At 34.4% G+C, this 60,948-nt stretch overlaps 5 protein-coding genes across 6 annotated transcripts; all 5 read right to left on the reverse strand.

Moving 5' to 3' along the window:
• Window positions 1-11,071: 11,071 nt before the first annotated feature.
• idh3b (isocitrate dehydrogenase (NAD(+)) 3 non-catalytic subunit beta) lies at window positions 11,072-27,694 on the reverse strand. Of its 2 annotated transcripts, none has more exons than XM_056447159.1 (11): window positions 27,590-27,694; window positions 25,400-25,573; window positions 23,719-23,839; window positions 21,360-21,420; window positions 21,135-21,267; window positions 19,188-19,321; window positions 19,003-19,105; window positions 18,771-18,917; window positions 18,491-18,585; window positions 17,383-17,443; window positions 11,072-11,470 (listed from the first exon to the last, which is right to left on the reverse strand). In XM_056447159.1, the coding sequence occupies exons 1-11, from the start codon at window positions 27,632-27,634 to the stop codon at window positions 11,393-11,395; spliced, it is 1,152 nt and encodes a 383-aa protein (XP_056303134.1). In that variant the 5' UTR covers window positions 27,635-27,694; the 3' UTR covers window positions 11,072-11,392. The 2 variants fall into 2 exon arrangements, with proteins under 2 accessions (XP_056303134.1, XP_056303133.1); XM_056447158.1 differs by lacking the exon at window positions 11,072-11,470 and adding an exon at window positions 15,277-15,497.
• A 1,824-nt stretch (window positions 27,695-29,518) lies between these two features.
• p2rx4a (purinergic receptor P2X, ligand-gated ion channel, 4a) lies at window positions 29,519-39,392 on the reverse strand. The gene is made up of 12 exons (XM_056447013.1): window positions 39,089-39,392; window positions 38,867-39,014; window positions 35,384-35,455; window positions 35,060-35,132; window positions 34,877-34,973; window positions 32,753-32,833; window positions 32,523-32,664; window positions 31,885-32,021; window positions 31,702-31,795; window positions 30,919-30,984; window positions 30,692-30,787; window positions 29,519-29,673 (listed from the first exon to the last, which is right to left on the reverse strand). Exons 1-12 carry the CDS (start codon window positions 39,229-39,231, stop codon window positions 29,653-29,655), a joined length of 1,170 nt encoding a protein of 389 aa, XP_056302988.1. The 5' UTR covers window positions 39,232-39,392; the 3' UTR covers window positions 29,519-29,652.
• Window positions 39,393-42,329: 2,937 nt separating this feature from the next.
• gstt1b (glutathione S-transferase theta 1b) lies at window positions 42,330-50,238 on the reverse strand. The gene is made up of 5 exons (XM_056446778.1): window positions 49,950-50,238; window positions 48,941-49,028; window positions 45,466-45,616; window positions 45,146-45,322; window positions 42,330-42,723 (listed from the first exon to the last, which is right to left on the reverse strand). Exons 1-5 carry the CDS (start codon window positions 50,059-50,061, stop codon window positions 42,523-42,525), a joined length of 729 nt encoding a protein of 242 aa, XP_056302753.1. The 5' UTR covers window positions 50,062-50,238; the 3' UTR covers window positions 42,330-42,522.
• A 1,324-nt stretch (window positions 50,239-51,562) lies between these two features.
• ddt (D-dopachrome tautomerase) lies at window positions 51,563-54,368 on the reverse strand. The gene is made up of 3 exons (XM_056446215.1): window positions 54,191-54,368; window positions 53,837-54,012; window positions 51,563-52,257 (listed from the first exon to the last, which is right to left on the reverse strand). The coding sequence occupies exons 1-3, from the start codon at window positions 54,296-54,298 to the stop codon at window positions 52,185-52,187; spliced, it is 357 nt and encodes a 118-aa protein (XP_056302190.1). The 5' UTR covers window positions 54,299-54,368; the 3' UTR covers window positions 51,563-52,184.
• A 467-nt stretch (window positions 54,369-54,835) lies between these two features.
• Window positions 54,836-59,668, reverse strand: chchd10 (coiled-coil-helix-coiled-coil-helix domain containing 10). The gene is made up of 4 exons (XM_056446303.1): window positions 59,468-59,668; window positions 58,269-58,497; window positions 55,100-55,241; window positions 54,836-55,024 (listed from the first exon to the last, which is right to left on the reverse strand). Exons 1-4 carry the CDS (start codon window positions 59,509-59,511, stop codon window positions 55,005-55,007), a joined length of 435 nt encoding a protein of 144 aa, XP_056302278.1. The 5' UTR covers window positions 59,512-59,668; the 3' UTR covers window positions 54,836-55,004.
• Between the last annotated feature and the right edge of the window lie 1,280 nt (window positions 59,669-60,948).

Raw genomic sequence — 60,948 nt, forward strand, 5'->3', positions numbered from 1 at the left:
ACATTCACACGGTGTAAAAAATGTAAAGACAAAGACAACAAATATTTTTATGTTGCTTTAACTTATTTGCATAAGTTAATCAGGTTTCAACTACATTTTTGAAGACATACAAAGTTTAACTTCTTATTTTAGTCAGTTTAATTGATGTGATGTGATGATTCATTTGATTCAAACATTTAAGACAGGCAGCACTATTTTTGTTCACAGTGCAGATTTCAGATGTGGTGAAAATAATTTACTATCTTAAAAGTCAAAAACACGTTACAGTCTTAACCAGGCACTTTTACAACAGAAATTCAAGAGGTTTCAAAATTGGAACAATTGTAATTTTCTGTTTATTACTAATGTAAAGTAGTAATGCAAAATGTCAACTTAACAGTTCTACATTCCAATTGGTTTCAGGTTAACTAATGTCAACTAAATGTTTTTAAGACAACAAGTTACTCACTTTTTTAAGTAACATCTTAAACTTGTCGGCAGAGATGAGAAGTAAATGAAGTATAAACACTGTTACTGTACTAAAGTATTATTCTCTATTTCCACCTGGGGATACTCTTCCCGAGGCCCTCAGACTATGCAAAGTCACTGATTCGATCCAAGACCAACGACGAGATGATCCCAAGGTTTTCATATCCTGGACCAGGCCGTATCCTGAGCAGCTACTGTGGTGGTCATGGAGGAGTGGAACATGAGACTGATTCCTGTGACGCTCCAGAGACAGACGAGTCTTCGCTGAGGCCAGCTTCCAGCCTCCTCCACTGAGACTGCAGCTCTGCGCAAGACGTTTGGCCAGCGGAGAAATTAAAATGGTCGTGCCCAACTGAGTCTGGTTTCTCTCAAGGTTTTTTTTCTTCACTTTCGCCAATTAGTGAAGTTTTTTTTCCCTCTCCGCTGTCGCCACTGGCTTGCATGGTTCGGGATCTGTAGAGCTGCGCATCGTTGGATTTGCTCTTCAGTGTTTGGACTCTCAGTATTGACTTTTAAACCACACTGAACTGAGCTAAACTGAACTGAACTTAAACATTACAAACTGAACTACACTGTTCCTATTTACTGTGACCTTTTATGTGAAGCTGCTTTGACACAATCTACATTGTAAAAGCGCTATACAAATAAAGGTGAATTGAATTGAATTAAAGTAGTTTTTTTCTGGTATCAGTACTTTACTTCACCATTTACTTTTCTGACAACATTTTACTTTTACTAATTACATGTTTACACCAATACCTGTACTTTCTACACCTTACATTTTTAAACCAAGCTCATTACTTTGGTTTTAATGTGTTTGGTGGCTCCATTTATTTTAACACCTTTTTTGATTCAACCAATGGCAGCTGTTGTTCTTGATCTAGTTATCTCAAAACTACAAGCTGAATGCTGTGAGTTTGAGAAAAGGTGATGATACACGAGCAACTTTGTAAGCAATGTTGTTGAGCAATATTGTACAGTGATCTTGCTTGTCTACATTCCTGCCAAGAATGGACAACAACGTTTTTAACAACAAAATGTAATGAGAGTTCTTTTGTACAAATGTATCAAAATGACGAGAGGTCTAGTTATCAACGTGAAACTAAAACAGGTAATGGATATTTCTTACTCAAGTTCATGTTTTAGGCCATCCTTCTTTAGTTTTACTTTAGCACAAAAATGTAGTCAGTACTTCAACTTTTACCACAGTTGTTTTAAACGTACAGCTGCACTTGAGTAAATTATGTGTGTGCTTTTGCCATCTCAGCTTGTTGGTTTTTACAGTGTAAGAATTGTAATTTAATGTGATTCCAGTAACGTCTCAATAATAATGTGCCGAGATATTTCCTTTAAAAGTTTATTATTTCACATGGAAGATCAAATACACTCTCCAGAATACAACAATTAAGTATCAGCATGATTGAAGGTACACAAGGGACGCCTAAATCAAATCATTCGTCATCACTAGGGATGGGCGGTATGGACTTTATAAATCCCTTTATATACGTTTCCATTTTTTTATTGCGATATTAACATTAATGATAATAATTCAAAACATTCCTGTATCTTTAGAGAAAAGTAATAATTTTCATGTCTTCAACCCTGCTCCTGGATGCTCACTATTCTGCAGAGCTCAACAATATTCAAACACACTGAAGCAGCTAACCAAGCTTTTAGGGATCATATAAAATGCACAAGCAGATGTGCTGAAGCAGGTTAGAAATAAACTTTGCCGGATGGTGAGCAGAGTTCAAGACCTCTGAATTAGTGTTGTGAGCATTCACTGAAATGTTATTTGTTTCATTCATACTAGACTCTAGAGTGTGCCCTCACACATAATCTCCACATACACAACACTGAAGAAAGGACGTCAGTTACCACTGCAGGACAGAAAACAAACTCTCCTGTGGCAATATATGTCCAACTGCTTGTTAACACAAAGTCATGCAAATTAACATTGATCCATCCTGCCTTCAGTGGATCAGGCTGGTGGTGGTGCAATGATATGTGGGGATATTTTCTTGCCACACTTTGGGCCCATTAGTACCAATTGTGCATTTTGTCAACACCACAGCCTACCTAAGTATTTCTGCTGACCATGTCCATCCCTTTATGAGCACAGTGTACCCATCTTCTGACGGCTACATCCAGCAGAATAACGCGCCATGTCATAAAGCGCGAATCATCTCAGACTGTTTTCTTGAACGTGACAATGAGTTCACTCTACTCAAATGGGCTCCCCAATCACCAGAGCTCAATCCAATAGAGCACCTTTGGAATGTGGTGGAAGATTCACATCATGGATGTACAGCTGACAAATCTTCAGCAACTGCGTGTTGCTATTATGTCAATATGGACCAAAATCTCTGAGGAATATTTCTAGTACCTTGTTAAATCTGTGCCACAAAGGATTAAGAGGCAAAAGTGGGTCCAACCCGATACTTGTAATGTGTAGCTAATAAAGTGGCGGGTAAGTGTAGCTTATTTGTGTTCTTCAAGCCATCCGAGGTATTTTTAAGCACAAGGTATATTTATAATGCAATGCTAACTGGCCTAGCCTTGATCATATATTGAATGCAATAAATTAGCACGACTACTTGCTATGTGAAGCATCTCTGGTCCCAAAAATCAGTGATTTCAATCACTCAACTGGTTTTATAAAGTGAATTTAGACCAAAATTAGTAGATCTCTTTTAGTAAACAGGCTCAAACACAAAACTATCACATTTATAATAATTTTATCAAACCAATTATAGGTTTTATCTTTATTATCATTCAATCATTTTCTTTTCGGCTTAGTCCCTTTATTAATGACAACGGAATGAACCACCAACTTATCCAGCATACGCCCTTCAAGCTGCAACACATCACTGGGAAACATCCATACACACTCATACGCACATACACTACGGACAATTTAGCTTACCTAATTCACCTATACCTCATGTTGTTTTTGGACTTGTGGGGGAAACCGGAGCACCCAGAGGAAACCCACGCGAACACGGAGAACATACAAACTGATTCAGTCGAGGTTTGAACCAGCGACCTTCTTGCTGTGAGGGATTGTGCTACCCACTGAGCCACCGTGCTGCCCCCATTATTATTATTATTATTATTATTATTATTATTATGAAAAGTGTTTTTTTTTTTTAATCATGGGGAGAATTTTTACCAATATATTGCAAACTACAAGCTATCATAGGTATGCTACCACTGCTAGTTGTGTGAAAACTAAACCTGAAGAAAAATCACATTTGTTAAAAAGAAAATGGGCAAATTAGCAAGCCGACATTCACCTAAGTGCAGACAATGGATAACGCACTTGACGGAATGTCTGGGCAACATAATTCCTGTGTTTGTGTGCTCAAATGCTCCACATCTACCAACTCCCTCGTGAACCCCCTCCTCTCTCTCCACACACACACACACATAGCAGACCTTTTAAAAACATGTAGCGACAAAGCGCTGATCAATATGTTCACTTTCAGCATGCCCACAGCGCGTGACGCGAACACACTGGACTCCCATTGTCTTCCCATCCATTATTGTTACAATGTTCAGAATGCATCCAGTCTGGTATGATTAATATTGCCACAATGTGTTCAGTCAGAGAGCATATAGTTAGGAACTTTTAGTTTATTATCCACTTTGTCCATTCAGATATCCTCCATAATGCTAAAATGTCACAAATTATTTACAACTCAATACAATATAGCCCGTCTGATTATTTTATTAAAAAGAAAACCTAATGAATTATTCATATTACAACAATGTATCCAGCTAAAGACAATTTAAGCTGTCATTTATAGCCAAAATTATACATAATGGTAGTCATTCATTGGCATGGGCTGGTATAAGTTTCTGACAGTATGATAACCTTGGATAAAAATATCACTGTTTCACGGTATTGTGATTACTGCTCTCAATTATGTTCTTTTTAAATGTCTGGGTAAAAAAACTAAAACTTTTTTTCTCCCTATTGAACACAGTATATTCTATTTTAAGAAACATTTAATATATTTTGGAGCAGTAAAGATGTCAGGCTGAATAATAAAATTGTATCATTGTCTTCATTTGTTTCAAAAACACAGATTTCTTTACATTTTAAAAGGCATCTTTGGAGATCTTTTCTGCTGGAGATACTGTTTTCCTACAAAACTAAAAAAATGTAAATAAAAACAATCTTTCACATACCTTAGGAACGGTATAGCTAAAATTTTTGGTTTTAAAACCTTGACTTTTCCAAACCGCGACATACCTTGAATACGGTTATCATCCCATGCCTAGTCATTCTACTTTGTTGCAGTTTCAGTAGTTCGTATGTATGTAATATTAATTATCTAAGATTATTTAAGATGTAGCAATTATCTTATCTGGATCTTATTGTTTTTCATCCTAGATTATTTACATTAATACAACATATCTAGGAAGAAAAACAACAAGATCCAGATAAGATAATTGCTACATCTTAAATAATCAATATTACATCCATACGATCTACTTACTGCAACAATGTATCAAGTCAGATAATATTTAAATAGCTACAACAAATTCGACCTGGACCAATTAATTCTTACAATGTCTCCAGTCTGAAGTCATTCTTATGGTTAAATCTTATTCAGTGAGAATTTCTTTGATAAATTTAAGTTTCTAAATTTTATCCAGTCAGAGATTACTATTATCACATGTGTGGTCTGAAATAATTCATTAAAATGAATAGGCTCCTGGTATAATGTCCTGTACAGAAGTAGTAATATTGTTAATGTAACCATTCTAGAACTACCAATGTTTTTACCATGTAAAAAGTCCAACATCTCTCATTTACAATGAATCATATTGCACAATATCCATATATCAATTCTAAAAGCATTTACCTATTCATCACAAATCTGACATCGCTTCATGTGCACCACACAGCGCCTGCAGTTAAAGTTTCCAACTCACAGCGGTTTATCATAAATCAAGTCATCGATCATTTTTCCCACAATTGACAGCAAGAACAAGAAGCGTTGTCTGGTTGACAAGCAGCACTCACATTTGTTCAAAACACTAAAACGCCAAATGGCACAAATTTATGCCACATTTTCTAAAGTAATACAATCTGTATTTAGCTTTTCACCTGTACAGTGGCTCTGAACTGTCATAACACCTGTCAAAACGTGCAGACGCGGACAATTCGGTATAGGTTGAGTAATAATCATAACCAGTTATTGTGTAGTGACGTCATTTATCTCATTTGCTCTTTGTCCGGGTAGCTTACTATGGAGAGAGTGGTGAGCGAGAGTATTTACAATGGTCCAACTACTTAAAAATGCAGAAACTGTGCTTAATTTCACTGTGTAGTCTTTCACTGACACTTACAGTAGAAGCCCCTTTTTCACTGCGATTGAGAGAATGAAAGTAAACTCCATTTCTCTCTCTCTCTCTCATTATGGCCCATTTGACTTTTCCTCTCCTCTCGGCTGTTACAGCAATACTTCTGGATACAGACACGAGTGCGCGAGTTTTCTCCACTGCGTCTATCATGGATCAGCTGTGATCGCCGCTGCAGTGTTGCCAGATGTAGCTGACTGATTCCAGCCCAAAAACTATCCAAAACCCGCCAAAATGCCTGTCTAAATTCGCCCAATCTGGCAACAATGCGCCGCTACAGTTTTTCATTGTCACTCATTGGTGAACAGCGCCTGTGAAGTAAAATAAAAATTGTGTATGGAAAGCATTGTCAATGCACCGTGATAACTCAAATTGAACTGAATCGATGGCATGATAATCGTAACCGAACCAAACCATGAGACCGGTGTAGGTTCACAGCTCTAATATGTACATTACTATAACACATTTTACTCAAGAACATTTGAATGGTTTCAATACTTCCCTTTCACTTTACTTAAAATATATTTAACATAACTGAAACATATTTTTTTATATTTAACCTATTATTTATGTGCAACATTCAAGTTACATGTTATCTTGCTATGCGAATAAATCTAAATCGTTTATTTTTGGCATGATAATTCATGTCAAATCGTGAATATAGCTTTATATAACCACCTTGCAATTTTGAAATTATTGTTTGTGGGGTTTTTTTTTGGCTTTGAGTAGACTTCAGTTCATAAGAACAGTTCAAACTTTTATGAAGTTTTTAAAATAAAATCAGTTGTTTACTCTATAAAAATATAAAATTTTTAAATATTTATCGATTAATATATCAGCTATCGGCCTCCAAAACATCAAGTCAGCAATCATACAGACTGTTACAACTTATCAAAACAAGAAGCATTAACAGTAACAATTTTACCACTTATCAGCTAATCAGTACAAGACTGTCAACAATGAAGAATATGTCACAATGTTCCACTGCATACAGACAGAAATTACAAATACGGTACTAGGCATGGGACGATAACCATTTTCAAGGTATACTGCGGTTTGGAAAAGTCAAGGTTTTAAAACCGGCATTTTTCTGTAATACCGTTCCTAAGGTATATGTAAGATTGTTTTATTTAGTTTTAGTTTTTTAGGAAAACAGTATCTCCAGCAGAAAAGATCTCCAAAAACGGCATTTTAAATTGTAAAGAAATCAGTGTTTTTAAAACAAATGAAGACAGCAGAAGTCAATGATTCAGTTGAATTATTTAACCTGACTTGTTTACTGCTCCAAAATATATTAAATGTTTCTCAAAATAAAATATACTGTTCAAAGGGGAAAAAGTTTTAGTTTTTTTTACCCAGACATTTAAAAAGAACATAATTTAGAGCAGTAATCACAATACCGTGAAAGTGTGATATTTTTATCCAAGGTTATCATCACTGTCAGAATCTTATACCGGCCCATGCCTATATGGTACAACACCTATAGATTTGCACTATGTATCCAGTCTAAAGCCATCTATTCCATAATCATTAAAGTTGCTACAATGAAACAAGTCAGTAATTATACAAACTGTTAAAATTGACCCAGTCTAGGACCGTTAATTGCAACAACCTGACCACTTATTACTAGGCCTGGACACAATCCATCAAGTGAGGAATCTTTCATGTTGCACACTGCATGGTGTTAGAATTAATACTTTCAGTACAACGTCCACATATGTGTAGCCTACTATATCCAGTTTAAAACCATGCATAATGATACAGCAGGCTATATCTTTTCCAGAACTTTAAAGTTACTAAATGTATCAATTCAAAAATCATAAAGACTTTTTAAACTTTACCTAGTCTCTTATATTTTCAAATGACTGCAGCAAGTGAAGAATATTTGACAATTGCCATAGATTTACACTGTATCGAGTCTGACGCTATTTAAATCTATTCCAGAACCATTCTGGTTGATACAATGCATCAAAAGTCAAAAACCATACAGAATGTTAAAATTCACCAAGTTTGATGTCTTTAAAAGTAACATCGCCACATATCAAAGCTAATATTTTCGCAACGTGTCCAGAATAGGACCACTAACACTGACACGACGCATCAAGTGAAGAACCCCTTCATAATGTTTCATTGTATCCAGTCAGAAATCACGCCTGCGTTCTGGCGCACAATCAGCCCGACTTCCACCAAAAGCTCTGCGTGTCTCTCTTCCTCTTCCCCCTCCCTGTTCTCGGCAGACCCCCCTCGCCCCCTCGCCCCCACCCCCTAATTTTTCCCTCCTTGCCTCCCAGCTACTTCGGCAAATGTTAAGCGTTGCTTCCAACATTATTGCGTGAACATCCCTGCGCGGCGCGTTCACGTTACATAAATCCGTGGTGGGATTTCGGATGTGCCACAAAACGCGTTGCTTTCTTAGACTAGTCGACTCACTAACGTGACAAAAAGCAGGGTGACACAAGGGACACATATAAGACTAAACAGAAGTTTGCGCTGTTAATATGTTGAGAGAAGCAGCGATGTTACTCACCCTGACAGCCCTGTCCCGCAGCACGGAGCCTGGTGTTCCAGATAAAGTGCGCTTGTTTTCCACTTCCCCGGCCCCTGTCTCCACACCCCAGGAACCGAGAGTGTGTTCAGGGTGGGGGGCCTGGGTGATAGGAATGATCTCGGACAGACAGCCAATTTGGAGTGAGGCACAGCAACGCGCGCTGTTATCCAAAACGCATGTCTCGGGGAGTCTCGAAGGAGCGCGTTAGCCGTCAGAAAAGCCTGTATTCCTGGCGTCTCCACGGAAAGGGGAAGCAATATCCCAGTATTTGTTCGTTGTATCCGGGCGCGTCGGTCGCCTCCTAATCCGCCATGTTGTGCCCCTGCGCCTGGAATGGGAAGCAGCGGATTCCCAGGCCCCTCCTCTCTACTCTTCCCACGCAGAGACGCCGCGACATCTGGCGGACGACGCGCTTCCAGAAGAGGGGAATGTAGAGGCGCTGAGGGGCAGAGCGCCGACCCGCGGTCAGTTGTGCTAATGAGGGGTCTTTTTTCAATTATTATTTTTGCTGAACATTTCCAGTCAAATGCATGATAAATATTACAATCAGACATACACATTTTAGCATAAAATATGAAAGTAAAACAACAAAAAGAAAAAAAAAAAACAAAGAACAAGAGGGGGTATATTATACATAACAATTACAATAGAGAAGAGGAGTTTGGTTTTTGGTGTATATTTACAGTTCTGGTTGCTTACGACTTGAAAGTCCTTTAAGAAATTCAAAATGAATGTTTAAATCAGCCTTGAAATGGGAGATATTAGGCTTCCTCTCTGACCATTTACACTTGTGTATATGAAACTTGCCAACACTCTCAGAAATAAAGGTATAAGAGCTGTCACTGGGTGGTACCTTTCCAAAAGATACACATTTGTACATAGGGTCCATATTGGTACCTAAAAATCTTAAAAGGTACACTTTTTTGTACTTTTTAGGTACTAATATGTACCCTTAAGGTATTAATAGGGACCCTTTAGGTACAAATGTGTTTCAAAGGTGACAGCTCTCGTGCCTTTATTTCTGAAAGTCTAATGATATCAAAAGGTTTAACATGAACATCTGTATCTTTTTATCTACATAAAATATGGCATCTCTTTTCTATTTATTAATTCTATAACCACTCAGTATATTAAATAGACATTCAGCATCAAACCAGAAATATTTAATATACATACAATCAAAAACAAATACATAAGTGTCAACATCCATTCCACAAAAACTCAAGATTCAGAAAGATCAACTTTATATGTCTTTAGAAACTGGTTGGTTGGATATATTTATATTTTATATAATTTTAAAGTAGATTTCACTGACTTTATTAGTGACACAATATTTGTTGTTATAAGTAAAAATCGATTTCCAATTGATATTCTCAAATTGGTTACTCCAAAAGTATGTCTAAAAGTTGAAGGATAATAAATAAATGATTCTAAGAAATGTACAATTACATTATCTGTCTTTGATATCTATACCAGCTAATAAAATCTAATAATAATAGTTTATTTGGTTCACTGTAAGGCAGCAAAATCCTCACTAGGCCTGCTCGTATATTGTATCAATTATAATACTATATTCACATGGAGGCTCTGGAAAACTGAACTTCTCTAGAAATTCAGTATGTCAGTAAATATCCTTCATTGTTTAAAAACTGTGAGAACATTAGAATTTTTTTTAACTTGATTATCATGGAAAATTGATGTAATGAAGGGTCTGAGAGCAGCACTGCTTGCATCATGACACCGTTTAACCCATAGGTCTTAAACTCAATTCCTAGAGGGCCGCAGCTCTGCACAGTTTTGCTCCAACCCTGACCAAACACAGCTGATCAAGTTGTTCAAAAGAGTCATGAACACCCTGATTAGTTGGATTAGCTGTTTGATTAAGGTTGGAGCAAAACTGTGCAGAGCTGAGGCCCTCCAGGAATTGAATTTGAGAACCATGGTTTAAAGTGTACCCACTTTTTTTTGAACGAAATAGCAATAAAATTCATTATTTTCAATGTTTACTAAAGGGTAAGCAGATAATGTATTATTGTAAAATCTTGTATAAGTCAGTGGTTAGTGCTTCAACATATAGCACCCAGGTGCTCGTGGAGAGCGGAGTTTGATTCAGGCTCGAGGTCCTTTGCCGATCCTTCCCCTCTTTCTGCTCCCCATACTTTCCTGTCTGTTAATCTCCACTGTCCTGTCAATAAAGGTGAAAACCCCTTAAAAAATAATTATGAAGTCGCAATGATCACAAAAAAATAAATAAAACATCTACATTCCACAAATGTTGTAATTTACCCAATTGAAAGAACTGTTCATTTACCTTTAGACCATGACCAAACTCCCAACACATCTGTAAACTGTGATTTCATGCCAATTTATTAATAAAAAATAATTTATTTACTACTTAAAATAACAAAATGTATCAATATTCTTTTTTTTAGATAACACAATAATAATGAAAATATTACAGAAAAGTCAAGAAATCATCATTTGGTGGAACAACCATAGTGTTCAATCACAACAAATGTAAACGACAATATCTTTATTTGAAATTCAGATGAAATGTTATCAGACCTTAAAGAGAGAAATAACAAACACTTTACTCAAACTTACACCTAATAAAACCAGAGAAACTTCAAGAGGACTCCTAAAGTTCCTAATTAGTGTACCATCACTAAAAATGACAACATATTTGTCCACACTTTACATAACATTTTATTAATGTTAGTGACTGAACAAGTAGCAAGGTGATTAAGTCATAAATAGCTGAATAAATACATCTTTTATTAAGCAGCATTATAAAGCTATTATACAGTCATTCTTTAATTACTGCTTCTGGCCAGAGACGACATATGAATCTTACAACACTTGTGCTTTGTTGTAGACCATGTGATAGTCCACTGGTTAGGCCAGCAGAGAGGCTTGAGCAAGGAAAATGAGAAATGTTTGATATACTGGACAGTCTGTTGATTGTGCTTAAGATGAGGATATCAGTGGAATGCTGGGATTGATTTAGACAGCCAGATTGGTGATGACAGCCCTGGTGAACTCGTCGTTTGTTGCATATCCTCCCAGATCTGAGGTGCGAACCTATACCAAAGAGAGCAATAATATGTTTTTATGTCTTCAAAGATAGGAAGTTCACACAGGAAGTGATTAAATCCATTCAAACTGAAGAGTTTCTCTCACAAAACACACACTGCTTGAAAATATCCAGCATATCATTCCATAATTTTCATTTTGTTATCTTACACCATCAAACAGAGCACGCAATAGCAGTGATTATAAAGTGACGTTTTTATTTATCAATCCTTTCATTTATTGGCACTGGAAGAAAAGAAATTCACAGTTCACAAAGGATCGGCAAATTCATTCAGGAAATAAATACACTTTGTAAAATTGAAATGCGTGGTTTCCACCTTCCCAAACACACAACACGGTTTTAAAAAAATCCCGGTAAATTAACCGTTTTCCATATATTGTGATTCATGTTTTATTTTCTTAAATTATTTATGCTTTTGAATAGCATTTTGGGACCTTGATCTTTCCTTCAACAACTTTCAAGGTTGGAAAAGTTTGAAAGAGTGACGTTTCTTGACATTTTGAAGTATGTTGTCTGGGTTTCTGCAGGTTTCACTTCAGTTAAATTTAAGACCCTTTTTAAGACAATTATAAATAAAATTATTATACTTATATGGGGCTAAATGCTAAGAACATTTTTTCCAATATCTCAGTTTTCTCTTGCCCTATCAAAAAATGATTACAATTTATTACAAATTTAATTTAATAACACCAGAATAATCATTTTGTTTCAAGATGTTTTTTAATTAATTTTCAAACATATCCATTCACAAACCCTATAACCCTTATCAAGAATAAAACAAAATATGAATGTCAATTGCTAAGAATAATTTAATAATAAAAAAAACATATGTCAGGTCAGTATGCTCAGCAGTAAATAAATGGAGAACTTTTAAACATGTTACTGTAAGGAACTAAATGCTATTAGTAAATAAAGTTAAAAGTTTTATTGAGATGGATTGTTGGTGATTGTATGGTTGTTAATGACCATATTGGGTAGCTATACATGAACAAAAAAATTAAGACCCGTTAAAAAACAATTAGAACCTACAACACAATATTTCAGTAGATTTAAGACTTTTTAAAGCCTAAAATGTAGCTTTTGCGATTTATGACATTTTAAGACGTTTTAAGACCCAGTGGATGCCCTGCTGGGTTGGTGTTGTAAAAATTATGATACAAAAAAAATGCTTTTTATGTTATTTTACAGCTTTAATTGTCATTATATTATTTATCTTACACAATTATTTTGCTTCAAACTAATAAAATATAAACAAAAGTCCCTTGGTTAAACTGCTGTTACATTTTAACATCAAAAGATGACTATTCATGCAATTCATATTCATAAATAAACAAACTGTGAATCACGAAATATGGAACCTGTTAATTGACGGATATTTTTACAATGCAAGACAAAAACGTTAATACTGGAAGTGCTGAGTTTGAAAAATATGAAGACATGTTAGATCAGTACAACAGTGACTTGAGGTAAGTTTAAAATGCCTGAGAGAGCGTGGTATCAGTCAGTCATTGTGTCAACAGTTTAACTGAGGTAAAGTTGGTTTTATAATCACACATTCTCAATTTCCCCTCAACAATATTCTAAACAGTGAAATCATATTAGCAGCCAATGAATATCAAAGTACAACACTCAAATAAATAGTGCTAATGTTGTTTTGAAATGATACACAACTTTACCTCAATCCACAGTTAAGTCAGTAATGGCACAGATCATCAGCATCATAAAATAAAAACAATAACTACTCATCTGACTTATGACAGCAGATTCCCTTAGTGAGGTTTACTATGGTACTATTGAAAGTGGAAAATCATCAAGTATCACACCTCTGCACTTCTGTTTCAGTGTTAAATCACTTTTGAAAACTTTTTTTGAAAAAAAAAAAGATCCAGCTCTAAAGCAGAGATGACAGACACAGCAATAAGACATAGAAAAACTAAATAAAACGCAAAACTGGAGTGTGCAAAGTAGTGGAGTAAAATAATGGCAGACATGCATTTTTGCTGTTCTAACAAAAACAATTGGCCAATTTTTCAATATTGATCGTTAGAAATGTTTTTTGACAAACAAATTAGCTTATTAAAATGATTTCTAAAAGATTGTGTGACACTAAAGACTGGAGTAATGGTGCTGAAAATTTCAGCTTCGGCCTCCAAGGCATAAATTACTTTTCTAAATGTATTCACTACATATGTAAGAATTATCTTGTATGACTATATATACACCTTTATTCCTAATGACTATATTTACTATTTATCTAAAAAAAATATTTTTTAAAAAGTACATTTTGCACCATAATAACTTGATGTGTCATGCAAAGAAAATGGCCAGATCTATATAGGGTATGGTCTCAAACATACTTTAAAGGGCACCTATTTTACCCCTTTTTCAAGATTCAATACAAGTCTTTTGTGTCTAAAGTTTCAGCTCAAAACACCCATCAGATTATTTATTATACATTCAGAATGCTGGATTTTCTGCTTTGAACACTTGTAGCTGTTTTTGTTGCCAGTGTCTTTAATGCTAGTTCTCCTCGCCCACCATTCCCACGTGCCTGTCAGAGTGTGCCTCAATCTCCACCTCGGCTGCGTCAGATAAACAGCACAGTGACAGACATGAAGGAAGCAGATCTTGCGTAACGTTTGTGAGAAATACTACAGTAAGAACTTTCCCAATGATTATTTGATGTGGGGTTAATTCAAGTCTTTCTGCAATGAGTCACACACAATGTCGTTACAAAGTTCACACATGCACACACAGCACACGCATATAACTTTGCACTGTATTTGCACAGTAAATGTGACAGAATATATGTTAATATCCACTGCTGTATGGATATCTGTTAATGTACAAAATAAACCTGATTTAACATCCATAAACCGTGATTTAAGGATCTTCTTTTAGAATTGGACTAACACGTGGCTGTGGCGATGAAGATGGTTTAAAAAAAAAAAAAAAAAAAAAAAAAAAAAAAAAAAAAAAAAAAAAATCACTGTAATTCATTACAGACAAGCACTAAAATGTTTTTAAAATGTTTTAAACTTGTAAAACTCATAATCCCAGTTGCTTTGTGCACGTCCTGTCTTGTGGATATGATTACACGAGTTAATACGGAGACATGTTAAAACGCTGCTGTCAATCAAACTGGTGGGCGGAGAAACCACACTCCTACATCACGTTGCTGTGGGCCTCAAAACGCCAGGATATTAGAGAGGAGAGAAAAAAAAAGAGGCTTATTGTTTTTATATTATCTCAATATGACAGTGGATACTTACTTGCAGTTCTGTCCAAAAAGCTTTAAAAAAATGATTTTAATCATAGGTGCCCTTTAAGTAGACTGCCATAAGTGAACATTTTAAATCACCTTATCTGTCGAGATGATACAAGTCAAATGCAGAGCTTATATAAATAACAAGCATTTCTAAATTTTACGTATGGTCCCTTTAAGCATTTATCGGGTGCAGAACCATATACAGTAATTTTTTGACATATATATATATATATATATATATATATTTTGTATTAAAATTTTGCAACAACCCCTAGTAAGACTTTCCCCCCCAACGAGCAATATAAAGAATTAAAAAAAGAAAAATTTTAAGTATTTACCTCTATTATTATTATTATTATTATTATTATTATTATTATTATCATTATTACTACTACTTTTAATTGCAGCCCTGATCGATGTAAGAAATCTTACGAACCCTTAACTTTTAAACTAAAGTGCAATTCTTGTAGACATATTGTAGACTAAAAAAACGTACAATTAATGCAGTGAAAAAAAATTAAAACATCAGCCAGAAAAGATGGAAAAGAAATGTAAATGAAAGACAGAAAAAGCAGAAGAGAAATGCAGGATGTGGCAGGACGGCTTTAAACTCCTCTCTGAACATATTGTGATCAGAAGCGGCATGTACAGTGCGATCTTCAATCAGTCCGTTGGCGTAGACTGGCCACAATGGCACGGACAAAGTCACCAGTGGTGCTGTAACCCCCTAGATCTTGCGTTCTCACCTGGGACACAGACAAACACACACACACACGGTCACACACCCAGATCGAGCCGTGACGGCAGAGGAGGGAAGGGAAGGTGAAGACCACGTCAGCAATTTAAGGACAAGCAGCAAAACTTGACGAAAAGAGTTTGACCGAGGGAAAAAAATAAAACAAGGAAGAATTTCAAAGCTAAAGGTGAATGTTTGCAAAGGAAAAGAAATCAAATGCAATAAATCATGATAATAGATAAAAGACCCCTGAACTGGTATTTGGAACTTCTACACCCCATTCACATGGGTCGTCAGCATCAACGCTTCCCATTCACATTGAATAGGTGACCTCAAGCGTTGCCAAACTGAATTGTGGGTCCGTCGGCGCTGACGGAAACATCAGCCAATCAGATCGCTTTATGCAAATTCCCCAGCTCAGACAGTAGCCGATTGCGGACTTGTTTCATTGGCTGATGCTGCAACGACAATCGTGTCAGCCCCATCTTCAGACATGCCGTTCGTCATGCGTTGACGATAAAGCCCCATGTAATCAGGCGTTAGTGTTCATTTGTATGATAGTGATGTACTAAATATATTTTGTTTATAGTTTAAAAAGATCCATGAAAGAAAAAACACTTTATGTATGTCAGGCCAGGAATAAAGTTTTTTTTTTTTAAGTTTACACAGATAAACAATTACAATTTTCAAAACTTGCATATTAAAGCTGGTTTCCAAAAGTTTAAATGTTTCAGGCTACCAAAAATCATAAAAGTTCTAAAATTCTAAAATGTAAATGCCCTCTTAGTCCTAACAGTAATGACATTACAGCAAGTTACTACTGAAATGAACAAACTGTCAATAGAGCTACAATAAAATGACATTTTCAATTAAATTGTTCACTAAATTACAAATATCTCAACAAGAAATCAAGACAGTGTTCATTTGTGCTAATGCTTGAACATCATATTTAACATTAGCTAATGCATTTGAACGGACCCTTTTCACAAGACTGTTATGACGCGTTTAACGGTCATTATAGTATTAAATCCTTGAAAGTTTTTTATATTTTTTATTTTTAAAAATGTATGAATGTATGAACGTTGATATGCATGAATATATATATATATATATATATATATATATATATATATATATATATATATATATTATATCATCTTTGCGTCAAGTTACAAAAAAGCCAATTACCGCTTATGCAAGGTGTTTGTAATGCAGCGTCTATGGGGCTGAGAGTAAATTTAACATTATTGTCACCTTTGGCTGCAGTCTCACACCATTTCCTTTCCTTTTTCTGAAAGTCTTGATAACACCATCAATGAGTTCTTTTATTATTTCAGCAAATAGGAGTGTACAAATTATTTGTTATACTCTCCCATTAACTGCATCTGAGTTTACCCAACTATGATGACTTCTGCGGTTGAGAAACCCAGAAATGTGAAAAAGGTCTACTAAATAGATTTATCTTTTCTTGCTTTTATAGCTTGTAAATTTTATTCATATGTCAGCAAATATCTGACCGAATAACAAATTACAGACTGGCGGGTATAACAAAGAAGAGCTCTTTTATATGTTCTATCCTAACGTCCTCTTTCATTAGGAAACGTCTGTTTTAAAAAGATAATTGTGAGATCATTTCATGAGGTCTTTAAGATGACAGCTTAAATAAGAAAAGGACCCAGCTATTAATTTATATAGCCATTTTTAACCAATTTTAAAATTTATTTTATTCATTTAATAAAAGTAGTGCTGTGGTATAAAGGTATCCTTTCCTTACAAAGAGAAACCCATCACTTAGGATGAAAACCTGTGATGGCATGTACAATATATATTCTATAACCCATACAAACACATCTCTCTCTCTCTCATTCACACACATACACACAATTAGTTCTTACCTTGCCCTGTTTAATGACTTTCTTGACTGCCTCAGACACCATGTTTGAATGATACTCAAGGCTGAAAAAAAAATAATAATAAAAGAACCCAATCGCATGAATACAATTAAGACCACATACAAAATTGATAAGATAAGACTTGAGAAAGCCTGGCCAATAAATCCTAAATAGTTTTAAAGTTTGAATGTTTTTAAAGTCACAGTCCAGATAAAGTCCAGTTACCAGAGATGCTGAAATGTTTACTGATAAATAACAAGAATGCTAGCATGTATGCATTAACACGTCGCTAGTTAGAAGTTGCTAATATGCTTAACACAGGTTTTCAACAAGTTTAAAACTGCAAATACTGTATATTTTAACACATTGTTTATATATATTTATATATTTGTAAACATTAAGTTTTGGTATTTTTTGCTTTTAATGTGATAAGACTGTACAGCAAAAGGAAAAGTGGAAAGGAAAGGAAAGGAAAGAGGGCTAGGATCAGAAAAGTTCCACAAGTTGGGACTCGAACTCAAGATGCTCAAAACACAGTGGCACCACAGGTCACCAGATTGCCCACAAGGCTAATATTAAAAAGCTACTAATATGCTGCTAGCTTTTCAACAAAATTGTATGCTTTAATATTTCTGTTAAAAAGTATCCAGTGTACATTAGCATGTTGCTAACATTTTTATAACGTTTGCTAATCTTTGATATGTTTGATAGTATTTTCCTCATGATGTAGCATGCTGACAGTCTTTTATGTTTACTATATTTCTAACATGACTACATACACCCTACCAGTATGTTTTAACAAGTTGCTAAACATTTTTAGCAACATTGCAAATATGTTTCTAATAAATATTTACCACACTGCTAACATGTTTAAACATGATACTAACATAACGCACAGATATTTTAGCATGGCTAGCATATTGATAGCATATTATTTGCATGATTCAGCACAACGATCATTACTCGGCTAGTTAGAATAGATACATCTGATTAGCAAATGCAACATGGATGAAAGGAAATCTGGACTGGATCAGAGTTCTCTGTAAATTGGAATACATCCCTTTTGCGGGAGACTAAAGGAATTTATAAAATATAACCATGGGGAACTTACTTGAGGTGTTTCAGCATGTTTGATGCACTGAGGAGCATAGCGGTGGGGTTTGCGATGTTCCTGCCGACAGCCTGAGCAAAGGGATGTCTGGCACCCTGATATTAAATGCAAGAAACAGAAATCACTGTAAAGTCTACAGAAGCATACATTGACTACATTTAAAAATGGATTTTGCTACTCATATGATTCCATAAGTCATCATACACATATAGCAATTTAACTAGAGCCTCTATTCATTTATTACCAATGAAAAAACGAAAAACAATATTTAGTCTCTAACCGTTTCAAACACAGCATATTCCGCGCTGTAACTCTCGCCAGGAACTACACCTGCTCCGCCAACCAGCCCCGCTGCCAGGTTATCAATGATGTTGCCGTAAAGATTGGGCATCACCAGTACATCGAACTGATATGGATTCTGCACCAGCTGTGGGCCACAGAAAAATATCCCAATTATATCTATAGGTCATTTCTATAACAGGCTATTAACTATGAAAGACAGGAAACATTACCTGCATGCAGCAGTTATCAATGATGACGTTCTCGTATTTAATTTTGGGGTAGAGTTCAGCCACCTCCGCACAGCTCTGCAGGAAAAGACCATCCCCAAGTTTCCTGTGAGAGATAAATCCTAGAGAGTGAATCTGTGCGTTGAGCATCTAAAACCGTACGGGTGTAATAATCCTGCTATTCTTACATAATGTTTGCTTTGTGGACGGCGGTCACTTTGCTGCGGCCTTTTTTGGTGGCGTAGTCGAATGCAAATTTAGCAATGCGGCGAGATTTCTCCCTAGTGATGATCTTCAGGCACTCAACCACTCCAGCAACGCTCTGAGGGTGAAAGCAAAACATTTGTTTAACAGAAGATGCCTTAAATCATTCAGAAGTGATGGTTAAAGACATTCATACAGTTACAAAATATGTAAAATAAAAAGAACAGCATTTGTTTACTGAACTAAATCAAAGAGCATCACTTTGTTTTGTGTTAATATGTTCGGAAAGTTTCAAATTTTTTATTTATTATCATGATATATACACTCCACATTTTTCCAATCTTCTATTGTCCAATTTTGGTGAGCCTGTGTGAATTGTAGCCTCAATATTAGTTGACAGAAGTGGCACCCGGTGTGGTCTTCTTCTGCTGCTGTAGCCCATCCGCCTCAAGGTTGGACATGTTGTGCGTTCAGAGATGCTCTTCTGCATACCTCGGTTGTAAAGAGTGTTCATTTGAGTTACTGTTGATTTTGTCAGCTCGAACCAGTCTGGCCATTCTCCTTTGAACTCTGGCATCAACAAGGCATTTGTGCCTACAGAACTGACACTCACTGGATATTTTCACTTTTTCACTTTTTCTTCTCTGTAAACCCTAGAGATGGTTGTGCGTGAAAATCCCAGTAGATCAGCAGTTTCTGAAATACTCAGACCAGTCCGTCTGGCACCAACAACCATACCATGTTCAAAGTCACTTAAATCACCTTTCTTGCCCATTCAGATGCTCAGTTTGAACTGCAGCAGATCGTCTTGACCATGTCTACATGCTTAAATGCATTGAGTTGCTGCCATGTGATTGGCTGATTAGAAATTTGTGTTAACGTGCAGTTGGTCAGGTGTATTTAAGTGGCCAGTGAGTAGTAAACACAACATGAAATATAAAAAGCATCATCATAAAAGCTCAAACAGCATGTATTATGTATTTCCAAGTAATATCAGTTGAATTGTTCAGTCCATTGACTAATATTAATTAACTAGCTCAGTGGTTCCAAACCTTTTAAACTAGAGGCCCACTAAACAAAGCATGCATGTTTCGGCAGCCCACAGAAATAAATGAACCTGCTATATGTGGAGGATTGGTAACTTACTCAGATGCAAAGACTGTGAAACGTCTTTATTGAACTTAAAATAAACAAACTGTACATAACAGGTCAACAAAAGCCCAGAGAGACTCAGGTCGACACTTTAAGAAAACAGGAAAACCAAAATCCAGGCAGATGCCATAAGATTCTTTAATGCAGAAACAACAGTGGTTGTTTATCACTTCCCAAGTTAAAGGGGCTAAATATTGCATCCTTGTTGAGTGTATGAGAAAAGCCCTGGAATTCAACCACGATTTGGAAATCGGAGACAAATTTGGGAAATCCTAAACGATTCCTGAAATCCTAGGCTAAAATCTTTGTTTGTAAGATCTTTGTTTGTTGGTTTGAAGTTCTGGCAGTGTCAAGATGTCAAACAGCTGCGACGATAGGCTTTCTAAGAACCAATAGGAGTGCGGACTCTGATGATGGAATACGTGTGACAACTTCAAACCATTTTGTTCCTGGTTTTATTTTTGAAAGCACGCTGTGTGCAAAATTCCCACTACAGATTGTTTATGTTTGCTGTGAGGTGTCAATTCAGAATGCAGGATAGCGAAAGTGTCACGGATTGATAACGTCAAACTCCAGGTAAGTTTTCTTCCATGTTTGCCGCGTCTTCATTGGCATTCAGGCTGACATTATGACAGCTGAGATCTTACAGTTTGACATGGGAGGCAAGTTTGTGCAGTTTGACATGCTACAATCATTTAGGATTATTATGAGGAAAGAAACAACAGTCTTAAAAAGTTTGTTCCTCATACAGAAATTAATCATGTGAACACAGCAAGTACCTCATGCTCCAGAGAGCTGTATTCTCCCTCAGTCTGTTCCCGTATGATCACCAGATCCAGGTTATTGTGGCGGGTGCTGTATCCAGGAAGGCTCTTCACGTGAACCACATTGGCAAACAGATCCAGCTTTCGCCTGCAACAAGTAATGACCATTTAATCCAACAAAATCTAGCAGGAGAAAGATGATTAGCACAAACCAGCTATGATAATATATTTCAAAAGTACCTTAGTCTCATCTCATATGATGCCAGTTCTCCCTTATATTCCATAGGAGTGTGAATCTTCCCTAACCATAAAGAGAATTAAAATATGTTTATTAAATGGTGATGATCAATGCCACTCGCTGGCCATTTTATCAAATACACCTTTTTAGCTGCTCGTTAATGCAAATATCTAATCAGCCAATCACATGGTAGTGGGCATGCAGAGGTGGTCAAGATGATCTGCTGAAGGTCAAACCAAATGAGAAAGAAAGATGATTTATTGGCTTTAAAGTCTGAACATGGCATGATTATCAGTCCTAGACTGGCTGATCTGACTATTTCAAAAGTGTGATAATATAATGGTAATTTCAAGCATAACCATCTCTAGGGTCTACAGACAATGGGCATAAAAGGAGAACATATTCATTGAGTAGTTAGGCTGAGGGAGAAAAATACATGGTAGAGATACCAAATCTCAGAAAAAAATGGCCAGACTGATTAAACCATTGCATGGTTCTTAGACCCTTTCTAAAATTTAAACACTTTTCCAAGCACTGTCCAGGTGCATTTTCAAACTTTTCCAGCACTTTACAAGTTTGGCAAATTTTATATTCATGTTTACACATACTTCATTACATTATATCAGAGGCTCTTTATTACAGCATTCTAATAAAAATATTTGATAATTTTTTTCCTTCAAGACCAAAGTAATTAAAAAAAATTACTTTAAACTTTTACTTTACTTTAAAATTTAAATGACTCATTATTAAGATTTTTATTATTTTATTTAAATATATAATTATTGTTACCCATTTAGTAGGGCTGCACAATATATCATTTCAGCATCGATATCGCAATGTGCACATCCGCAATAATCACATTGCAGGATTTACAATGTTGAGTCTAGATCATAGTTGACCAGGAGCCACAAAACAGGATTTTGAGTCACTGCTAAGATTAACCATAATAAGGTGAAGGTTTATCATTCGCATGCGTTTTTAAGGCCTGTGATAGAGCATTTTAAGAGAGTTTAAAACATTTGGGCACAGGAAATTATGACTTTTGGAAATGTAACAAAGGTTAATTGAATTTAATTGTTTATACAATGATGATGATGTAGTGATAATTTACATTTTTAAAAAATGCACTTCTTAGTATTCTTTTGAATTGTGTTATGTCCAAATATCTGCATTTCAAACCTAAAACAAGAATATTTTCCTTACCCCATTAGCAGATTATTAAGTTTGTTTTAAGGAAAACCTCACTTAATTTTGACTTATTTCTGAAAGTAAAAAAAAAAGATATATATTTTTTTATTTAGACTAGAAACAATGCAACCTTAAGTAATGTGTTGTGATTACTCAATTTCTGAACCCAAGTATTTGTTAGACTCCCAAGAAAAAGTCAAATTGAGGATTCAAACCATCCAGTGAAACTGTATGCATTTTACAATATCTAAAAAATTTTTTGATTTTATTTAGATATTTTTATATAATATTTAGATATTATTATTAAAGCAACACATTTTACAATTGCAATGACATTTGAGCACTGTTTCCAAAATCAAAGCACTTTTCAAATCTTGAAATCGCCATTTAAAAATTTCAGCACCCATGTAAACCCTGCAATACATTGACAGCAGTAAAATAAAATGACCTCTCTTTACAATTGAGGTCTGAGAAAAAGCCTCTTTGAATGCCAATCAATCACATCATATTTACAGTCACATTCACAACTTGAAGCAGATAAGCTACACCAGTACCCGTCCTGTCAGCTAAGACTTGGAAACTGGGGCTACACCAAATTTGTACAGTCAAAGGAAAAGCGTTGCTTGGTCTGATGAGTGTGGATTAAGATTGTGACATTTTGATGGCATCCATCCTGCCTTGTATCAATGCTTCATCATGCTTTAAGAGTGTATTGGCATGTGGAATATTTGTGGTGCACTTGGAGCCCCTTTAGTACCATTTAAGCATTGTTTATACTCCACAGTCTACCTAGGAATTGCTGCTATCATGACAATTAATTTATAACTACAACAGGATCACAAACCATGTCTCAAAGCTCAAATTATATTGAACATGACGAGTGCAACAAACTCAACTGGCCTCCACAGTCAGCAGATCACAATCCAGTAGAGCACTTCTGAATGCATTGGAACAGGTGATTTAAATCATGAATCTATGTCAATATGAACCAAAAAGCTGAAGAATGTTTGCAGCATCTTGTTGAATCAATGCCAAAACAAAATAATGAAGTTCAAGACAATAGAGGGTCAAACACAGAACTAGCAAGGTGTACCTTATAAAGCAGCCAGCAAGTGTCAATCAACTTGCACTAATTTAACATCTCAAAATATTAGGACACAAAGAAAACATTACCCTTGATGGCGACTCTGTTGTTCTTCATGGAGGAAAGCACCTCGTTCAGTTTCTCCTCACTAGCCATGTTCTGCACCTCGCTCAGATGAAACTCCTCAAATTCCACAGGGACATCTGCAGCCTAAAGTGTGAGGTGAAAAATGGCCTTAGAAACAGCGGTAGACGAGAGTATAAGCCATGTGTAGGTCCACATAGAAGCTGCGCACGGAGAAATTTGATTTCCACAGATATTATTATTGACTAATATGAAAATGTTCTTATGATGCATTTACAACACACTTTGCTAAGTAACATTTTCTGTCTTTTAGTAGATATATTATATGAAAGACTTGCTTTGTTTACCAAATAAGTGGATCTAATTAGATTTGCATTGTAAACATCAAATAAAAGTTAAAAATGTATTATTTTTTATTTTATATATTAAGCTTTTAGTTATGATATTCAAAACAATCATTCCGCATAATTATTTTTACAAAACGCTCAGCAGAAATAGCAACAAATGTCTGCAGATTCTGTCAGGCCCTAGTTACGAATGAAGGTTGAGCCGAAAGAGTAGATGATCATCACTACAGGTTCAAATAGGGCTGCAATAGTCATATCGCATGATCTGCACTGTTGAGGTGCGATTATAATTATGGAGTTGTGAAATTTAACCCTAATAGAGTGAAAGAATTTCATTTATGTTTTTAAGGTCTGTGACTACAATGTAAAGCAAATGTAAACCATTTAGGCACAAGACATAATACATTTTGTAGCTTTAAAGTATTTATTGTATTGATTTATTTATATACTGAGGACTTTTACATGCGATTTATTCCATTTCTGTACTTGAATATCTGAAGACACCAGTGGTGTAGTCCTAAAAAAAAGGTGGTGTACTATTACCCACCCAACCCGCCCATGCTGTATTATAATTTTACCTGAATTTTTCAGCGAGACATCATTCAGTTGACTTCGAAATACTCACGAAATTCTCACAGCTGCTGTGGTCGTCAGGGGGTGGGGAATGGCGCAAAATATAAACAAAAATGTACCAATTGCAACAAATTAAGATGAGTTTAAAAAAAACATTTGGTATACAGTTTAAGGGGATGCGAATACACGTAAATTAGGAGAGTCTAATCAGCAAAACGAGTATACCAAGGGTATATGCAATAATTGATCCTCAGAAGACGTAATACCCAAACAGCTAGTGGAAAAAGTAGGCATACTGGGTATACATGCGCATAGCCCCAACTACACCACTGGAAGACACTAAGAAAACCACAAGGCACGGCTTGTTTAATTTGTATCTTAGTCCCGACATATTTATCAATGCTTGTAATTCTTTTATTATATTTGATGCATTATTCACTCCCCTGTAGAATCATCGCAACCAATATAAAATAAATGAATGAATTCAAATTAGATTTAAGCCATCTGGTGAAATTGTGCAGTAGTAAACTTTTAACGTGGATTAAAACAAACAGTCAAAAGTCAAAATTATACTAAGACAAGATTGGGTGCTGTTGAATAGTTTCAGGACAGCTTTGATGAAAGATTTTGATCCACTTCAAATGTTGACTACCATCTTCACATCACACAAAACTTAAATATCACAATGTCAGTTTGCTTTTTCTAATATTGTGCAGCCCTAAAGACATTTTAAGATTTCCTCATGTCTGAGAATGTGCGTCGGTACCTTGAAAACCTCTTTGACTGCAGTCATCAGCTCCGGTCCAACTCCATCTCCTGGGACCATGGTGACCTTAAAGGTGCTGTCGGCACGGGCCGGAGGACTCTCTGGAACATTCTGACTGGAGGTCAAACTCAGAGAACGGGCACACAAAGGCCGCAACCGGGCCCCCGTCAGACCCTGCGATTCACAAATGTCATAGGTCAAGCATTATGGATGGGCATCATAGACAAAGATGAACAGCTCAAACTGTTATTTCTAGAATAAAAATGCTTTATCAGATAAGGATGTGTGGACCTCTACAGTCCGAACAGTTTTCAGATGCAAAAAGGGCATTACAGACAGCAATATGTGCATATACATACAATATATATATATATATATATATATATATATATATATATATATATATATATATATATATATATATATATATATATATATATATATATATATATATATATACCAGGTCAGTTAATCATTTAATATTTATAATATTTTAATGGAACAAAAATGCAGCCTATTTTATTAGTATTATGCAGAGAGATATTTTTTAATAATAAATAGGATTATAACGAGAAAGACAGAAAAAATAAATGACAAAATAATATAAAATCTAAAAGAGTTTTTTTTCCACTATTTTGAAGGATTCACATTTTAAAATCTCTCTAGACATAAAGCCCCTAAAAATTTGGCATTGCAAAATATACATGTTTGCTTAGTATTATGCAAAATAAGTTTCTGATGATCATGGATTGAGATCCCGGAGTCTTTATTAAGATTTCAAGTATAATTTTATTGACACGAATATGAATAATAAAAACTATAAATAGAAAATAACAATAATTTTCAAAAGAAAAAAATGAACAAATGTTTGAGCCAAAATTAAGCATAAAAATGAGAAACCTTAGATTTTAGATCAAATACCTGAAGGTGAAAGGCTCTTATAGAAAAGAGATAGGAGTCAAGGAGCAAGTGTTACAGAAAATACTCCAAAGTTTACATAGACTGAAGCTTTTACATCTAAGTGTCAGGACCAGATGTTATGTCTGGTGAGTTAAGGACAAACAGATCCATCCATAACGTCACTAATCTACATCTCACAGAATGTTTCATCTACCTAAGTGAAGTAGGATCATGGTGAGGTCATGTTGTCACAGTGACCCGTCAGATATTCTAAATGCCATCATATACACTAGGCAAGAAAGAGTTGTGGTTTTGACAACATTCTAACTGAAAAAAGCTGAAAAGCACCTTGTTGTGCACATTTCAACCCTTGGAAACAACATTTTGTACTATTTTCTAAGAATAACTGGCAGGTACTCAATGTCAGTTTGCAGAAAATATACTATTACATTTGCATAATTTAAAGACAAAAACAGGAAGTGTTAATACACGAACATTTGCGTTACTTAGGTTACATATTAAAGCTTTCAATAAATGATTTATGATAGAATAACTTGATAATATGAGAAGATATAATAATAAATGAAAAGAAATAATAATGATAGAAGACAAATAAACCTTTTAAACCCACCAGTTTCACTATAAATCAAAAACATAAATCTATTATATCAGAAATCTTACCTAGTCTTTTTTATTATGATATTATTGTATTATATATATATATATATATATATATATATATATATATATATATATATATATATATATATATATATATATATATATATATACACACACACACACAAACACAAACTTCCCAACGCTAATAAACAATAAAATATAGCTTTACTTTATAACAGAAACTTATTCAAAATAAAATAACAATATGTAAGTATTTGGGCCCCGTGTGATCAACAGGCTTCTGTCCCAAAATTATTTTTGTTTTGACCGCAATGACACTAATATGCATGTCCCTTTACATTAATCTATCAATGTTAAATGTATTGGGACAATTACCAACAAGATGTCACCTCAGTGTAAGGGATATAACAGAAGCATTTCAGGAATATTCTAGAAACCTGTATACACTGATTTGTCACACATACACCTTCCCCTGAGGGGCTGACATATATTTCACTGTTTATTTTATGCAACAAAACCTCAACTTGCCTTGCATCGCGACAAAACACTGTTTGGTGCCTAGTTAATGTTTAGAGGTGTGCCTCAAGCAACAATACAAAGATGCCATTTAAACTATAAGCAAATGGGATCATAATTTTTAAGACTCACCTTGGCGAGAGTTAGGACGCTCCCTCTCAGCGAGGCCGCCATCATGAGTTAACGCGAGGAAGAAGGTCGCCGTGATCTTCCTCCTGCACGAGGAACCGTGAGCTGCGCGCTTCTCTACTGAACCCTGCTGGAGTCACGCGTTACTGCACTCTTATTTGACCTTAGTTAATTGCTTTTTGTAAAATACAGGGTGCTTCAAAATACCACATCTTTGAAAATCAAGAACTCTGCAATGAAGAAAAGGAGAGCTAAGCTCTTTCTGTCGTCGATTTAAGGAAGCTGAGAGGTTTCATTTGGTTGCTCAGTTGGTCGCTAGGAGCGCTGTTGTCATCATGTTTCTTTGATTACAGATTTTCAAAGTTGTGGTATTCTTTTTGAATCACGGTCACCCTATATAGTAAATAAAACACAAATTATATTAGACACTCTGCTCGTTGAAACTACCTATTTAAAATAATTTTAAAACAACACAATTTAAAATTTTTTGGTGGACAACTTAATTGTTTTATGTTCACTATAAATGCTATAAAACACAAAATATTTAACCATCAAAACCCATTTATGTTAATGGGTTCTTATGTGTTTTTTGGGTATATTCCATTTGGAATTATTTATTTTTGAACAATAACAAATTACCAGTAGCGACCCTCAGGACCAATACGGTTTCCATTAACAGTAGTGGTTACAGCGATGACACATGGTCATGGCGACTCGAGTGCGATTCCCACCTTGAGGTCCTATACCGCGTCCTTGCCCTCTCTCTGCTCTCCCACTTTCCCGTCTATACTCTACTGTCCTATCTATTTCAGGTGAAATTTTTATTTATTTATTTATATATATATATATATATATATATATATATATATATATATATATATATATATATATATATATATATATATATATATATATATATATATATATATATATATATATAATAATAATAATAATTTCCATTACAACTGATACAAAACATATGCGATAACTTCTACAATTTTTTTTCAGCTGAGCTGAGCAAAAATATTTCTACTGTGAATATGTTTTTGTCTTCAGATACATTTATTCAATCATTCATTCATTTTTTTTCAGCTTAGTCAATTTGTTCAGCGGGGTCGCCACAGCGGAATGAACCGCCAACTTATCCAGCATATGTTTTATGCAACAGAAGCCCTTCAAGCTGCAAACTCCACACAGAAATGCCAACCGACCCAGGCAGGGCTTGAACCAGCGACTTTCTTGCTTTTGCCTAGGGGGCCTCAGTTAATTGTAATTTTTTTTTAAATATAGCACATAAAATTCTAAATATATTAGATACACTTATTTAATTGTTACTGAGTTTAATTGGTTTGAACATTTATACTAACACTAATCTAATCTATGTTCCACCAGAGTTAATAAGAAAACTATTAAAAAAGCCAAACTCGACAGCATTTAGACTTTAAATATATATTATATAAAAATGTGCATAGTATATCACATGGTAAACAAGCATCCATATGAGATTTCTGTGTGTGCTTTCGATTTTTGAAAAATAAATAAACAAATATTACAATATGCTAATAGTTTCCGCTCTAAATTAAAAGCATGAAGTTAAACCATGAAAACCAGTACATTTTAATACTTTCGTATTTGTTTTGGGGTATATTCCATTAAGATTTATTATTTTAAATAGGTTGTTGATAAATTACCAATGGAGACCCACAAGGCCAATATGGTTTCCATTAAAACCAATGTAATTTCCATTACAACCATTACAAAATGTAAGCTATTGATTCCACTTTTTTAAAGGGCTGAGCAAAAATATTTGTACAGCAATTATGTTTTTGTCTTCAGAGATATTCACGCTTTCTTTAAAAAAGTAGTTTTTCCACATTTTGTAATCAAACGAGAACTAAAATGAGATCTAAATGAAGTCCATCACACTGACAATTTCATCCAAATGTACTTTTAATTCATTTAACTGGTCCCCCATATGTAACTGGATTATTAAATCCTGACAATTACATACAATTTCTGATGAAATCAGCACTGAATACAGGTTGAATCTGTAGCCTGAAGATCTTCTATTCGTCTTCATTTTGTAACTAAAAAACCAAAAAAATTTCTGAGACAAAAGTTCATTTCAATAAGCAATTATAGAAGGGTAAACTGATAGTTCATCCCCCAAAAATGAAAATCCCCCCATCATTTCATCACACTCAAGCGGTTGTAAACATTTCTGAATTTCCTTCATCTGCTGAACTCTGAACAAGCTATTCTGAAGAATATTGAGCTATTGACATCCATAGTAAAAACTAAAATACTATGGAAGTCAATGGCTGTTTTTTCAGCGTTCTACAGTATATCTTCCTTAATGTTCAACAGAAGCAACTCAAACAGGTTAGAAATAAGTGGAGGGCGAGTAAATGATGAGACAATTTTTATTTTTTGGGTGAACCATCCCTTTAACTAAGATGATTTTAACAGTTATTAAGCATTTGGATGTTTCAAGAGTTCACACTTAGCTGATGATTCATCAATAGCTTGTTTGGCATGCTGTCCCGGGAGAGAGCCCCGAGCTCAAGGGATCCTCAAGCCCGGGGCTTCCTCCCGTTTGCAGAGCGAGAGGGGAGCCTGAGCTCGGTGGATCTCAGAACTCCCCGTCTGCAGTAGCTAAGGGAACACGTGAGGAAAAAAGAAGGGGCTAGACAAATGTTTCATTGTTATGCATGATGTATATTTTTTGGATGGGAGGAAACCGGAGAACCCGGGGAAAACCCACGCGGACACGGGGAGAACATACAAACTCCTCACAGAAACACCTACCGACCTGGCAGGACCAGGGTTGGCAGTGTTCTTGCTGTGGGGCTAACAGTGCTAACCACTGGGCCTCCGTGCCGCCCGATCTAAGGTTAAGGAGGAGAATGGGGAGGAAGGGGGGTTTCTTCCAAACGAAGATAAGGTGGACTGAAAACTGTGGTTATTTATAGTAGCTTATGGCTCATATGATTGGACAATACTGATTAGCTTAATACGAGACCGGCTGTGATAAATCATAAGCACGTGATCCTCTCGAAATTAGTTTATTAATAAACCTCACTTAGTGAGGCCAGAAATACTCACAAGTCCGAAGTCATCAACATATGTATACTTTTGCTCTTTGTAATGTTGCTTCCTTTTCATAAATGTCAGCACAATCCAGTCACAGATGACGTTCACCTTAAACAGACCATAAAAAGTATCATTAGTAATCAATAGAAATACAAAACTGAAATATTAATTCAACAAGTATTAATTGTGTTTTCAAAACTTTCTCATATGTGCTTAAAAATTTGTTCAGACATGCTTACCAGGCCTAGAAGTGCCAAGCCAGCACCGATATTCAGAAGTGTTGGGATGATGTTGAATTTCCCAGCCTGTGTTGCAAATAAATGTTCTAATAAATGTGTAAATTCCAATCCTGTTTGAGATTTCTTCTGTTGAACTCAAAATGAGATATTCTGAAGAATGCAGTCAATGGCTACAACTTACCAACATTTTTCAAAATATCTTCTTTTAGTTTAACAGAAAAAATCAACTCATAAAGGTTTGGAACCACTTGAGAGCGAGTACATGGGGAGTCAACTTTCATATTTGGGTCACTATCCCTTTAGGCCCTGATATACTAAGAGTGAAGTCGAGAACAAACTAATGTGACAACATTCAAAATTGAAACCGATCAAAACAAAGTTTGTTTCTAGAGTCCTATCCCAATAATGATATCCTTTGTTCATCCCTTTATTCATCAGGGGTCGCCACAGCGAAATGAACCTCCGACTTCCGAAAATTATACATTAAGGCAAACCAATTTGGGCTTTCAGTGAAAATCCAATAGACGTCTAGCAGTAGTCCAAATACACAGGAATGAATGACTAGACATATGAAGTCTGTTAATGATGACTAGTCTACTTTTGCACTATTATTAGACGTCTATTAGATTTTCACTCCCTTTTTTAGCCACATGTTTATATTTAAATGTCTATTAGATGTCTTTAAAACACAAAATTGCTCGGTGGTAAGCCAGCTTTTTTGTACGTCTTATTAAAAAAACTGTGAGTATATCGGGCCCTTTAGAATTATCAAAGGTGTCTCACCTGGCCAAATACCATGACATCAAAGCGAATACCATAACCCTTGATAAGTGTTCTGGTCTCAGTGCCATCACTGTTCTTGTAATATTTAGCAAATCTGTAGAGATTTCAGCACACCATGCCTCATTTTAATGCAACTATGTTTTCTCTGAGGATCTAATTATACTAACTCCAATCACATCTTACCTAAAGTTATACCCTGGAGCCACATTATTATCTGGGTCTTTGTTGTCTAGTCTGCGGAAAGTGTAGCGAGGTACACACCAGCTCTGTGGCATATCAAGATCACAATCCCACCGGATCTGAACTCCCATCACTCCACCCTAAACAGAAGGGAAATAGTGCATAAAAGAAAACCAGTAGATACAATTAAAGGATTAGTTCATGCAAACATAACAAATCAGTTATTAATCACTCTGAACACAAATTAGGTTATTTTAAATGAAATCCTGGAGCTCTCTCCTCCTCCATAGACAGCAAGGGTCCAACGTCAAACATTGTCAAACCATTCAATGTGACTTCAGTGGATTAAGTGTAACCATATGAAGCTCAAAGAACACTTTTGTGCACCAAAAAAAAACTGCAAAAAATGACTAATTTTGTCTTCAAACTTTGAACATCTCATGATTATTGCTGTTTATGTATGGTCAGAGTGCTCTCGGATGCAAAATATCTTCATTTGAGGGGTCTCAGGAAATTGGAACAACACGAGGGTGAATAATTAACAGCAAAACTTTCATTTTTGGGTGAACTAACCCCTTAAAAGCCTTTTATAATAAGAGTACTAAGCCTCTTTCATTCTTGAATGTCAGATACGCTCTTACATGGACAGCCATGATCTGAAAATCCTCTTCAGCTTCTCCAACAATGTCTCCAAGTCTGAAGATTGGACAGTCGGGATCTGTTTTACGGCTGAACACACAATGTGTCAAGTAGGAGCTGTTTATATTTGGTAAGATGTTCCTTCTGTAAGGATGCAAGGAGAATATTGCATTCAGGTATTATGCTGGCAGATAATTCATTAATAAATAAGAAAAGCATTTGAAAAGCTTACTTGTTGAAGTTAAATTTGGGATAACGAATATTATTCTTTATGAGCACAGTGAAGTTTTCAGCATCTGCAAGAAGTGGTGGGCTGAGGTATAAAAATTTTAGAACATAAAAACATTAGTCACAATTAAATAAATACAGTATAGGTCAAAGATATATGGCAGATTTTCAATTAAATTTGTAATGTGATTTTATTTACAGTACATAGAATATTAAAGGGATAGTTCACCCAAAACTGAAAATTCTGTCATCATTTACTGAGCCTTCACTCGTTCAAAACCTGTTTGACTGACTGTCTTATGTGGAACACAAAAGAAGATATTCTGAAGAAAGCCAGAAACTGTAACCATTGACTTTCACATTATTTGTTTATCCTACTATGGATGTCATTGTTTTTCAGCTTTCATCAATATATCTTTTTCTGTGCTCAACAGATAAAAGAAAATCCTAAACTACTACTAAATATTTGGGTAACCTCTCTAATCACTCTGAATGCATCTAAAGTGTTTATATTAATGTTTTAAACACCTTGTGTAGAGAAAAAAAAAAGTTAAAATGTAAAATGTTCCAATTCAGCATAACAGACTTACAGTGCTCAGCATAATTGATTACACCCCATTTTAAAAATGTATATTTTTATCCATTTCTCAGTGAATATAGGCAATGTATTTTGTGCATTTAAACAAAACAGATTTATTAAACAGATATATTTATTAAAATAATATTTAGTCACCAAACATATTTAGAAATTTAAAGATAATACAGTTAAATTCAAGCAAAATATTGCAGAAAAATTGCACCTACAAAATTTCAACTAAATCTTTCAATTTTTTTGCTTCCCTTGATTTTTCCTCTTTTTAAAATTTGTGTTTAATATTTTTCTATAACATATACATTTGGGTGTACTCGATTTTGGACCGTTATCATAAGTTATTTTGTTAGATAAGCTCTAGATTTGGCTTCAGTGCTGACTAATATAATGAATATGCACAAATATCACATTGTATAGCTTCTTATTAAAAACATGAATTTAAAAGAGAGATTTGTGAGCAGCGTATTTTGCAAATCTAAAACAGCATACTTTTTAAAACTATTTATATTATTTTTATATTGTTATATCAAGCGCAAGCATTGCAAATCATTAAAATGTATAACCAACAAATAGGTAAAACCTAGTAGTTTGAATGATATAGTAGGAAAGTACTAACGTAGTATATTATAATTAATTAGTGTCCCTGTTATCCTTAAATCAAGTCTTTGCAACCAACTTATTTTTGTTATAAATAAGCCTGAAAAGATTGCAAGACTGCGTAAAACATATGCTGGATTAGTTGGCGGTTCATTCCGCTGTGGCAACAATAAAGGGACTAGGCCGAAAAGAAAATTAATGAATGAATGAAGATTGTATGATATATAGTTGAAGTCAGAATTATTAGCCCTCCTTAATTATTAGCCCCCCTGTTTATTTTCCCCCCCAATTTCAGTTGAATGGAGAGAAAATTTTTCAACACATTTCTAAACATAATAGTTTTAATAACTCATTTCTAATAATTGATTTCTTTTGTCTTTGCCACGATGACAGTAAATAATATTTGACTAGATATTTTTCAAGATACTAGTATTCATCTTAAAGTGAAATTTAAAAACTTAACTAGGTTAATTATCCAAGTTGGGGTTATTAGGCAAGTCATTGTATAACAGTTGTTTGTTCTGTAGACATTTAAAAAAAAAAAAAAAAATATATATATATATATATATATATATATATATATATATATATATATATATATATATATATATATATATATATATATATATATATATATATATATATATATATTGCTTAAGGGGCTAAAAAATTTTTTTTTTTTTTTAAATAAAAACTATTTTTATTCTAGCTGAAATAAAACAAGACTTTCTCCAGAAGAAAAAAAAATATTAGCAGAAATACTGGGAAAAATTCCTTGCACCATTAAATATAATTTGGGAAATATTTTTTCAAAACTGTTTTAATTCGCAAGAAGGCTAATAATTTTGAATTCAACTGTATATAAACTATTGTTACTGAAAATAATAAGCAGAACAGATTCCAATGTACAGAAGAAAAATAATAAGATTAAGTTTTTACTTTGGGGGATCGACAATCTTTTCTAAAGGACACCAGGACAGCACCTCACAAGTCTTCACAGAGGCAGAATAACTGACACATCTGCCTGTCCGAACACCTGAACAAAATCAATAGCATTATGTTATGCCTCTAAAATGACCTACTTGATGTTGAACAGATTTAAAAGTAAATGCTGAGCCATACCATCCCCACGTGCATCATTAAAGCCTCTCTTGCAGTCCCTGTGAGAGGTGCATGTGGATGCTGGAGTTGGATTCTAATAACAGGAGGCAAAACAAACATTTTTTTTTTTTTTATGCAAGAAGCATGACACTAAATTACATTATTTTGAAATATGAGCAAAACATTCAAAGTAAAATTGTTTAATAATAAATTTAATTTCAATTTTTTATACAATCAAATCTTACTTTTACCGTTGTTTAAATTTATAACCAAAATCAGCTATTTGTTAATCACTTCTTTATATTAGGTGAAAACAAAAACACTATGCTTCCCTTAAAGACTCACTTCTGCACATTTGGACTGTGTTTGGTTTGTTGTGATGATCATGTTGGTCAGCACAAAGAATGATCCGTCCTCCTGAAACATTCAAAAGCACATGATTTTGGGTAATAAAGATCCTTATAATTTAAAAGGTTTAGTTCACCTCAAGTATGAAAAAAACCCACCACTTGTTCCTAACCTGTTTGAGTTTCTTTCTTCTGTTTAACACAAAGGAAGATATACCAAAAAATGTTGGAAAAAAAAACAACAGCCATTGACTTCCATGGCATTTTTATAGACATAAATGGCTGTTGATACCGAAGAATGTTGGGAAAAAACAGCCATTGACCTTCATAGCATTTATTTTATCCTACTATAGATATAAATGGCTGCTTTTACCTCAACATTCTTCTGAATGTCTTGTTGCGTGTTCAACAGAAAAAAAAAATCATAAAAGTTTTGAACCACTTGAGTGTATCATTTTTTATTAATGATTAATTATTATAATTCCCTTTAACCCTTTAAGGTGCACTTCTTGAATATACATATATATATTGGCTCACATCTGGGATTGAATAATGTACAGACACAACTCTAATAAATAGTAATAAGCAATTAAAATAATAATGATAACATATAAATAAAAGGTCAGCTTGGTGGTTATTATACCTGTTAAAGGGTTATCCAAATAAATCACGATTAATTGCTATTACACAGTACAGTGACTTGTTTAATGTGCAGTTTTGATGATAAATAAAAAAAAAGAAGAGAAAAATACACTTCCCGAACAAATGTTTAAACATTATATCAAATAAATTACACATTTAATAATTAAAATACTCAATTTTTATTTAAAAATCAGGTAACATTTGGAAAAAATGCAGCACTACTTAGTCTCACCTGACTGTTTACTAGAGCGTGCAACTGCTGGCAAATTAATTTGTTTAGGGAAATGTTATGGTTTTGCACTAGTCAAAACAAGATATATGCGGTTAAATATTTGGCAAGAAGTATAACCACAGACATACAGTAGTCTCCCTTCAAATAAAATTTTTTGTAATATATATATATATATATATATATATATATATATATATATATATATATATATATATATATAATATAATATAATATAATATATATATATATATATATATATATATATATATATATATATATATATATAATAATAATAATAATTTTCAAACTTAAAAAAAAAAACAATGTGAAATTTGGCTACTTAAAAGCAATGAATCGTGTTTAAACCATGTTTAATTATCCTGGTTTCTATGGCTCAGTATGAAATCAAATAGCTTAAAATAAAACATTTGTAATATTTCAGCATGAAAGGCAAAAATCATTGTGTGCACCTTTAAATTCACTGATAAAATTATTCAAAGATGCTTCCTTGGATTTACTAAAACATTTTTAAGGTAAGTGGTTGTGAACAATTTAACTGGGCTGAATTTAAACAAACAAATTAAGTTGAACATTACTAAATTTAATTTGTTTCTTTAAACTAAACACATACAAATAGTTTGCAACAATTTAGCAGAAATCTTTTTTTCAGTGTTTTGCAAATTAGCGAGTCAATATTCTTTATAAATAAAGATACTTAGCTGTTTGTCATATAAGTGGTGCCATATAAGAACCACTTTCCTTAAACATGTGAAAATGTTTGCAATCTAAAGAAACTTTATTCACAAAAAAACTCACTGTTTATTCACCCTGAAACACTTCTTTATTCTGGTGAACAAAATAAGACATTTCGAAGAAAGCTGAAAACCTGAAACTACTCGTCCAGAGTCAAAACAAACACTATGGTTACAGCTTTCCCGCTTTCTTTAAAATAACTTATTTTGTGTTCAACAGAAACATGTTTTGATTTGTGACAAGTGAAAGGAGAGTAAATGAAATTTGTCAAGTAAAATTTGAAATTGAAATGACAGAATTTTGGGGTGAACTATCCCTTTAATCAAATATTATTTCTTAGTGAACTCTTAAAATTAAACCTTTATTGATAGATGCTTCCTTTAACATCAATGGATACTTTTCATTACACAAACGGTTAATTAGATTATGAAAAACAACATTTGAAGAAATAAAATGTTCCTTTAAGGCATCACAGTGAATATGTTTTTTACTGGCACCTTTATGCTGAAGAGTGTATGAAGAATATTATAATAATCATAACAGACAACAAATTAAATCGAAAGTTTAAACGTCTATCATAGAACCATCAATGCCGAAACTAGCTAACCTTTGTTTTTGATAGTGTAGGGGAGGCACAAAGTAACGCAGAGTAAAATGTAACACCAAGTTTTAAAGTATTTTCCCAGGGTTAACCATGGCATGCTTCTTCCAGATGTCTTCCTGCCAATTATTGAAAAAGTTTGGTGAAATTTGGATGAGAAACACAGGAAAAAAACTATTTTGCAGCATAAAAGTATTTTTTACTTATTTTTTTATTTTTAAAAAATCTGTTAACGCATGTACATGAAATCTTATATTGTTGTGATTACTGTCTTTTAGGCTAAAAGATGGAATTTTGAAAGATGCACAGTGACTGCTAGCCAGTTTTGGGGAAAACACGACACAGTGGGGTTAGTTGTAACAGGGTGTTGCAAATAACCCACACACTGTTGGACAATTAAACAAACAAAATATTTTTTTTAATTTTGAGTGTAATGTTTAGAATTTTTTTAATAATAAAAGTTTTTTATAAGAAAATATTTTTTAATAGGAAATTTTTTTTATTGCTAATAATGCAAATAAATGCATTGTATAATTATGGATAATAATGCAAATAAGTCTACTATAAATATATACTAATATAACCCTCTGTCTGTTACAACTTGCCCAGCATGTGGGGTAAACAGTAACATTTTTACTCCTGGCACTTTTGGCAATACTGCACAGAAACCATTGGTTTGGCGATCATACAACCAGTGCTCATTTGTAGGAGAGGCTTGTGCGTTGTTGGTAAAATATATGTTTTTTTTTTCTAGCCCCATTACTGTGTTCTTTATTTGACCAAAACCAGAAAGTGTTACTGTGTGCCCCGCTCTCCCCTTTGTTTTTTTACTGGCACCTTTATTCTGAAGAATGTACAAAGAATAAAATCATAATCATTACAAACATTTTAAATTGAAAGTTTAAACGTTTATCATGAAACCATCAATGCCATATCTAACCATTATTTTTTATAGTGTAAGCTAAAGGTATAAAGGTTGAAATCCACTGGTTTCAACCAGATTTCAAAGCTCCAGCCACACCTTTACTACCCAGGAGTCACTGTTCAAATTGACCACCACAATAGAAATAAGCTTGTGTATTAATAAGTACTACACACAGAACTCGAGTAAGCAAAGTGAACATAAAGGATTATCAGCATGCAGGTGCAAATTATCCACACTCCATTAAACTTTCATAGTGGCACCAGTGAGTGGTCTGTGGTCACTTAAATAGTCTATCCTGTACCTCCTCTTCATCTAATCGGCGAACTACCTGAGGTGGAATAATGTAATCAGCCACATCCCAGATCCTTTCGCCCAGTTCACTGGTGTTTGTTAAAGCAATTCCTTTCACTTTGGTCGTGACTGAGCTGAGGACGGTGTCTGTGTCTTGGTAGCCTTTGTTGTAAACACACACATACCTGTATGCAAATAAAGAAGTCACAATAGAAATGTAAACTGTGCTTTTTATGTATTTATCAAGCGAAAAACTTACCCGATGACATAGGCTATGACTAAAGCTTGAGTGAAACGATTCAGTGTCCCCACTTTCTTACTCCTGATGATCAGTATTTTAGACGTGTAGTAGTCGAAAAAACACCGACTCACTGAATCACAGCAACCAACACTTTCGCTCATTGTGAACGGCCGACTGAAACATCTAAATCACTTCCAGTTTATCCGCCGGTTTATTTCCCTTTCTGTTCACTCATAGTCACAAGTTCGGTAGGTTATTAACTCACAGCAACGCCACACTGCGGTTCAAGATAACACACTTCCCGCTCGACGGTGTCTCAAGTGGAGATACGATCATGTCTGCTACTGAAAAGCAAACTTATAAAGAACTGGTTGATCCGGTAATAGGGTTTGTCACCGATTTCTGTGTTTATTATATATATATATATATATATATATATATATATATATATATATATATATATATATATATATATATATATATATATATATATATATATTTATTTATTATTATTATTTTATCTATAAGGGATATTCTACGTAGAAACGTTGGCTACATGGTCTGTCCCTGAAGTGAAAACATAAATACAGTGAATAAAAAAGTATTCCATCCCAAAAATGTCTAAAATGGATGGATGGTTGATTTTTGTGAGTTGTTCTGCAAAGGAATTGATTATATATATATATATATATATATATATATATATATATATATATATATATATATATATATATATATATATATATATATATATATATATATATATATATATTTATTTATTATTATTATTTTATCTATAAGGGATATTCTACGTAGAAACGTTGGCTACATGGTCTGTCCCTGAAGTGAAAACATAAATACAGTGAATAAAAAAGTATTCCATCCAAAACAGCTTTAAGGCTGACTCATTTGATGGTGGAGAAGCTGACAGTGATCAAGAATACATTCTATCATTGAATTGCATGATTTTATCCTTGTTTTGTATGATTATTTTGAGGACGACAAGCTTAAGTCAAGCCCTGTCCCATTTTTTTATAAGTGAAAATGTACGTTTCTTGTAGAATGTCTCATAACAGCTGTATTCGGCATATTTAAAGTGTGACCAAGCAATGATTTAATAGACATTAACCACTGGCCTCCAACCGCTGGAAATATAATAATTACGACAGATTTGTTAGATTAGGCTACAGTTTGCTCATAAGTAAAAATAGAATAGCCTATTTGGAGAATTATGATTACAAATTATGCATAACTTTATCCATTAATTCTCTCTGAAAAATCACCTTAATATTCAATTACAGAATAAATCTATTGTGCACTATATGTTTAGTTTTCAGTATCCACAATAGGGCCATGTGAATTCATTGGCATTCTGTATAATTCTGAATATGCAAGCTGATTTTATTTTTCAATTTTGAGGATGTCTTTTTAATTTCATGCTCTAATATATGAAATCATAATTCATTAAATTTGTAATTGCAAACTCTAAAGCATAGCCCTCAAACTGGATTCCTGGAGGGCTGCAGCTCTGCACAGTTTTGCTCCAACCCTAATCAAACAGCTGATGCAACTAATCAAGGTGTTCAAGACTACTAGAGACTATTGAGCAGGTGTGAAATGAAGATGGTTGGAGCTAAACTGTGCAAAGCTGCGGTCCTCCAGGAATTGAGTTTGAGATCACTGCTCTAAAGGGTTTTTCAGTTCATAAGAGAACCAATTTAGCTGCAATATAGAACCTATACAGCACCTGCTTCTCTAGCAGTTGATTGGGGTGGTTATGTGCTATGTAACACTAGCCATGTTGCTAGAAAACCTTGTTTACTAAACTTAAAGTAGTTCCCCTGATTAAAAGGCAAGAACCACTTTAAGGGATATTCATTCATTTATTTTCCTCCGACTTTTGAGCTATTGATCAGGGATGAATTTCACAGCGGAATGAACTGCCAACTTATTCAGCATGTTTTACACAGCTGATGCCCTTTCAGCTGCAACCCAGTACTGGGAGACATCCATACACAATCATTCACAACGGCCAATTTAGCTTATTCAATTCACCTATACCGCATGTCTTTGGACTGTGGGGGAAACTGGAGCACCTGGAGGAAACCCACACAAACACGGGAAGAACATGCAAACTCCACACAGAAATGCCAACTGACCTAGCTGGAACTCAAACGACTCAGCGATCTTCTTGCTGTGAGGCGACAGTGCTAACCACTGAGCCACCGTGTCGCCTCACTTTAAGTGATATATTGCACCTTTATTGCTCTTTACAGAATCTTAACCACCACAAACAGCTAAAGAACCATTACATTTTATTGGGAACTAGCATTTAACTTAGTGATAAAAGTGGTTCTATCGAGCACCATGTGCACCCAACATCTTAAGATTTAAAATAAAAAGAAATCCCGCTAATACATGAAGTCAAATTTTTCAGTAGTTACATACAATAATATATGATTGCTTTACATTATTCTGTTCCCTTTAACACAGATCATTCAACAAGAGTCTTTTTCAATTATGATTATAAATATTATTAAAAATACAAATTAAACCATAGTATGGGAGAAAATATATTAATTTATTCATTTTTCTTCAACTTAGTGCCTTTATTCACCACAGCAGAATGAACCGACAACTTATCCAGCATATGTTTTACACAGCAGAGGCCCTTCCAGCTGAAACCCAGTGTTGGGAAACACCCATACACACTCATACACTATGGCCAATTTAGCTTATTCAATTCACCTATAGCGCATGTCTTTGGACTGTGGGGGAAACCGGAGCACCCAGAGGAAAGTGACATGAACATGGGGAGAACATGCAAACTCCACAATGCCAACTGACCCAGCTGGCACTTAAACCAGCGACCTTCTTGCTGTGAGGTGACAGTGCTTATACTTTTTTTTTTTTAAACAGCAGGGTCAAATAAACAGAATCGACTGATGATCAAAAACTAATTTATTAACATTAAAGATTATTATCAGGGAAATATCTCACTAAAAGTATCACACCTCTACATGAAATGAACAAAAAGTGCCATTCGTGCAAAGATTTCTGCAGGAAACAATTTAATATCCGATTACATTCCATAAACACAGGAGGAGGAAACATTCCTCCCTGCTCCTTCCCATGGGTGTTAAGTGATTTTCTGGAACGATGCTGTTTTGAGTATCTCTGTGTTATTGCATGTTTTTTAAAGGTCACAGTGAGTGCAGCGATTAAGAATTCGAGAGTGGACACAGCTGGAAACATGGCATTTCACAGTTTGCTTCTTTTTATTGCTCCACACAGAAACATTAATGATTCTTGCATTCATCTGCCAAAGCATGACAATGCCTGTATATATAATTAATTTCATTATTTGTGTTTACAGAAAAAGGAAATCTCACAGAATTATTGAGAAAGCATAAACCTTCATGAATAACTGTTATTCAGTTAACTGATGCTGTTTATGAGAGGAAAAACTTCAAAATCTTGTCTTTCAATGGACTTAACCCTTTGGGATCAATGGTTTTGGCATTGTCCCGTATGGACATGGTTGCCTGATGAGCCTCATCGAACAGTTCAGCTCCGATCGCTTCTCTGACTCTGTCTTTCCATGCCTTGAGCTTGGGTCTGTTCTCAAACACATCCATACCAGCAGCAAATGGCTGAAACAAACCAAAAACATCATCAATTACAGATCAGCTGTTAGCTATTACTATTAACCCCCATACTTCAGGTTTATCTTAACAATTAAACCAAAATAAGTTCTGTCATCATTGACTAACCGTCCTGCCTTTACAAATACACTGTAAAAAATTATAGTGCCAATAATAATTTGTGTTAACTTATCTGGATTGAATGTGTTGACATAACTTATATATCAAGGTTTTACTTGGCTGAACTTATTAGACTTTTAAAAAAAGAGTCAGCTGAACTCATATATATTATTTAACTTCTTCAAACATAATCGGACCTATCATACACCTGGCGTAATAAGGCGCAAGATGTGTTTGGCATGATTTGTTGCTATTTTCAGACCAGCGCAACTCCAATTTTCATGTTTTGCACCAGTTTGTTTAAAGAGCAAATCAATTTGTGCAACTTTGTGGGTGTGCCGGTCTAAAAAGGAGGTGTGTTAAGGCACATTGTTTGCGCATTGCTATTTTGAAAAACTGAAATAGACTGCACCATTTTTCAGTTTATTCATGACAATTTGCATTTGTGTAACATTATTATTATTAGCAGTATTATTTATTATATGGATGTTTATATTTGTTTTAATAAAAACAAGTTTATATTAAAAACCTGTGGGGTTTTGGAGACGTATGCATAAGAATAGGACGTGTGTTTGGATACAACTCAGTTTTTCAGACCACTCTTTGTTATTATTGTTCTTTTATTTGTTTGCTGGAAATTAGAACTGAACTTAGAAATCATTTTGAAGCAAATCTTTGCATTTTACAAATGAAATTAAATATGTAGGCTAATGGATGTCTGAAGTGGAAAGTGAAAGTAAAGAGGCAGATTGGAGGAGGCTCGTTCTTTATCCTCGCACTGCAGATGCTCTGCTTAACTGTTTTCTCGCTAATAAAGCGTTCAGTTTTTCCACTTACAAAATACACCATGTAAATAGCAAATGCACCATGGCGTGACACAAATGACTCTTAAAGGGAATGGGAGATGAGACTCTGATTGGTTTAATGTACGTTATGCTCATAACACACCCATAACTCATGCCCTTAATGCTTTTGCGCCATGCGCTCTAGACTTTGCGTCTAGATTATTAAATTAGAGCCCACAAGCTTTAAATTGTACAAATTTCTGCAAATGAAAATAAATACCATTTTAATGAAATAAATCCACTTTAAAATTGTTTTTGTATGTGTTTTGTAATGTATTTATCTTTATTTATTGTAATACTTTTACTTCAATTTATATTTGTTTACTTTTGGATGACGACAGATGTTAAACGCCTTTCTGCAGGTTTACTATTTGATTGTGCTGCTTTGGACAGTTTGGGCGGAAAACTAACTATTTAAGTTAACTAAACTTAGACCACGTCCGTTACACTTGTATTGTTAAGTCCTGCAACGTTAACCTGAGTTTAGGTAACGTCAATATTTAAGTGAAGTAAACTTAAAATTTTAGGGCAGCACGAACACTAACTTTAAGTTGAAACAAAATTTTTTTTACAGTGTACATAAGAAATGTGTTCTTCCTTGAAACACAAAAGAAGACATTTTTGACACAGGAGAGCAAATTTCATTGATTTACAGGGAAGTGTAAATGTACCACATGAGTCATGAAATTGAAGAACGAACCTCGTTTTGTCATGGATCAAGCAAGTTAACACACTCTGCATTGGTTTTAAAACGTTACACCACAGATACCATAGTGTCCATCAAGGATATACACTGTCAGTGTCAAAAATGTATTGTATGTACTAGTTTTTTTTTTTTTTTATACTTTTACTTCCATCCTTATAATAATTACCACAAATGTATCTTTAAAATTATTCTTTTTATATATGAAATGCTAAGCAGAATTTTTGGGGTCTTTTTTGTTTGCAGGGTCACCTTGAAAATGACAAAAAAAAGACATATATTTTGTTCAAATGGCACTGAGGTTTAAAGGCTTTCAACATGGACACTTTTGTTCAAAAGTTCCTAAATATTTTTATACATTACTCTTTTTAACCATTGTGTAAAATCATAGATGGAAACAAGGCTCACAATTTCAATAAAAATACACATTTTGACTACATTTATGCTATTTGCATGAACATAGCCAAAATCCTTTGAATAAACTAATATAAAACATGTCTGCAAGAAAGTTAAAGTGAATTTATGTTGTTTATATCTTTTTTTAAATGTTCTGAAGCAGTTTAGGTGAACAGACTTTCATTAGAGAGACAAGACCCTCTTGAATTCGATTCAAATAATTTTTTATTTTATTATTTTGAAGATGACCACATGCGGGTTTGTGACACCCCATGGGTCAGTAAATAATGAAAGAATTTCCATTTTGCTTTGAACAGGCCCTTTAAACAAATCTAGAGATTTGAATCTAAACAATTTACATGCATACCTGCATGATTTCCACAATAGCAACCAAATCAGCCAATGAGATCTGATCACCAACAATGAACGGTTTGTCTTGCAGAAACTTATCCTGAAAGAGCTGCAGTGCCCAGTTCAGATTCTCTACTGCATTCTCCATCTTTTCTTTAGGGACCTCAGCTCCCAGCACTTCTGGAATCAAGATCTACAAAAATATAAGGAAACAAATCAAAATCCACTAATAAATAAGTGTAAAAATTCTAAAGTTTAGGTTTTATTCTCAAGCAACTGTAGTGAACCATCAAATAGCGAGCAGCTAAATTCTAAGTGTATTTGCACTTCATTCACCTTAAACCAGATAATCTTGGCTCCATGCATCCGTATGGAAGTGTGCTGCCATGACAGATATTCATTTACTCTCGCTCGCTTCTGCAAGTCCGCAGGGAACCAATGGTCTGGAGTGTGGAACTTGTCAGCCAGGTAGATCATAATCGCGACACTAGAAAGAGGAAGTAATTGCTTATTTACATAAACTGATACGATGCGCAAAACAAGCAACGGGTTTCAATGAAATCGAAATACACATGGTGGTATCACTAAATAAAGCATGGTATTGAATATGCACATTACTGTTACGGTAGTCAAAATAGACTCTGATTTGTTAGATGGACTAGTTTGTTGTGATTGGTCCTCACAGACTACATTTATTAACAGAAATGTTCTCAGTGGTAACTTTTGGGGAATAATAAAAATCCAGCAAGCATCTGTTGTGCTTATTTTGATGCATGCATGTTTTCAATTAATGGCTTCTGAGCAATTCCATGCAAAAAAAATTAAGGTTTTCACCAAAATACGTAAACCGTTTCTAAATGTTTTGTGTTAGAAAGTATTTTACAGTTTACTCAAAAATGTCTCTGTCAGTGTTTTCAAACTATTATATTTTATTTTTTACCTTTTTTAATTGAAGATACTTAAGTTCAAGGATTTGGTTCAATTAAAAACAACACAATTTGTGATTAAAACTAGGAATAAATTACTTCCAAAACGCATCCAAAAGTTTTTTTTTTTTTAAAGAAAGACAAGGGGGATATAATCTGAGAGAAGTACAAAATCTTAGTAGATTGAAAACAAAGACAATTTTTTTTTTATTGTGTGTATCTGTATGTGATATGAAATTATGGAACAGATTCTTAATGTCAGGATATGAATCAATTTAAAAGGTTGTATAAATATATATTAATAAAGGAATAGAATGATTAATAGAGGTGATTAGAAAAGAGCAAAATGAGAAAAGTATGATGAAATTTCAATTAATAACTATTTGCAAAACTACAGTGTAAAACCAAATAAGTTAAGGTAACTCAAACCATTTGAGGAAATCGATTTCAACAAACCAATTAAGTTCAAAAACTAATCCTAATGAGTACTGTAAACGTAATCCATTGGAGTAAATGAAGCAATCTGAGCACAGTAAAACCAAATAAATGAAGAGAACTCAAACTAACTGGTTTCTGTAAAACCCAATAAGTTAAGGCAACTCAAACCATTTAAGGAAAACGATTGCTACAAACCATATAAAACCGTTAAAAAACAAATCTATATGAGTACTGTGAACTTACTCCATTTGAGTTGAAGTAATAAGGTATGGTTTTAACTCATTTCCTTCAACACTGAGTTTAAAACTCTTTTCAAATAGAGTAGAGTAGAATTAACTTTCAGTCAATTTTGAGTTAACTACACTCATTTCATTTGGTTAAGTTGACTGTTGGGTTTTACAGTGTATGCATTTTTTGGTCTATGTAATAAAATGTTTGATTCCATTTGTACATTTACATGTCAAAGATGCCAAAAGGATAAAATATGTCTCATGTAAAGCTCATATGACTCGTGTAAAAAGAAGAGATAAGTAAAAGAAGAAATAATTGAAGTAATAGACGAATGATGTGTGTGGTAATGGGGTGGGGAAAATAATAAGCTTGTGCATCATCCCGCTGCATTTTGACCATGTTGAAATGTATTTTATTTTAAGAATTGTTTTAAGTGTATACTTTTTCAGTTTGAAATAAATAAATCTAAACATTTACAAACTGCTACATTATACACTGTATTTTAAAAAAGACAATAGAGGCAGTTTAAAGACTTTTAAGTAGGTTTGCACAATATTGGAAAAAACTGACATTGCAATATTTGATTTTTCTGCAATACACATTTTGATATTGTTTGATTGATGACTTAAATGGAATTATTGGGGAAAATATCATTATTTTAGAGTAACTGGATCAGCATTCATAGAAAAAATTAAACTAATAACAAGCATTAATAAATACAGTAGACCAGGGATCTCCAAACTTGTTCCTAGAGGTCCAGTGTCCTGCAGATTTTAGCTCCAACCATAATCAAACACACCTGGTGTGCATGTCCCAAAACCATCGTTAGCCAATTAAGGTCGCAAGTTCCGTCGTTACAAACATAGTTTGTTGATTTGCCATTTCCCAAATCCGTCGCTCCAACGAACATTCGCAAACTACGTCGCAAACTTGAGCACTCGCAATTACACCTCTTGAGCTGTAGTTAGAAACATAGTTCCTGGCTGTGTTCTATTCCCACTTATCCCCCCTATGCCCTATTTATTTAGAACATTCTAACATTCAAAGTTGGAATTATTAAAAATAAAAAAGCAGTAAGCTCATCTCTCTTAGGTGTAATTTGCTTTCAAGCTATTTTTACAGTTCAGTTTTAGCGATCTTCATGTTTACGATGCATCCTTCGCAGTGCACTTTAAAAACATTGATGTCATTTTGAACACAGCCTCATGGCGAAAGCTATAGGTGACCTATTATTAAAAAAGTGAAATTTATGTTACGTCTCCAGAGCTTGTAAAAACAAAAAGCATACATTAATTCTTTTAATTTATAGTAGGTTATTTATTTAGTATCTGGACTGTATATGACATGGGCCTGCTGGTTAGAACTTTCTGCTGTAGTTTACAAGTGTCAAACTGTAAAAGTAGACTTTTCTAAAAAAATAAATAAACAATATCCCACTTAATAATTATCATTATCATCATTAATATTATTAAATTATCATTTTTTTTCCATTTCTAATACTTAATAAATATTAAATTTCATTTGATAATAAATAGCCTCATTATTTATTTATTCATATGATTTATATATGATATTAGAATTTGTGTTAGCTTTTGTAAGTGATTTTATGTTTTAGAATAGGATATGTCATATTCTCAATAATATTTGTAAAGGAATCATAGGCCATATGTGCCATTTACATATATTTTAGTTAATATGGAAAGCGAGTGCATGTTTTTACCAAATCTAATATTGGATTTTCTTTTAAATGCGTGTTTGTGTAAAACAATATATTTTGCCCAAAGAAATGACGGGGTTCTTCTGTAAAGAAGTCATTTCTCCATCCCGTTTAGAGCATCATTATGGGCGTTTTACGTTATAACTAACATGGTTCAAGCGTTGGATCTGCGACAGAGAAACTATGCGTTTTGGGAAACACTCATCACTACATCGTTCTTTTCCCAAAAAATGCATCGTACTATGATAGTTCAGCCGCAAGTTACGTCGTTGTTTGGGAAACGCACCCCTAAACAAGCTAATCAAGGTCTTACTAGGTATACTTAAAACACCCAGGCATGTGTGTTGAGGCAAGTTGGAGCTAAACCCTGCAGGGCACCGGACCTCCAGCAACGAGACTGGTGACCCCTGCAGTAGAGCAATGATACAAATAAAAGAGGCTGTTTATTTCATCACTAAGTCTTAAATTGAAGGGTAAACTTGCTTGGAAAATCACTTACCTTTCAGCCAGGCAAAAGTCTCCATCTTTGATTGTTGGGAATTTTCTCAGTGGGTTGATTTTCCCAAATTCTTCACCATATTGATAACCTGAAGGAAAGGACATATGATCATGTTTAAGCAAATAACTGTTATGATATTAGGGAGCTATATATAAATATCATTCATTCATTTCCCTTCAGCTTAGTCCCTTTATTCATCAGGGGTCGACACAGCAGAATGAACCACCAACTTATGCAGCATATGTTTTACACAGTGTATGCCCTTTCAGCTGCAACCCAGTACTGGGAAACATCAATACACACTCTTTCCCTCATACACTACGGCCAATTTAGTTTATTCAATTCACTTGTACTACATGTCTTTGGACTGTGAGGGAGGAATCCCAAGCCAACATAAGGGAGAACATGCAAACTCCACACAGAAATGCCAACTGAGCCAACCAGGACTCGAACCAGCGACCTTCTTGCTGTGAGGTAAAAGTGCTAAGCACTGAGCCACCGTGTCACCTATAAATATATATTCTTTTTTCTATAAATTATATATCAAATTGGGTGTTGTTGAGGGTCTAACAAAATTTAACATAATTATTACATCCAGAATGTACTACTTTTACTTCAGAGAGAAGATTGAGTGTTCTGAAAAAAGACAGTAAATAATAGAAACAAGTAAAGGAAAGAAAAACACTTATTAGGACTGTTGGGCCCCAAATCACTAAATCCGCCTGTCATACAATCAGACACAATGTAAAAGTTCAAAGATATACCCACGGCACAGTTTGTCAGATAAGTGTTGTCTCACAGAATCAAATCTCTTAAGCACTTTCAATCAATAAAGGATTACTTGCATAAGTCTAACCACAACGTTCCCTGAAACAATAGAAATATGAAAAATGGACGGAAACGTATAGCATTGAATATGAATTCAAACCAACATGTCTGCAAGCTCTTCCCCTGGAGACGTTTTGATAACGAATGCTGTAAAATCCAGGCGGTTTTGCAGAAATCATACCTTCAAACAGAGAAATCTTCTTGTGGTCGAACTGGATGTTGTTTTTCTTAGCAAAGATGTACACGGAGCGACAGGGCTGCGAAAACAGGTCCAAGTAAATTTCCAAAGTCATGTTTAAAAAGCTTTGAGCTCTGTAGATGAACACGACTCGCTGCAAAACTGAAACAAACCGACTGTTTGCACTTTTAAGTATCGTCTATTGCCACCCCGCCCCTCTGAACTCTGTATATGAAGAATCCATGCCAACTGGAGGAAAACTAGTCCATCTCACGGTGAGTGTGTGAAGTTATATTAAAAAAGCACACATGACCTTATGCTGGTCACATTTAGTGTTAATAATTGAAAGTGAAATAATAAAGTCGCAAGATAAGAAGTGGTTGAACTTTGGGTTAATTTTTTCACGTCATTCTTGCTTATGTAATTGACGCCATCTGTCGGAAACCGAGAGGTATTTCGACCATGACAATTTAACAATTACCTCACCAAAATAAGGTAAAGGTCAAATCAAAGACGTTTGCTCACACAAACAGTAAATGTCATATATAAATTTATGTGTTTGATTAATAAACTATTCGTCTGACTTGAGGAAGTCTCTAGAAGTCTCACCCGGCAGTAAATAAACAAATATGAATTCTCAAAACCAGCATGACATCTCAGGCCCTTAGCCAGCATATTGAAAGTGGTGGTTCTTTTTTTTCTGAAAAAAGTGGACCCTTTTTGCAGTTATTCGTCTCATTTTTCTATTCAACTATGGTTTTAGTGACATTTTATTAAGAAATCTTTGCTGGATCAGCTTGTCGGATGGTGAACATAGCCATACTGTTTTAGATGCACCAAAACATTTCCTACAATTATGTCAAAGTGCTCACTGTACTATTTTACTACCAAGATACTATTCGTTTACAAGTTTGGATTTAAACTGTAAGCTAATCAAGTTTTATAAATATTGTTATGAGGTTAACATTTCAAATAAAAAATTATTAAAGAAATATGAAAAAAAAAACACTTCTTTTTAAATACAAATTTATTATCATTAAAAAATGGGAATCTGGTGGGAAATGGTGAAACTTGCCAGCTCATTCAACTTTCATCAGTCAGAATATGTCCACTTAAATAATAAAACATGTAATTAGCCCTAAAGCCTTCTTCTATCTATAATTTTCACAATTTATGATGGCATAGCAGTCAAAAATGGAATAAATGAGCCTATAGTGGTCAAATTCTGAACTTTGTTAGTGGTGGGGTGGGTCAAACGTGCAAACCCCCATTGCCCCCTGACCCCGCCAAGCTACAAGCCTGCATCTCTATATACCTTTGAAAAAGAACAGTTTCTTCCCAAACATATAACACAGTGAAGACACCAAGAAGATATTGACTGAGGTTAAGCGTTGACTTTCAGGTGTAACCTTCAATGAGAGGCACAAAAACACTTTCTAGGTTCTTCTCTTTCATTATTCCTTGTCAGTGGAATCTCTCCAACCACATTCAGAATGCAGAATCCCTGGAAGTATTCAAGAAACTTATCTCTTCCATGATCACTTGTAAACTGACCTGTGTAAGCAAATTCTACTAACATCATCCCCCAAAAAACAAATCCGTAAATGAACTGCACATTTTATTTAAGAGGATTTTTTTATTTTCTATTAACTCATTTGAAAGGCTGTATCAATGTAGTTGATAACAAATAGAGATAAAATACATTGTGTAAGTGTGCACTTTCATTCTGCTACATCAGAGCAAATGTGTTTACAAGTAATGTCTTTCGCTGAAGATAATGTGCAAATCAAACCTCATTCAGACGCATACTGTTTCCAGTGATTTAAGATATTTTCAATGGCTTTAGTGAGCTGGCAATAAGAGGATTCATGTTTTGATTGAACAGATCTGATTGATGTGAAGTGTGTACTTTATCTAGAAAAAAAAATAATTGTAGATAAATTATTCTCTCATATACTGATTTCATCAATATTACTTTCATTATTGTCTAAAAACAGACACAGCTCACCCTCTGTTTGATCTGATACCAAATGCTAAATGCATTATTTTTAACTTAACAGTAAAACAATTATTGTCAAATCACCAAATTAATTTAAGGAAAAATAGCTTGGGTTAAATGCCAAATATTTTAAATCCTATAAGAACATAACCTGCCTATACTGCAATGCATGTTCCACTAGCTGGATCTCAAACAGGAATCACATAATAAGTATTCACTTCCACAAGGAATGTTGAGTCTTATAGGAAGCTCATAACTGTTCCCTTTTTCCCAATCTGTGATGGCTCCAGAGGGTAAAACAACACCAAAATCCTGAGAAAGAACAGATGAGAAAGACAATCAGGGAATACTATAATGCATACTATAAGTTGACTACATATCCCTTTTAAAGCATGATAATCCATTTAATGGCCATTCTGAGGCAATGTGACATTGCACACTCCCTAGGGTATGTTATTTTCTGTAATACAATTACTACATAACCGCTGATTGAAACGTCATTAGTAAATGTCATTTATTATATTCCATTCTCATTTATATATCCTCTCCAGTGTACTCATGGGATGGTAAAGTGCCCATTCATCAGATCATGGTCATCAGACGCACACTTAAAGGGATAGTTCACCCAAAAATGAAAAATTACTCAAGCGGTTTCAAACTTTTTTAAGTTTCTGTCTTCTGTTGAACATAAAGGAGATCTTTTGAAGAAAATAAAAACTGGTAACATTAACTTTAAAAAACAAAAACAAATACTATGATTACAGGTTTCAAGCTTTCTTCAAAATATTTCCTTTGGTGTTCAAAAAAAAAAAGAAAGAAAGAAACTTAAGTTTGGAACAAGCGAAGGGAGAGTAAACAATGACCAAACTGCCAGTATTAGATGAACTAACCATTTAAGATATTCGATAAAAGTCATTAAGGTATGCCTTTTGTATGAGTACTGTGAATTTAGACACACTTCTTTTGCCACATGTCGTTTTTTTGCCTACTACATACTATAGCTATAGCCAATGGCAGGCTGGTTTAAAAGTGAGGGACATTATAATTTCAGACCAAAACAAAAACAAAACAGGCACACCCATTCATACAATGTCAATCACAAATATTTAGATCTTTCTTTCCGAGAATACAATTTTAAATTAAACTCAGAAAAAAGTAAAAGAGCAATTCCAGCATTATGGAGAAATTATGTCAACATTGTATCAAACATCTGTTAATATTTTCAAAACAATCACAGGGTTATGGTATCAGAACAAATATCAATCTGTAAACATTTTTTATATTTTAAATGAGTTTAAATATTTAAATAAAATAAACGCATAAATGCATTATGGATGTGACCAAAAAGTCTTTAAGTTCACAGTATAAAACATACTTTGTAGAAACGATGTGAATTAAACTTCACAATCCCAAATAAATAATGCAAATCATAAAGATAAAGAGTTGGGTCACTATAGAATAAAAAATATTCACTTTATTTTACATTTTTAGCATTTATGAGGAAACAGCTTTGTTATGAATGTGAGATGTGAAATTGCCCTTTTTGTGCCTTTGGTAAATCAAATATAATAGTTTAAAAGCATTGACAAAAACATTTTAGAGTATTTTTACAGTGCTGTAAAATACAAGTGTACACAAAAAACCTAGAAAAGGTTTTGATATTTTGATGAAAACTTGGTTGACTTTTGCAAGGAATTGCTTTTGTCATGTTAGCATTTATGTATAAGCTATATATATGTCTGTGTGTAAACATGTATATCTATTGTACAAGTTCTTTGTTTATTTATGTGAAATGTTATTTATTTATGTTTGTTTATTTATCATTTAATGATGTCAAACACATATATGATGCGTTTAACGCTGTTTTTGCGCCTTTTTGTCATTAATTTACCGGTCATCGCTCAGCCCAAATTCTCCTTGTAGGAACTGGAATATTTTAGCGCTATGCTGCTTATTTTTCTCCGCTGTATCGGTCACTCCAATGGCTGACACGGTCATCAACACACATGGGGAGCTGGACCCCGCGATCAGCATCGGCAGGTCAGCCTTTACCACCAGATTCATCCTCTGAAGACATAAACAAAAGCAGAAAATACGTTTACATAACTGTGGAGCAATCACGTCTTCGTATGATCAAGGTCAAGACATTTGAAGTCGAGTTCAAAAAACACTACTGCCCACACAAACGCATAGCAAAAACATTAACTTTTTCTTGCACAGCTAGCGTTAATGCTACAATACTCACGTCTTCCGGCTTCCCCAAAGCTGCAGCCAATGTAGAACATAGTCTTTTCAGAAAGTCTTCTGGAAACTTGCTTGCAGGTAAATTAGTTTCTACATTTATGAACGGCATGATTTCAATCTGTGTGCGTCTCTGTCAAAATGTGAGAAAGACCTGCTGCAACAACAGCCCCTCTTCCTCGTGATACACCGCTCTCTCTGATTGGTTGAAAGGCAGAGACGCCTGTTCACCGAGCTCTGTGATAGGCCAATGTGGCGAATTCTTTACACGCCTCTTGAGCGCTTGGAGATTGAATGAATGAGATTGAAACAAGGGTCAAAATAAATGACAAAATAGCGTTTCTATACAGCATACTGGATACAGTGCTATGTTCTTTCCTGTTTTTGCAAAAGCAACATAAATGCTATATTTAGCTTTACTTCTTAAGGAGAACGATTGTGTGATCAAGTCTTGCAAATAGTTTGGAAAGTGTCATAACACTATTTATCAGGCTTTTGTTTAGCAACTCTAATAGATCCTTGTAAATCATAAACAAGACCTTATCAAAATCAAGGCATACAATTGTGTAATGTGCTAAAAAAAGCACATCAAAGCAGTATGATCGCATGTTACACAAGATGTACAATGCTTAAATAACAAACCAAGAAATAAGATAACAGCAGCTCTTTATTGTACAAGCTCATTTACATGATCACACATTCAAAAGTATCAGTACATATTTCATAACTATAAACATAAGCAGACATTCACTGCATTAATATTTAGGACCTGTAGTTAATTTTTCTAGTTGTAGTGTCCAGCTCTTTCAATTTCTTCATCACACCAGAGATGTGACACCTGAAGAAACAACATATCCGGTTATTATCCGGCATAGCACCATGCATTTTATTTCCATGTTGACTATAGGCTTACCACTGGACAGTTTGCACTGTTTAAGAGCCTCGTTGAAGCCTTCACACAAGCTCAGATCAGCCTGAGTCGTGGCACAGTCCAGAAACTGCCTCACCTCAAAGAGACAAGGACCAGACTGAGAGGGTGGAAGTCGTGAGGGCTCCTGAGAAACATTTTTAAAATACATACTTGATTGTTACATATTCCTCATTACTATTACAATAAATACATTAAGATCATTAAACAAACCTCTTTTTACTAGCATTTTGAGTAAAACTTGATACAATGTTCTGTCATAAAAAGTTGGCTGTTTAAAGGTACTGTAAATACCCATTAATTTTATTCACAATTACTTTTTTTTGCTACCTTATTGTTACGATTAAAGTACTGTGAACCACGAGGTTGTTGATAAATGCAAATCAAAACCATCAGTCCATGTTATTAAGTAAAAAATAATAATTGTTTAAATAATTGAAGCAGAATTCTTTTTGAAAAAGTACACTAAACACACGGAATCTGCGCGTGCAGAATTTTGCATATTTTTAGCTCATCGTTGATTCTGTTTATTTACTTGAAAATAATTTAAAAACTGGATAAATATAAATTTACACAGTACAATTATTGACTAATATGAAAATGTTCATGTAATTTATTTACAATCCCAGTTTGTAAAGTAATATTTTCTGTCTTTTAGTAGACATTTTATATAAAAGACTTGATTTGTGTACTAAATAAAGTGGATCTAGATGGATTTGCATTGTAAACATTAAATACAAGTTAAAATGTATTACTGTTTAGTTCATATATTAAGGTTTTAGTTATGATAATCCCAAAATCATTCCGCATAAATCCGCAGTTTTAACAAAATTCTGCGCAGAAATAGCAAAAAATGTCTGCAGATTCCATATGGCCCAACTCATAACCCACCAATTCCTATAAAATACAGCAACTCCCATGATTCCACACTCAGTAGTAGTGTTTCCATCCACCTATTGTTATGCGCATTATCGGGTTGGATTTGGATTATTGCATAAAATAATGCTTGATGGAAATGCCAAGGTACGCATACATTTTAAAAATGCACATAAAAACATATGCACATAACTGAGAAGGATAAACTTTTTTTATGTAAAACTGCATATAAACTATAATGGAAGCACAATTTTAACGAATAAATTCCAGTATGTGCAGCAAAAAATGTGTAAAAAAGGTTTGTGATGGGATGCAATAATGGAAAAACCTGAAGTTGGCCACATTGTAAAACATCTGAAATGTTGATTTGGTCATTTTGAAATGTCTGAACCGTATTATTATTATATTATTAATTACCTCCAGAACTGTCAAGAGCAACTGCGCTCCTGGTCTTACGCCTCCAAATGCCACCACATATTTATTGTGTGTCAGCAATGTTTTTGAGGCACAAGTAATTTATTATATAAGGAATAGTCTCAGGGCTTGGCATTAACACCCGCCAACCTGCCAATTGAGAGTAGATTTCAGCTGTGGCGGGTTAGACAGTCACTTTCACTAGCCGCTTTGGCTAATATTTAAATTGCACTTTACTTTAAAAGCAGAGTTCAACAATAAGGATTGCCCAATGAGGGGCCAACATAAGAGATTACAAAAATAACTGTGTTTGTGAGAGCAAAAGAAAGCAGGTGAATACCGAATGAGAGGAAGATCACGCGCATGGTGAGACACCGGCGATCGTGATGCACTGACGAGAGCTTCAGCGTCAAGGCTGATTTCAGGTGATGTGATGCGTGCGAGTGTTTAAAAGTTTCAAAAAGAAATGGTTCTTTGCGTGAAGCATCCATGCCTGGAAACGTAACTGGTGCAATTGGTTCTCTTTTTAATAGACTGGACAAAAAGCAACGCTCGTGCACTCACAAACCTGCTGCTTACTCTTTTGTACTCTGTTGCTTTTGCTTTAACCTTCACATGATCATCCTTTCATTATCGCACACGGTTTCACTTGCTTTCTTTTGCTTGGTTATTTTGGGATAAAAATCGTTTATTTTTTATTTATGGTGTGGCTAGAGAATTTTTTTAAAATCTTTAGTGTTGAGCCCTGATATGGGGGTGAGGTTGTTGATTCAATGCTATATGAAACCATCAGTCCACATTTTACATTTTATTAAAAAAATAATTGTTTAAAAGCATAATTCTTAATTAAAAAGCACAGTAAATAATTCCTCATATCCCACCAAATCCCATAAAACACATCGAATGACATCATAATCAGCACTGTTTCTTTCCCACATAATCACAACCGGAAGTAATCAAATGTGGCATGATAAAAGCTTTGTCAGGCTCATCTCTCATCAGTAATTGTTCTTGTTTTGCTTTTAATGGTTCATTTGTTAACATTATAATAAGCTTTGAATAACTCATCTATCAACATGACTTCTGCAGGAGCCCTGTAGGATGTAATGAAGACGTCAACACCCATGATTCTACACTCAGTAGCTATGTTTCCAGGTTGCTTTCGCTTGAACTTTTCACATGATCATCCTTTCATTATCGCACATGGTAAGTTTTTCCACCTACTTTCTTTTGCTTACAGTTATTTTGGGCTAAAAATGTTTTTTTTTATTCATGCTGTGGCTAGAGAAAAATTTGGTCAATCCTTAGTGTTGAGCCCTGAAAAGTCATATGAAATAAAAACTAATTGCAATGCGACACTATGAAACCACAACCCACTTACTATTTATTAACCTATTTAGCAAAGCCATACACAACACACAAAAGTGAAATGAATGAGGAGGCATGTAAAAAAAACAAAAAAATCTAAACCAAGCAATTTTAGCACGCCAAAGTCTAATTTTAAGCTTATAAATGATATATTTTATAACTTATATATTTCCCAGTAACAAAATTGTGGCTAGTCAACATGGCTAATGGCCAGTAATGTTGGAAAACTACTAGCCACAGTGGCTGGTGATCAAAAAAAAGTTAATGTCAAGCCCTGAGATAACCTCTTATGGGATTGTGGCTTATTCTCTCAGTAAAACAGTCAAGTCTTGTACTTCAGATTTTTTGAATAAATTTCTTTGAATTAAATTTGTAATGTTGTGATTGAACTCTACGAATTAAAACACTTTGATAAAGATTTTTAAAAATCCAGACACAATGCCACTCAAAAAGTGGAAAAAATAAATAAAATAAATCAATAAACATTGGGTATGACCTGATATGTAGGTGCTGGTTTGGGTGCATCAGAGCTGCTGCTGCCTCCGCTGAAAGCACCTGTGATGGCACTGCCCATCACATGCCCTACAGCTGAACCGACGGCCACTCCAGCCGCTGTGGTGGCCATCTGGGCCATGAGACCTGGCTGCTTAGGCTGAGCCGCAGCAGGGGCCACTGCCATCGGAGGAGGAGCTGCAGGAGCTGGAGCATAGGATGGGGCGGGAGCACTAGAAAGAAAACAGGATGAAATATGTTAAAGAGATTTAAAGACACAGGTCACCATAAAATGACCATTTACTCACATTCAAGCAATTCTATAATTATGAAGAAAGAAAGATACATTGGAAGTCAATGGCTGTTTTAGAGTCACATTCATTTTGGAACAGTGACAACTTGTGACATGGTCTCTATATTGTTTATTACTCTACTTTGAATTGTTCAGTCTGAAATTGCATGTAAATATGACTTTAAAACCACATTAGCTCTGTTTAATTGGCTGTGAACAATGTTGCACTTTGATAGTCATTGGCTGCTAATATAATTCACTTTTAATAAAATATGCAAAGAATACTTTTATGAAATTATATTATTAGTCTGAATATGTGAATATAAAACCAACTTTACCCCAATCAGTATATATACACCTTTGTGTTCAACAGATGAAAGAAACAAATGAAGAATGAGTAAACAATGGTAGTTTAGATTTTTTGGTGAACTTTTTCTTTAAGTGTTCAAGTATAATATGCACAAGCTGTCTTCATATTCACCGTAAAGCACACATACAGAATTTGGCATACCATGAATATATTTTAAATTAATCTGTATCTATATCACGTGACACAGAGCTGCTTTTGGCATCTTCAGATGGAAAGGAGATAAAGTTTTAAATCTGGTTTGCGTCATGAGAGCCATTTTACACGAATAAACAAATATTGCACACATTTTAAGATGTATGGTAGTAAATAATACAAATAGGTTTAGTTTGACAGTTTGACCTTTTACCATCTGTTTTGGTGTAGAATAATACCCGAATTCCTTAATTTCTAGCAAAGAAACATTTTGTGGGCTTTCTTTCTGAGCCCAGTCTGTTTTCTTGAACGCAGCTAACGTCTAACTTTACTTCCAAGTTACATGAGCTTTAGCTCGCTTACATCATAGGTGTATAGTGCGTAACAAAACTAGTCAAGTAAAAGATACCTCGCTGGTGCTGGTGAAGGACGACTGCGACTTCCTCTTGCCATTGCAGTAGATTGTGACCACTTTTAGTCCTTTCGATTATTGTTATAATTGCGCAAAACAATTGTGAAGGCGGTCAAATCCAGTCTACACACGCACAGTACTCTGACAGCCGGTGGACGCACGTGTGTTTGACCTTGCGTGGTTACTGTAGACACTGCGCATGCGCTACTCGGTGTTCTAGAAAAGCCCCGCGTATAATAAGTTATTTCTGAGGTAAATGTTTTATAAAGCATTTGCATTTACTCTTAAAGCAATTCTTAAGGGTTTCTAAACTACAAAAGCAAAATATTTTCTTTTAGGTTTGAGATTTTAGATTTTTTTTTAGATTTTAGGTTTGAATGATGTAAATAATATATGTTTAGGTAAAATAATTTTATTTAAAATCTGAAAAAAACTTACTACATTTAAACACTAAAAAACGTCACATTACTTAAAGCAGAGATGCCCAAAGTAGGACCGGCGGGCCATAGTTGGCTCATTGTAACATTTGATTTGGCCAACCATCCCATCTAAAAGGAGTGAGTATGATTGGGAGGGTTGGGTCGAATGCGTTTAAAGGTTCATCAAGAGATCGTCATTTCTAGTTTTAGGTAACCTTTTTTGTTTGTTTTATTGCTGAGCTACAAAAAAAGCAAACAGAAATTACATGTTTCAATTAAATGTAAATAAATCAGATTTTTTAATATGTAAATACTGTCACTCGACGGATAGACTATGCAGAAGACATCAGCAAGCAAATCAAGAGTACAAAAACTATTATTTTGTTATAAATTAGACTTTACTGTTTTTACTTTAATAGTAATAAAATGTAAAAAAAAAAAAAAAAAAAGTACTGTATTAGCTAATATAAAGCAATGTCTTCAAGTCATTTTTAAACATTATTAAATAAATTAGAAAACTATTCATGGTAAATTACCCCACCTATTGCGCCTTTGGCCCATTAGCCTCAGTTTGATTTTTGGCCCTTCATATGAAAAAGTTTGGCCACCCTTGTTTTATCTTACACTGTAAAACCCAACAGTCAACTTTATCAAATGAAATGAGTGTAGGGAACTCAAAATTGACTGAAAGTTAATTCTACTAATTTGAAAAGAGTTTTGAATTCAGTGTTGAAGGTAATTAACCTCATTACGTCATCTTAAATGGAGTAAGTTCACAGTACTCATATAGATTAGTTTTTAACTGGTTTGTAGCAATCGGTTTCCTCAAACGGTTTCAGTTGCCTTAACATATTGAGTTGTACAGTACTCAATTGGTTTGAGTTCTCTTCATTTATTAATTTTTACTGTGCTCAAATTGCTTCATTTACTCCAATGGATTACGTTCACAGTACTCATTATGATTAGTCTGTGAGCTTAAATGGTTTGTTGCAGTCGGTTTCCTGTAACGGTTTGAGTTACCTTAACTTTTTGGGTTTTACAGTGTATGTCACACTTTTC

Source organism: Danio aesculapii, chromosome 21 (assembly GCF_903798145.1).
Source record: "Danio aesculapii chromosome 21, fDanAes4.1, whole genome shotgun sequence".
Classification (NCBI taxonomy): domain Eukaryota; kingdom Metazoa; phylum Chordata; class Actinopteri; order Cypriniformes; family Danionidae; genus Danio; species Danio aesculapii.

Coding starts and splice junctions, on each gene's coding strand:
- idh3b (XM_056447158.1), bottom strand. CDS start 27,634: ATGATGGCGGCCTCGCTGAGAGGGAGCGTCCTAACTCTCGCCAAG. Junction 23,840..25,399: donor CAGTCAAAGAGGTTTTCAAG/GTACCGACGCAC, acceptor CTCACACTTTAG/GCTGCAGATGTCCCTGTGGA. Junction 15,498..17,382: donor AAGTCATTAAACAGGGCAAG/GTAAGAACTAAT, acceptor TCTGTGTCCCAG/GTGAGAACGCAAGATCTAGG.
- p2rx4a (XM_056447013.1), bottom strand. CDS start 39,231: ATGAGCGAAAGTGTTGGTTGCTGTGATTCAGTGAGTCGGTGTTTTTTC. Junction 39,015..39,088: donor GTCATAGCCTATGTCATCGG/GTAAGTTTTTCG, acceptor ATTTGCATACAG/GTATGTGTGTGTTTACAACA. Junction 30,788..30,918: donor GCTTGGCACTTCTAGGCCTG/GTAAGCATGTCT, acceptor GGTCTGTTTAAG/GTGAACGTCATCTGTGACTG.
- gstt1b (XM_056446778.1), bottom strand. CDS start 50,061: ATGACTTTGGAAATTTACTTGGACCTGTTTTCGCAGCCCTGTCGCTCC. Junction 49,029..49,949: donor GAAGATTTCTCTGTTTGAAG/GTATGATTTCTG, acceptor CCTTTCCTTCAG/GTTATCAATATGGTGAAGAA. Junction 45,617..48,940: donor GACTTTTGCCTGGCTGAAAG/GTAAGTGATTTT, acceptor TCCTCTTTCTAG/TGTCGCGATTATGATCTACC.
- ddt (XM_056446215.1), bottom strand. CDS start 54,298: ATGCCGTTCATAAATGTAGAAACTAATTTACCTGCAAGCAAGTTTCCA. Junction 54,013..54,190: donor CTTTGGGGAAGCCGGAAGAC/GTGAGTATTGTA, acceptor TTATGTCTTCAG/AGGATGAATCTGGTGGTAAA. Junction 52,258..53,836: donor TTTGGGCTGAGCGATGACCG/GTAAATTAATGA, acceptor GTTCTTTCTCAG/GATTTTGGTGTTGTTTTACC.
- chchd10 (XM_056446303.1), bottom strand. CDS start 59,511: ATGGCAAGAGGAAGTCGCAGTCGTCCTTCACCAGCACCAGCGAG. Junction 58,498..59,467: donor CCTTCACCAGCACCAGCGAG/GTATCTTTTACT, acceptor TTTTCTTTCTAG/TGCTCCCGCCCCATCCTATG. Junction 55,242..58,268: donor AACCAGCACCTACATATCAG/GTCATACCCAAT, acceptor AATGTTTCTCAG/GAGCCCTCACGACTTCCACC.